Here is a 72089-nt window from a genome sequence, read left to right on the forward strand (position 1 = left end):
ACACACACACACACACACACACACACACACACACACACTTACTGTGTCTTACACTTGAGAGGGACTAAAGGACAGAAGGAAGTCATTTCCTGGGCAAGGCTCAACGTGTCTTGGAGTGTACTGTATCTTCAACATGGATATCTGTTTTTTTCTTAAAGGATTGATAGTGATTTTGTTGACACATCACTGCAAATCTGAAGGTAGGTTAGCATCTTGGAGTGTTCTGCAAATAGAATTTGTTTCTATGCCATATGCTTGTTTTTTGAAATGTGAAATTATGAATGAATGATTAAAAAAAAAAAGTATAGCTGCAACCTGACTAATGACTACCAATGTGATGAAAGTGTTTACCAACCATGATAATGATATGATAATTAATTGACTCCAAACCTGGACACGAGGGACACATTGAGTCTGGATGAAGCAATTAAAGCACTCTTCCCCATATGCTCAACATTCAGTCATTATTAAGAGAATATAAATGTTCCTTCCCTAATTAGCAGGGCACATCAGAGGAAAGTTCTCGCAATTAATCATTTCAGAGTCTGTATCACTCTTTTGGGGCTTTTATCTGTACACCAAAGACTTGTGTTATACTATATCTCCCTAGATCTCTCATCCACTCTGCCCTCCGTCGCTGCCCCCTCCCAAGATGGAGAGGCCTCACACAAAGAAACGCCGGGTGAGGTGGCCCCGGTGGTAGCCCCTCCTAGCCTGCGGGATGTGGAGCAGGCCGTGCAGGAAGCTACGGAGCAGGTGGAGGGTGGCGGGGCACAGGACGTCCTCAAGGAGCTGTTGGAGAGGGTGGTGGAGGCCGTTCTGGTGGAGGCGGCGGCCGCCGCAGCGGGCGGGGAGACGGTGGGTGGAGAGAGCGTGACGGAGGGGGAACCAGAGGTGTCGGTGCAGGCTGCTGAGGAAGCGGTGGCGGTTGGAGCCGTAGACCAACTGGAAGCGGAAGGAGGAGGACAGGAGCTGGCAGGGGAGGAGAAAGGAGAGGCCGAGGACACCGGAGCTGCTGCTCCTGAGCAGACGGTAGAGGAGGAGGAGGAGGAGGTGGCGGGACAAGATGAGGAAGCCCAGGGGGAAGACGTGGTAGTAGGGGGAGAGGTACCAGCGGTGGCAGAGGAGGAGGCCACGGGAGGGGTAGAGGCCGTAGAGGTTGACGTGCAGGCTGAGGCCGCTGAGGATAGCGAGGCGCTCGAGGAAGGGGCAGGAGAACAGCCAGCGGAACCTGCAGAGGTAGAACTGGGAGGACCAGCAGAGGGGGCGGAGGGCGTCATCGGTGAATCTCCCGTAGCTCCTGAAATCGTTCAGGAGGTCGTAGAGGAAACCGTAGAGCCTCTGGAAGAGGTAGGGACACAGGTCACGGTAGCGGAGGAAGCCGGCGGGGCGGGTGGGGAAGAGGAACCGGAGGTGGTCTTGGAAGAGGGAGTCGCACCAGAGGCAGAGGTACAGGAAGTAGCACATGTGGAGCCAGAAGAGACCGCGGCGGTCTCCGACCCGGGGCCCGCTGACGCGGAGCAGACCGAGGGTTTGACGGGGGAGGTGGAGGTGGAGGAGGAGGTGGAGGAACCCCAGGGGGGTGAAGCAGAAGCTCTGCCGCCCCCCGACGATTACGAGACCACTCAATCTGTCGTGGGAGAAGAACCGACAGAGGAGAAGGTCGCCGTGGACGTAACGGGCGGCGATGGCGCAGAGGGCACAGACGAGGAGATGGAGCAAATCTCTCCGGTGGTAGAGGGAGGAGCTGCTGGGGAGGCGGCAGCGGGAAGTGAAGAAGCTGTGGAGGCGGGCGAGGCAGCGGGCGGGGAGGCGGTGGGTGGAGAGAGCGTGACGGAGGGGGAACCAGAGGTGTCGGTGCAGGCTGCTGAGGAAGCGGTGGCGGTTGGAGCCGTAGACCAACTGGAAGCAAAAGCTGGAGACGAGGAACAGACAGCTGTGGTAGTGCCAGATCCCAGTCAGGCAGACGTCCAAGGTGAGCCACATATGTTGCCCCAAATACACAGAGTCGCATGATCATTCATTTAGAAATAGGTTGACTGGTGCTCCATGTCAGTTTAAAACACATCACTCACAAAGAGGTTATGATGAGGTGACGATCAAATATGATACTTCTTTTGAACTGTGAAACCAAACTCTGCACACTGTCTTGAGTGTCTTCAAATTAAACTATTCTCCAGTTTGATGATAAGCTGACCTAAATGCAGCTGACCCCACTTACAGTACGTAGTGTCTAAGGCATTGGAAATGCAGTGCAGTGGTATTAAAACAAACATCTGATTAACTGCTCCAGCTACTGCAGCTTTGCTCAAGCTTGCATTGTTTGCATCTTAACCTATTTCAAGACAGGAAAGCTTTTAACCTCCTTCATTTAAAGCAGTACATGGTCACAACTTAAGGCCACTGATACTTAAACTAATGTAAGGAAAATAAATATTAATATTAAGCATTGGCATTCTCCAGTTATGTCACTGTGTGGTTGTGTTTGAGTTGGGATATTGAAAGGATCAACAATGAAAAGATATAAAGAACACAATCTCTTGTTACACAACAACGTCACATGAACACTCGCTTTTTTCGGCCGCCAGCTGGCTCTGAACTTTTGAGCGCTCCGTAGAGGCATATGAAAGCAAAGGCAAAGTATTTATGTTTTATTTAACACCGATACTACTACTGTTACGATACTGTGAGCGACACCCACCCATGCTTCACTTCCACACATCCATGCATTATCTCACATTCCATAGGCTCCCCTCGACAAGCTCTAAACCTTGGCCTCTGGGCTTCATTTTCATGTGTGTGTCACATACTAAACCCATATTCTAGATGCGCTGGCAAACCCTGCCCCAGAGGCTGCTGACGGTGCCGACGACGGGGCCGCCACAGAGCAGGGCTCCGAGGGCCAGGACGGCCCCCTCAGCCCCCCCCTAGGCGGGGCGGAGCCCGGGAGCAACGCCATGGGTGGAGAGGACCTCGAGGAGGAGGAGACCAACCATGCCAATGAGATCATCACCTCCACCGCTGACCTCCTGCCCGACACCGTCGCGCCCGAACCCACGCTGGATAATCTCGTGGAGGAGCTCCCGGCCACGCCCCCTCAGTCAGAAGAAGGGGGAGAGCCGCGGACGAGCGTTGTGCTGGTGGAGGACACGGCCGATAGTCAGGGTAAAAATCACACCCGTGTGAAGTGAGGGGCGCTCTTATCATCGTACATCCATTCATTGTCAATGGGAATTTTGTGTAGGACAAAAATAGCCGATTTGCTCGCCTACATATGACGTAATTCTCCATTCATTGTCAATGGGAATGTAATGTTTGTGTAAGACAAAACTCTACACTATAGCTAGCGGCCTAGCTCCCCTCAAAAATGGAACTGCAGACTGTGAAATCTGCCTTTATTGATAGGTTGAAAGTAGTCTGACAGGAAATGGGGGGAAGACACGCGGCAAAGGCCGTCGGGATCGAAAGTCAAACCTGCAGCACGCCGTCGGGCTGCGGCTCAGCAGCCTATTAGGTGCCCAGACGGTTGAGCTAACCGTCCGGGTGATGTCACTTCTAAAAGACATTAAACGTTCATAGAACTTAGCTGCCACATATAGCGGAGTCACTTTCATTCATTGCAGATTCACTGCCACTTTATAGGTTTACGAGACATGAATGCAGTGCATTATTATTGTATAATAAAACGAAACCAGTCACAAGGTGTATTTATACTGGCCATATGACGTCTCGTGCCGTTACTTCTTGATTAACTGCTGTAAACAAACATTAAAAGCACATAGACTTACTTGGCTGTCACGTGACGTCACGTTTAGTGCCCCAAACAAACATTAAAAGTCCCTCTTGGCTGCCATATGACGTGGTTTCAAAAGCCAGGTCGCCCCTCAAATAAGTTTCGGATTGCAGCTTTTAAAACTGCATTAGAGCTAAAGACAAATCGAAGGCAGCACGATTTGTGTCGGCTCATGACGTGTATTATACAACAAATCTTCTTCCCTGTCCACGCAGGGTCAGGCGAGCTGGGTCTGGAGGCATGGAAGATCGGTGCCATCTCTGCTGCAGTGTTCCTGCTGCTGGAAACCATCTTCATCGTTGTCTACATCATCAAGTGTCGCAACAGAACCAACAGGTATAGGCTTCCTTCCAGCTGACTCACCAGCAGGAGCCGTGTTACGCTGCGATATAGCCTTGACTTGGCCTTGGTTTTCAAACTGCTAAATGATGGAGAGTTGGTCATCCCATCTTTAACTCTTGAGTGCAAAATAAAACCAAATGGACCCTTACGGGTCGATTCGGTTTCATTTTACTTTCTCAAGCGTTAAATTATTGTTAAAATTCTGCATTACTTAATTTACAAGAAGTCTACACAATTAGAGAGTGTAGAAGAATTGTTACTTTGATCAACATTTGCCTGTTATGTCTCCTATGGTACCACCTAGTTTTGGGTGTGAGAGGCTAAATGTCGTCAAATAATAATATTAATAAATAATAGCTTGAATTTATATAGCACCTTTCATGAACCCAAGGACGCTTCACAAAGCAACAAACAACCAAACAAACTAAAAACACAACAACAAACAACTATATGCCATAAGCCTGAGAGAATAGGTGTCTTTTCAAGGCAGTCTTAAAAGAGTCCAGTGTTGGAGCATGGAGGCGAATCTCTATTGGGAGAGCGTTCCACAGGGTGGGAGCTGCCACACTGAACGCTCTGTCCCCCAAGGTTGGCTTGTCTGCCTTGGGAACAGAGAGGAGGTCCAAGTTTGTGGACAAGCAGGTTCCGTGTCACAGGAGGTTTATGGAGGCCTGAGAGGTACTGTGCAGTGTGAAGCCAGGGCATTTCGGCATTTGTAGGTGAGGAGGAGGAGTTTGTAATTGATGCGGAACTTGACAGGACGCCAGTGCAGTTGTTTACGGGTGGGGGTGATGTGCTAACTAGAGGCGGAATCAAGGCATACACAGTGCTGCCTTGATCCCGCCTCTAGCTGCCACTGATTGGCCAGGCCGTTTGGTGGCCGGAGCATCAAGTCTGCCTGAGAGTTCCCAGATGGGAGCAGGAGGGGGGGAACCCAGTGTACTCTCTGCTGCCCCATCTGGCGGAGTCAGGTTAGTGATGTGCTGCTGCCGCCTGCCAAGGCTTGATGTGGTGAGAACTCTGGCAGCTGAGTTTTGGTACATACTGGAGCCTATCCAGGTACTTGTGAACCCAAACAGGACTCCATTGCCATTCCAATGGTGGTCCGTGGCTCAAATGGCCAATACATAATGGGCCTTGATATGAAAAAGGTTGAAAACCACTGACTTATAGAAACGATACTATATAACTGACGTTGATGAGTGATGGCATATTGGTACAGTATAGTGTATAAGCCCAGTGTCAAACTGTTCCTGAGCGAGAGACACTTAACTGCTTAACAGTACATCTGAGCAGCCATCAGCTGGGTATGGCTGCAAAAGCAATTCTCCCCCCACCCGAGGGACAGAAAACACTCCCTTTCCTTTTTAAAGTTTAGAGCTGCAGCTATAGTTATTCTGTGCCGACCCGGGAGACTTCACTTTCTTTATCTGGAGAACATGTGAGGACTTCTAACTGCCGTGGCCTCAAGCGGCTAGTGGTGGAATGCAGTGGAATATTATAATATAGGCAAGAGTGGTGGTGTGTAACATTTACCCTATAAAAGATATGCTATGCATGTGTGGTTATTATTCAGTGTTCATTCTGCAACACCCTCAGCAACAAACAGTTTATTTTGTGGACAGTTGCAATGTGTGTGTGTGTGTGTGTGTGTGTGTGTGTGTGTGTGTGTGTGTGTGTGTGTGTGTGTGTGTGTGTGCAGTGTCCCTGCTTCAGAACGGACATGTGAAGAAGGCTGTGTAGAACCAGAGGCAACGACAGCAGACTGCAGTGACGACACCCTTCCTGCAGGCAATGGGGATACTCAACAGTATGTTCACAACTTCTACTACTATTAAAACGACTTTCTGATGGAATAAAAACATTCTTTAACATTCCAACTGTGTTAATGTGGCTAAAAACGAAAACCAAAAAAAAAATAATAATAATAATAATTTGGTCTATTGTGGAGTTTCATTAGAGCCGACTTATTAGAGCCGACATATTTGTACAGTATAAGCCTAAATTCCATTCATAATATTAATGCCATTTAGGCTTAATATTAATCTGATATTAACACATATTATGTGTTAATATCAGATTGGTATTAATAGGTACCGATGTATATGTCAATTATCCATTTATTTGGATTTGTGTTATGATCTGTGATGTATGTGGATCCAGCCCCTTCTATTTCTCTATTACAGCCTCTTCTACCTTCCTTATCTTTATTCATTCTTATTGTTCCAGTGTTGCTCAAGGACAATTTTATAATGTTATATATGTTGTTATGACCTTTCAAGCCAGGAACACCTCTGTGTAGTTGTTGCTATAATATACAGTATATTATATAGCAACATTATTAAAAAACATCTTTTGAATAAAAAACACATTTTGAATAAAGAAAACGTATAGGTCAGGATTTAGAAGGTGTTTTAGAATCGGCCATAGGTCTAAATGGGGTAAGGCAGGAGGAGCTGGGGATCAAATCAAGTACATTTTGATTTCAAGACAGTCTCTCTTAACACTTCTGGTGCCACTGAATCCTTCAGAATAATGGCACTAGAGTGCCAGCCAGATGAGGGAGCTTTGATTCTGAAGCACTTTCACTTTTCCGTGAAAGGTAAAGGCAAAATCGTCCATTTCTACAGATGCCGATAGTTATTTCTCTTCAGAAGCTTAATATTGTAACCTCGACGCAGCATAAAGTCACAAATTAGCCCAGAACATCCACGCTTTGATCCGCTGCGCGGCTGCAGCGTAGATTCAAGTGAACGGTGCACGCGTACGAAACAATGTTATTTACACATTTCTCTAAAAAACAAAATACAAATCTAACAGCAATTATTTTGTTATGAAGAATTTAAACTGATACAGAGTCTCTAAACTCACTCTAAAATATAATGTATGCTATTGCAATTCCCCGGGCCCCTAAAGGTATGTTCAATCACATTAACACCTCTTTTCTCCTCTGAGTTAAATTAACACTCCCAATGTGGCTGTTTGCCCAGCGTCTGGAGAGCGCTGTGCTGTGACGGCCGACCTGGCTACTGCCTCTCTCCTTCCCAATAAACTAAGGATGTCAAAGTTGTCCAATGTCAGTAGACTAAATGTGGTGTGTTGACCTGAAAACGGTCAATGCATTCTCTCACTGGGGGGGTTCATGGTAGCCAACAGAACGTGTGCCTCTCAGCTGATCTCCCCCTGGCGCTGTGTGTGTGTTGTGTGTGTGTGTGTGTGTGTGTGTGTGTGTGTGTGTGTGTGTGTGTGTGTGAGTCACTAAGTGCTCAGGACCGGCCCTGTGGGTCACATGAGAATGTGGATCCCGTGAACCTAAAGCATTATAGGCTAATACCACCGCTATCCGAGTCAGACGAGCAAACTGGAATCTTGGATCTACCATAAGCCTGGGAGGCATGTGGGTGTGTGTGAGAGAAAGGAGGGGAGGAGAAGGAGAACGACAGTGAGAGATAGAGAGAGAGAGGATGGAATGTAACTATATTCACACAGGCGTGTTCATACGCAGATGTACATGTGTGAATGCACTGGAAGCAAACACATTTACACTACACATGCCTACTGCATGTGCAAGCAGAAATGTTCCTTTGTTTGGCAGAAACATGTCTCATGTGTACCAGAACAGGAAAGAAATAATAATTCAAGAGTGAATAATTTAACAAGCAAAGTCAGCTTGACATTTCTCCTAGGGAAGAAAAAAAGAAAGACTACAGCAGCAACCACAAACCACTTGTCAACCGAGCAATTGAACCGTCTAAAAACACAGACAGCAGACAATACATTCCCTGTCAAAACACAATCTTAATCGTCACATCTTAACCAAATGAACCCCAGCGTCCCTATTCTGTGGCCAGACCCGTAGCCAGCCCTCAGAAAATAGTGAGGTCATATCAGCACGGCCACAGACTGTGGCAAACATTCTGCGACAATAGCAGATGTACAAGCTTGTGTGTCACGTTCAGATCTACAAGCTCACGTGTCACGTTGCAACGTGTTGTGAGATTGTAAACTGGAGGGGACCTAGTAGAGTCCCATGGAAGTGGCTAAGTGCTATTCTTTGTACATAATGTAATATTAAGGCCACAATGTGCATCCTGAGTGCAATATATGGTGCCCCATTGTGTACTGCAGGGATGTATGAATAAAGAAATCTCAGCCACAAAGCACAAAACCTTTTTTTCTGTAGCGTGACATAGTTCAACATCCTAAATGGTTAGGTGATGACTAACCTCACGTCACCGGAGTTTCCACCTTGGAGGAAAGCCTGGTCTGCGTTCCAAAATGGAACGCAGACCAGACTACGCTGCATCAATGGTTTTAATGGGCAGGTCCTAGAACTATCCATCCATACATCCATCCATTCCGTCATTGGTCCGACAACAACAACCTACCTCAAACCCTAACCTAACCATAACCGCAAGCACGGACCAGCGCATGTTCGCCAACCTTAACGCATGTTCGCCAACCTTATTCAGGTCGCCAACCTTAACGCATGTTAATCCGGTCGTTTTCCGCATGTCGGAAAAGCGTACGGACCCCGTAGTGGGGTCATGGGGGCAACAGCTCCACCAGAGAGCTCCAGATTTCCCTCATTAACATCCTCCTGGGGGATCCTGAGGCGTTCCAAGGCCAGCGAGTCAATGTAATCCCTCCATCTCATCCTTGGTCTGCCCCGGGGTCTCCTCCCAGTGGACATGCCTCGAGGACCTCCCTAGGGAGACACTCGAGAGGCATCCTAACCAGATGCCCGAACCACCTAAGCTGGCTCGTTTCCAGGCGAAGAAGCAGCGACTCTACTCCGAGTCTCTCTCGCGTGACTGAACTTCTCACCCTAAAACTATGATACGGGGAATGATTTGGGTAATATTGTTTCCGGTTGGGTGGTTCTAGCCTGATGACTACAACATGACGTAGGTTCTTTCCGCTTCAGAAACCCGAAAATGGTCTGCCTCCCAGGCTAGGTGATGACAAAACCACACTACTATTTATACATGCAGTGCGCTTTAACCACAAATAAAATAAACACATCTTTCAACCAAAAATATTTGATCAAAAATTTACACAGGTTTTCAATTTCTTTCAAACATTTTCAAAATGTTTTGGAAATACCTCGTAAAAAATATATGTCTTAAGTGGTTAAGTGCATGGTCATATGCGCCTTTACATTGGCTTTCATTCTCCCTGCCATTAGTCAATCTCTGCACTTAAATAGTGGTACCGTTAGAGCATATGTCTTTCATGCGGAAGACTGTGGGTTCGAACCTTGCCTGGGGTCAACGGCAACGTCAGCGAGGGCATGGGGTCACAACGGGTTCCTAACGCCAAAATCAAATAGGTTCAGATCTGAGCCAAGTCTCCTGAGGAGGCGCGTCTGAAGCCTGTCCTGGGCGGGGTCTCCATCCGGACGTAAAAACAAATCCCACCTTTAAACAGCTCCGTCTTTCTATTTTCCACAACTGATCCATGAAAAAAAAACACCTGTCTTCTCTACCAGGATAGCAGCTCTGGACCCATCCGACATGGCCACGGCCCTGGCGACGCAGCAGGCGGATCAGGAGCAGCAGGCCACAGCCATGATAGAGCTCTCCCCATGCAGCTCCCCCCCGGGGGAGGCAGCCAACGCGGGGGAAGGAACAGGCTCCTCGCCGGACGTCAGGACTTCTGTTCTCTAGACGAGGCCGCGTGTCCGTCAGTTTATCTGCCAAACTGGCGCACCATGATCCCACACCAAGCCCTGTAACAAGCCACTCTCCATCATTACTTCCCTTTTCAACCTACCTATAATGTACACGCAGTGGTGTAAAGTAATGACTACATACATTTACTCAAGTACTGTACTTAAATACAAGTTTGAGGTACTTTTTACTTCTCCTCCACTACATCTCAAGAGGCAAATGTTGTACTTTTGCTCTAGTACATTTATTTGAAAACTTTAGTTACTACAGTTGGGTGCCACCGATATTGTCCCTTATCATTTGACCCATTTAGGCCTGACCTCAAAATTTAAAAAAATCCTTCTAAATCCTCCAGTTTTCTGAAATAAATATTTTCACGATTTTTCAAAAATAGCAGACCTACAAGCTCATAGCGCGCCACTCGGTGGCGCGCTATGAGCTTGTAGACCTGCTATTTTTCAATAGCTAAATTATAACATGTTTAAAACACCAAAAGGGGTTCCCGCCCAAAATGCGTTAACTGTCCTTTTGCGCAGATCACGCAAACCTCAGCAAAAAGAAAAGGACAATATCGATGGCCTCCAACTGTAGTTACGTTGTAGATTTTGATTATGACAAAACATACATTAACCACTTCAGACCTACATTTTGGCCATTTGAAAATAGCCGATCTACAAGCTCACAATGTGTCGCAATGTGAGCACGTAGATCAGCTATTTTCTAAATATTTGCATACATTTGAAAACTTGTGAAATGGGACATTCTGCACAATGAGTACTTTGTACTTTTGGTACTTTAAGTACATTTTGATACCAATACTTTAGTACTTTTACTCAAGTAAATTTAGAATTTCAGACGTTTACTTACGTAACGGAATACTTCTACATTGCAGTGTTGACACTTTTACTTACTAAAATATTACAAATTACAAATCCTAACCAGCCCTTATTGTATCATCTACTGTGCGTGTGTGTGTGCGTGCGAGCGTGTGTGTAGTAGACATGTGAGAATATGAAAGAGAAACCAATCAGAAAATGTGGTGTGTGTGTGTGCGTGCGTGCGTGCGTGCGTGCCAGCGTGTGTGTAGTAGGCATGTGAGAATATGAAAGAAAAACCAATCAGAAAATGTGGTGTGTGTGTGTGGGGGGGATAAGCATATTAGGACTTTGGTTAATACGTCTTTATACAGTCAAGGGTTAATACCTGTAACGACTTTAGGTTAGAGTTTAAACTTGTAGGAATGTTTTTTTTTTTATGAATTCTGACTGAAGTATTGCTGTTATTATGAAAACTATGAGATGTCCCTGACTCCCTATGCTTCAACAGCATTGTAATATAATTTATACACAGACCTCTTACGATGCCATGAATACCACACGAATAGCATATTACCTTATGTAAATCTGTAACACTTTAAATTCAATAATTTGGTTTGTCACTGTTGAAGTGAAAGTTTAACATTTGATTTGTGACTGATCGATGACACAGTGTAAACCTTTTGTTTTTGCGTCATCATTTGTAATTTGAACTGTACAGAATAAAAATGATGATGTTGACACTCTGGTCTCCATCTGTGTTCTCCTCTTCTCGTCTCAACATAATGTCTCTCCTACCGCAGGGGTTCTCAACCCGTGGGTCGTGACCCCTCGGGGGGTCGCCAAATTATTTTAGGGGGTCCCCAAATTATTTTCAGAAAAAAAAAGAAAAAAAAAAAGGTTTTTTTTTTAATTTTATTTTCACGATTTTTCAAAAATAGCAGACCTACAAGTTCATAGCGCGCCACTCGGTGGCGCGCTATGAGCTTGTAGATCTGCTATTTTTCAATAGCTAAATTATAACAATGCTTAAAACACCAAAAGGGGTTCCCGCCCAAAATGGTTTAAGGTTATTGTAGCAGTCAATTTATATTGGGGGTCGGGAGGGGGCGGGGCGGGGGTCCCGAGACATTGCCAAAGCATTTCCGGGGGTCCCCGGCCAAAAACGTTGAGAACCCCTGTCCTACCGCAGTGGTTCCCACTCCACAAACCAACCGCATTTTACCTCCCGAATCGTCCGCTGTATATCTCACAGTATCTACGGCGAGTCATAGCTTCCATAAAATGCTCCTGTCCTACGAAAGACTATTTGCAAGGGCAAGAAATATACGAGAGACAACAGTTAATCCATCACAACAAAGATGGGCGGTGGGGAGAGCTCGTGATTGTGAGCTATAGAGTATAGTCCCTATTCTGGGCTGAAAATAGCAGACCTACAAGCATACAATGCGTCTCAATGCGACATGTTGTGAGCTTGTAGATCGTCTATTTATGTCAAAGAGATTTTTTTTTAAAGGAGGGGACGTATAATAGCCCTGGGAGAGTCCTGTCAACGAAGTATATATAGGGTTTAAGTCATTAAAGAGCCGATTGGGATTTTCTGGTAAGACACTCAATGGGAGCAGACCAAGAATTCTGTCAAAGAATGAGTGGCTTAAGCATGTTTGCTGTTCCACAGGAGTCCGATTTCCGTAGCGTGCATGATTGAGCTCCTACAGTAGATGATGGGCCCCTGGTGGGCTAGCATCACGAGGGATGTGTATGAGTATTTGAACTTGCGTACGTTTTCCGGGTGTGCGCCTCTGAGTCTGTGCATGTATTATGGTAAGAATGAATGAATGTGTGTGTGTGTGTGTGTGTGTGTGTGTGTGTGTGTGTGGTCATGCGCTAAGAAGCTACAGTATTTAAGCCAGGAGAGGGCAGGCCAGCCCCTAGGGGGGCTGTTGTACGGCAGACAGAGAGGACCAACATGCACAGTCAGAGGTAGGGGGACAAGCAGTGTTAATGTTATCATGTATTCGTGTGTCAAAGGAAAATAGCTTCAGAACTGACTAAATAATGTACGTGACTGGAAGGAATGTATCAAATATGATTCTGCAAGATCATTGTTGTCAAAAAAGATACTATTGTTCGAGAAGGCGTGCAAAGCTCTTCGGCAGCCGGTTGATAAGGTTCTACTTTGAACTGTCTTTGGTATTAATGGTCGCGACCGTCTTTTTGCTGTTATACATGTGCCTTTGTCACGCTGCGGGGCTCAGAGATGACTTCATTCATTCTTCACTTCAGTGAACCTCAAAGGGAAGAAGCCCAAGGTTCAAGGAAAACAAACGCGCGCCGTCTTATTGAAAGTACTTCAGAAGTTGTAGAAGTTGAAAGCTAATGGCTTTGTGAATTATGAATACTGACAAGGATTGCCAGCAGGGATAGCAGAGTGTGAGAGGGAGAGGGAGAGAGAAAGGGATAGAGAGAGAGAGAGAGAGAGAGAGAGAGAGAGAGAGAGAGAGAGAGAGAGAGAGAGAGAGAGAGAGAGAGAAACATTTGAATGCCATAACGAGGGAACACAAATTGCTTTGTCTCCATGCATTACACACTAATTATAGTCTTTATAAAACAAATACAACTTTTTCATTATGAAATAATGACGAGCTCAGCCATCACCAGGTTAACTGTCCCACCGACTGACCGTCGTCTTAGAATATGAATTCCTTATACGCCGCCCTCTGCCCTGCCCTCTAACCTTTCCTCATATTTCGGCAGCATGTGGCGAGCGTGTCTGCTCACGGTGACCTTGTGCGTCACCCTAACGGCAGGGCAGTTTCCACGAGAGTGTGTCACCCCCGAGGGCCTGCGGAGTGGCCAGTGCTGCCCGTCGCCCACGGGGGCAGTGGGCGACGAGTGTGGCTCCGCCGCCGGGCGGGGCCAGTGTGTGGCCATCACGGCCGACACCCGCCGCCACGGACCCCAGTACCCTCACGACGGACGCGACGACAGGGAGAGGTGGCCCGTGCGGTTCTTCAACAGAACGTGCCAGTGCAACGGGAACTTCAGCGGATCCAACTGTGGGCGCTGTCGACACGGGTGGACCGGCCCCGACTGTGACCAGAGGATCTCCGTGGGTAAGATGGCTGGCATCTTTAAACACTTTCACCCTGGAATCCCGATTTTTGGGCAAGGTTTTCAAAAAAACGATGTTAAAAAAACCCAACCTGAAAATCTTCTCGAATTGCAATAACAGCACACCTACAAGCTCACAAGCTTGTAGATGTGCTATTTTCGCTATTTGTCGTACAACAAAGGGCTTAAGTGGTTTCATTGGTGGTTTGAATGTACCATCCGAAATTGTCAAATTACCCTTTGCTGTTTTCTCACGCAACAAATAATGAGAGAAAAAACACTGAATCACCACTAATTGCTAGTACCATTTATTTCTCCTCTCTCTCTCTCTCTCTCTGCCTCCCTCCTTCTCCCTCTGCTTCCCTCCTTCTCCCTCTGCTTCCCTCCTCCTCTCCCCCCTCCCCCCCATCCTTCCGCCCCTCTCTCTTTCTCTCTAATGATCTCTCTAGTAAGGAGGAACGTGATGCAGATGAGTGCAGCTGAGAAGCAGGCCTTTGTGAATGCCTTGGACGAGGCTAAGAGGACTGTCCACCCTGATCTGGTCATCTGCACAAGACGGTACACATATGGCATACACACCTGCACAGATTTATAATTAAGGGCAGTCAATATTATGCCAGTCCATAAGGTTGAGTATATAGTATGAATGAAACGGTATCCTCTTTCTCTCCTGATCTAATTACATTTTGCCTGGCTCCAGCCTCTGAATCGCTAGTCACAACCCTTAAAAAATATGTTCAGTTGATTCAGGTCTGGTGACTCTATGGCAGCCTCGGTTCAAAATCTGATACCGCGGCTACGGCATATCAGTGCCATTTCAACTCGATGGCGTCAAACAACAAACATGGCTGCCCCCACTGTGGTAACCTGCGACCCTACCGATCTGGCTATTAAATCGCAGAAACGACATATCTTATCATGTTTGTTTGCATGCTAGTAGCGCTCGTTGACCGTGTTTGTTTGGTTAGCAACCAGGTTAGCCACATTGACAACGACGTCATCTGCTTCGATACTATTGTGATTGGTTGGTGTGAACCAATCGCCGAAGACTGCCGCTTCGGCAACGCCCACCCCAGAAACTGGTGCTGTGGGAAGGGGCTTTCAGTCTGAATAATGAAGTGAAACGAAATGAAATTTGTGTCAGGCTGTATGAAATTGGTATACCAACCTGAAAATGTATTTTGCTGAAGCTACTGTAGTATACTTTCTATTTCGCTTCATGACGAATATAGTGACAATAGCAGATGTACACGATCACAACACGTCACGATCACAAAACTTTGACAATTGTTTAAAATGAATGAATTCATATTGGGACTCTGGATTGAAAGGGGTTAAAGACAGACAACACTCAAAAGGAAAATAACAAATGACCGTTTGTGGTTTAAATTGGAACAAACTATATTTATGCAGTACAAATCAGTCAGCTCAAATTAATGAAGATGGACTGGATTTCGACTGTGGCCTGAAAAACAGAAAGGATTGAGGAGAGGAAACGAGGACAGAACAGAAGTGTGATGCATACAGTATGTGGATGGGGGGCGGGCGGGTGGGGTGGGGGGGGGAAAAGAACAAACAATGCCAGATGGTAGAGGAAGTGTGTGGAGGAAAAGAAACAACAACAATCACGGTGCAAAAGGTTTTTGCACACCAGGGGAGAGACGAATAAATCATATAGGAAAGTATTTAGCATGTAGACTATTCATATAGTTCATGCGTTATTCATACAAGTTGATGCCATTATTCATGGTGAATATTGACCTCATTCTGACTGGGCTAAAATTGCGTTGTGTGGGCTTGTAAGTCACCCATTTCCACCAGCATTTCGCCCCATACAGTTGGAGGCCATCAATATTGTCCTTTTCTTTTTGAGGTTTGCGTGATCTGCGCAAAACCCCTTTTGGTGTTTTAAACATTATGTTATAATTTAGCTATTGAAAAATAGCAGATCTACAAGCTCATAGCGCGCCACCGAGTGGCGCGCTACGAGCTTGTAGGTCTGCTATTTTTGAAAAATCGTGAAAATATTTATTTCAGAAAACTGGAGGATTTAGAAGGATTTTTTAAAATTTTGAGGTCAGGTCTAAATGGGTCAAATGATAAGGGACCATATCGGTGGCACCCAACTGTAAGTCACCCATTTCCACCAGCTTTTCGCCCCATATTAGGGATGCAGGTGTACAGTATAACTTTACTGCTGCATGATGTCATCGTCCCCAGGTACCAGGAAATTCTGGGCCCCGATGGAAACACGCCGCAGTTTGAGAACATCACCATTTACAACTACTTCGTCTGGACCCACTACTACTCTGTGAGCAAGACCTACCTCGGGCCGGGCCAGGCCAGCTTCGGTGGAGTGGACTTCTCCCACGAGGGACCGGGCTTCGTCACGTGGCACCGCTTCCACCTGCTGCAGCTTGAACGAGACATGCAGGTACTGTGGGGTGGAAGGAAGAGAGAGGGAGGGACAGGGGAGGGGAGAGAGAGAGAGAGAGAGAGAGAGGGAGAGAGAGCGCGTGGATTAAAATCTCATGACTGAAATGTTTGTATGAGCAAGTTCCTAATGCGTGATTTGTGAAACAGTGTGAAACGACTCCCCCATACTAGCGATGTGTTCCCTAAACAAGTAACACGCTATATGTCAAATTATGACGTTTTAGTAATATTGTCCCTGCTGTTCTACATACTGCCAACCAGGTGAAGAAATCACAGATTAACAGTGCGCTTGAACAGCGGGCGAGCATCGGCCGACACAGCGCCTAATCGCCCACGGTATCGGCCGAAAAGATGAATTATTTTTTATCTTTTCGGGCGACGTTCCTCCACCCACTTTTCGACTATCGGCCGTTCGCCTGCTATCGGCGGTAGTTGCCGGGTCCCATAAAATTCGTCTGGCCTTCGCCCACTGTTAAAACGTGCTGTGAGGCATTAACCATTGCTTTTATATGAAATATCCCAGACCCTGCGTTCTATGGGAGATGCTTCTGAACATATTGCTAATTTGACCACTTCAAATGCTCTAATCTTAAAGTAATAACCAAAAATAGCCCATGCATGTTTGTACAAGCGACATTGAGAGCTTGTAGATCGGCTATTTTCTCTGCCATGCTCAACACGCTTCCATGGAAGACATGTTGGGTTCAATGCGATCAAAATGACAGAGAGATAGAGAAAAGTCTTCCCTAAATCCCTTCTCTTAAATAAAACAGCGTGGGGAGGAGGAATAATAGGGACGTTAGGGAGGCTTTTGGAGCAATAGTGTGATGGGAGATGGGGGAGAAAATCAAGGTCAAAGGCATGATGTGAAAACAGATAGGGTGATAAAGAAGACGAGATGAGATGAGTGACAGTGTAGATCACTTATAATACAGGATCATATATCACACAGTAAAGTATAGGATAATTTAGGGGAAATACATTAAAACAATTTACCGTACCTACAACATTTGCCTATAATGACATGACCAAAATGATGATGCCATGCATGTTGAAAGTTAAAGCAATAAACCACAAGATTAGATTTTTAGATTAGAATCCACGGTAAGCAAGGACCTCGCGTGGCTTATTGCTTTTCTAAAACGGTTACAAACATATAGCAATATTAACCTAATACAACTATTACATTCACAAAAGTAGCTACGCTTTGCGCCCACCAGAGCGAGCCACACACATGCTCTGCAAGTAGGCTATGTGACAGGATAATAGCGCTTGATGTCCCTACGGGGCTGCCTGGAGCCACACATTCACAGTCATATGAGTGCGGGCGGTGCTTACACGCCCGCACGGCCAGCGTGTGTTGGGAAATCAAGTGCTCCCCTTCCCCAGTTCATCTGGGAATGATATAAAGTGATTGAAGGTGTGGATTATCGGTGAGATTTACAACGGTCACGTGACGGTAACCAGCCAATCAGAATCAAGTATTGGGACTAACCGTTTTAGAAAGTTAGTTCGCTTCTAGGTTTCGCTTTAACATTACTGCTTTTACTATCATTATTACTCTTATATTTCCATCCACCGATCCATCCATCATAATATACACACAGACATACTGTAGCTTTTCCTCTCACCCTCCATCCATACAGGACATGTTGGGGGACCCGACCTTCGCGCTGCCCTACTGGAACTTTGCCATCGGGGGCAGCGAGTGCGACATCTGCACCGATGACCTGCTGGGAGCCAGGAGCAGCTTTGACATGAACTCCCTCAGCACCAACTCTGTCTTCTCCCAGTGGAGGGTCATCTGTGAGAGTGTGGAGGACTACGACACCCTGGGCACCATCTGCAACAGTGAGGACAACAGGCTTTATGCACACACACACACACACGTCATGTTTGGAAAGAACTTAGGCCCCTTCCCTACTTACTGATGGTACTGATGAAGACTCTGTTCTGTTCCATTCTGGTCAAACAGAGTCAGGGTGCTGCTATTGTGCATTTTGGCTCACTGGAAACACTCTGCTACACCAGTGGGTCTCAAAGTGTCCTTGAGTGTTTCCAAATGGCCCAATGTGGAACCAATGTACACTAAATGGAACAGAGCCTTAATTAGTATAATCGGTAACACCTATGAAGGAAGTAGGGAAGGGGCCTGAAAGTAGGAAGAATTATGCTGTGTGAAATAGATCCTATTGCTCTATGTGCACGCACACGCACACACAAAAACAAATACAACCAACTAAGCACAGAAACACACACAAGCATGTGCGGTTGTGTGTGTGTGTTCTGATAATGTTGTTCTAACTGCATCAGAAAGGCGGGCGAATAGCACATAAAGAGAGCACGCAGTACATAAAGTACTATAGTCAATGACTCACAGCTGTTGTGGGGCCCTTGATATTGCGTGAAATAACTGTGTTTAGAGATGATTCCGCTAGCTTAACAGCATCTTACATAAGGTATGCATCTGAACTTAGTGCCATTTCGAAAGTTCCAGTGCAGTGAAACCCATAGGGCTGACATTGAGAACTTTCTTTTCCCATTATGCAACACACATTGGAACACTAATGGGGTGGCGTGGCTCAGGGGTAGAGTGGCTGGATGGTAACCGCAAGGTTGCCAGTTTCGAACCCGGGCTCCCCCAGAGTTAGTGTCGAAGTGTCCTTGAGCAAGACTCTGAACCCCTAATTGCTCCTGATGTGCTGGTTGGTGCCTTGCATGGTTTCCGCCGCCATCGGTGAATAAATGTTTGCGTGAATGGGTGAATGTAAATACACAGTCTATGTAAAGCGCCTTGGATAAAGGCGCTATATAAATTTACCATTTTACATTGTCACAAGGTTGCACTAGTTAACGCTTCTGTACTGGAATAATGGAAAGAATTACAATTTAGCCGATTAGACTCTATAGAGTCTATAGGAAGGTTTGTAAATCACAGTACAGTAAACAACGTCATGAGATTTCCAGTTTGCACGATGAACATTGTTTCCTTACGTACTACTGTAGTACTAAATACTCAGGAATGTTAATACTCTTAAGCCATAGTGTGCCACCGATGATCCTTAGCGAACTGTTAGTATATTGTATAGGGGGAACCACCGGGTTAATTCCACGCTACTAGTTAGAGCATGTGAGTAGTGAACAACACGTCAGTGGTCTGGTCTATCTTTTTAATCCTCTTAGAGATTCATGTCATGACTGAGGTGGTGGTATTTCTTTCTGTTACAAACCAGATTTCCTTAAATGGGCGAGGGGGTTGCTTAATTTGGGCATATGCCTGTTAAAAGAAGGAATCTCTCAGTCTACTGGCGCCTTTGATCTAAGTGCATAATCTTCAAAGCAGACTGTCATACAACTTGGTTATGTTACCCACTGTAGTGTGTGTTTGTGCGCGTGCGTGTGTGTATGTGTGTGTGTGCACGCGTGCCGTGCATGCGTGTGTGCGTTCGTGCGCGCATGTCCATGTGTATGCATACTGTATTCGTGCGTGCGCACTCGTGTGTAAGAGTACAGCTACTAAATGAGCACAAGAATAAAAGAGTTGTGTTCGTGGCTTACATAATTACCACTCAGAAGTCAGAATTGTTTTTAAATAAATAATTTAGAAGGAAGCTCCTATTTAGGACATCTTCCAAACGATTGTTAGAATGTTTCAAGTTTCAAAAAGTTGAGAGAGAGAGAAAAAATAAAGCTATTAAAAAGTGCATGTTCTCCCCGTGTCCCCTAGGGGTACCCTCACAAAAAACATGCAGTAATCCTGGTCTCTAAACTACCTCCCCCTGGCCAGCCGGGGCGCCTGATGGAGGGGAAAGGAACTGGTCGGAATAACGTGTTCCTTCCACGCACTACGTCCGGCCGGCGAAATTGCCCCCTGTCAGGTGAAAAGAAGCAGCTTGGACTCCTCATGCATAGAAGGTAGCATGGTCAGTCCGCTGCACCCCCAGGTTGGCAGAGGAAGTGTAGCGCCCAGGATTACATTAGATAATTGACACTGGGTGAAAAAAATGGGTTGCAAAATCGTGGGATAAAGATTTTGATTTGTTTTTAAAGGGGAAAAGAAGCTATTAAAAAGTGCAGATAAGAGTAATTATTTTTTATTTCACAGCACCGGTACTGTAACCTGACTCCGCCAGATGGGGCAGCAGAGAGTACACTGTGTTCCCCCCTCCTACTCCCATCTGGGAACTCTCAGGCAGACTTGATGCCCGGCCACAAAACGGCCTGGCCAATCAGCAGCAGCTAGAGGCGGGATCAAGGCAGCACTGTGTATGCCTTGATACAGGAGGGGGGAACCCAGTGTACTCTCTGCTGCCCCATCTGGCGGAGTCAGGTTACCGGTACTGTACAACAGTAAGTAAAAGTATCAATACTGCAATATAGAAATACTGGAAGTACTCATTATGCAGAATGTCTAGTTTCAAGTTTTCAAATGTATAAAAAGAATCTTTTGAAAAGCGTCTATTTTCAAATGGCCGAAATATAGATGGGGCTTAAGTGGTTAATGAAAGTTTTTTAATAATAATCCAAAACTAGTAACTGAAGTTTTCAAATAATTTGTAGTAGACTAAAAGTACAACATTTGCCTCTGAGATGCAAATCCTTGAATATGTATTCTTTCAGAGCGAACATTTTAAACTCAAATCTTTGCTTCTGGGGGGAGTCCCTGGAACAAAAACTTTTTCTGAAAACTTTCATGATTTAGAAGACATTAAGTAGAATGTGGTCTCAGACCAAAATGGGTCAATGGCTGACCTTGGGCTGTATGTCTCAGGCACAGAGAGCAGCGTGATCAGGAGGAACCCAGCGGGCAACGTGGAGCGGCCCATGGTGCAGCGGCTGCCTGAGCCCCAGGACGTGGTGGACTGTCTGGAGCTCAATGCCTTCGACACCGCCCCGTACTACTCCACCTCCTCCGAGAGCTTCAGGAACACCATCGAAGGTGCAGGGGGCGGCTTTACGTCTGCGTGCAGTAAAACTAAACAAAAGATCCTTGAACTCGAGAGTGTACAAACATAGAGGGCTGTCGCGAATCGCGATTACAAATTTAAAGATGGAGTGCCGTGATTTTTGTACTTTTTCTGTTTTGTATGCCGTCTATGGAGTCAACATTACTCTAATAGACCCCCAGGTGTGGTTAGAATATTGAAACGTCTTCCCTGTGTATTTGTTTTTGTTTCTTCCTGAAAGCTGAAAGCCTTTTGAGTCAAAAGGCCCAATCGAAATGACAGTGATATAGTGACAATATCAACAACAGCTTCAGTTAAGGTGGATCACCACCCATGGCCACAAATCAGGCATACTTAATGAACTGGTGGTGTGGCCACATAATAACATCATTTAACACTTTCTGAACACTTTTGAAAAAAAATCTTTCTCCTAGTATAATCATAGTACCTGATGATCAAGTTTTAGGGGGATCACGTCACTCCATCTTTAAGTTGACCATTAATTGTCACAAATAATTGCGATTCACAATTTAGTTTTCCATTTAGGCTTCGTAATCCTAAATTGCACAGGGCATATATATGATATATAACTTAAATATACAAAGAAATCAGTGACACATTTAATTTCTTTTCTTTCCAAATAATTTACAAAATAGCGTAAATAGTTGATCAACAAGCTTGTCACAAAGTGATGTGCTGCAAGCTTGTAGATCTGCGATTAGGCGATTATGTAAAAATTGTAACAGGCCTACAAATATAAGGGTCCATTTGTTACATTTTGTACACTCTCGAATTACAAATGTAAAAACTCTTGACTATCCTTCTTGCCAAAGACACTCCGGCTGGGGTTCTGGTAAGGATAAATAAACATACAGTAGGCACACCTGTGTGACCTGGTTGCAAATTGAATGATACCCTCTCACCATACAGAATACACTTAAATAGATGGGCATGTATTCAAAATACATGTCTTCGAAATACGTATTTTCTGTATTTAAAAAAACAAAAAAAATATTTTAAAATACAAAAAAAAGGATTTAAAATACATGTATTTCAAATACATGCCCATCTCTGAATACACATGGTTAGAGAAAACCTTATATGACTAGCTTGGCTGTTACTCCCATGATCTTCTAGGATATAGCGCCCCCCAGGGGACGTATGACCCTGTGGTGCGTAGTCTCCACAACCTGGCCCACCTCTTCCTGAACGGGACGGGTGGACAGACCCACCTCTCCCCCAACGATCCCATCTTCGTGCTGCTGCACACCTTCACAGACGCAATCTTTGACGAGTGGCTCAGCCGACACAGACCAGGTACGCGCATACGCACGTACCGAGACATTACACCGTTTGTTTGTATACCTAATGTACACACACAAACACACAGGGACACACAAAACATGGATAAGAAAAAGACACACTTACACACCTGAGACTGCAGTGTAAACCATGTTTCTGCTTTGTTCGTCTTCTCCAGGCGAGGCAGAGTACCCTGAGGAGAATGCTCCTATCGGTCACAACAGCAGGTTCAACATGGTTCCCTTCTGGCCTCCAGTCAGCAATGCTGAGATGTTTGTCGCTGCCCCAGACAACCTGGGATACTCGTACGAGGTCGTGTGGCCTAGTGAGTCTGAGTCGCACACGCCCGCACACGCACACGCACACGCACACACACACACACACACACACACACACACACACACACACACACACACACACACACACACACACACACACACACACACACAGTTACTGTGATTAGCCTTGCACCACCAGTGACTGGAATGGCACAGGACATATCAGCCACAGCTTTAGGTACAGTGACACTTGTGGGCACAGAAAATAGCACCTCCTCCACACTTGACATGCTTCCTATGGCAGCCGCAGAGCAGTATTTTGAGAGAGTTGTTAAGACAATCCTGCGAGTGTGTGTGCGTGCGTGCGTGCGTGCGTGCGTGCGTGCGTGTGTGCGTGCGTGCGTAATCCATGCAACATGGACACAGACAACTCCCAAACTTGCTGTGACTTTTGTAACATAGTTATTCGAAGGCAAGCCAGAGTGTGTTATCAGAAGCAGAATTATTCTTATTGTTGGCTAGGTAGGTTTATGTTTGTACACTTTTACACTGAATAATGACAGTAAGAAACTATACAAAATACCATAGAAGGATATGAAACAATAATGTGAATCATTGCATTACCTTCCACTGCACAGAAGGAAGGTAGTCTAAACATGAGAGGCTCTATCTTGCCTATGATGCCTAAACCTACTAGCCATATTTTACTATTTTGAAAAACATTTTAAAATAGTTCAACTAGCCGATTTTGAAGATACTACAAATTGGCTAAAACGTTTAGGGATAAGATAGGGCCCGAGCTGTTCGGATTAATATCGTACCTCCATGATAATATCCTAATATCCTACCTCCATGATAAACACTTTTCCACTATTCCCATCATCCAGAGGGATGTCTTGACAACGTAACTAAACACATCCTCATGTACAGCCATTGGCCTGCTGTGCTGTTTGCATTCCTGTCTAATAAAGCAATCAATCAATCAATCAATCCTTCACAGCCCGTGCTTTCACCGTGTCTGAGATCATCACCATAGGAATCGTGGCCGCGGTGCTGGTTGTGGCAATAATCGGCGCCGTCATCGCCTGTGCCGTGCGCGCTCACTCCTACCGCTCCGCCGAGGCCCTGGAACCGCTGCTGGGGGAGACCTTCCGACGCTACGACGAGGACGAGCGGCGGCTGGACAAATCACAATCTGTGGTCTAGTTGGACGCCTTTCCATCCCACTGGAAAGGCCTTAAACCTCTTAATGCATTTGGTGTTTTGTTTTTATTATTCTTCTAATAAAGTTTTACTGGTTTTGAACCAAATGCCTGGGTGGCCGTGGGAGTGAGATCTTTATAAAGCAGTGGTTCCCAAAGTGGGGTCCGGGGACCCCCAGGGGTACTTCTGGGAGTCCCCAGCTAAATGGTAGTTAGGAACCAAATGTACCATTATGGGTCTGTAACTCTGAGAGTGTACAAATGGAACCAAACGGACCCTAATGGGTCCTAATTGTACACTCTCAGAGTTAAATTAACTTTGATAAATTGGGGTCAATGCCATTAAATGGGGGTCTGTAGACTAATATTCATGTCAAACTGGGGGTCCTTGAAATTAAACGGGTTGAGAACCACTGTTATTAAGGACTGACTGGTAGAGTGGAGCACATATATTAGCCAGGCTCTGCTCACAATGGATGGATGGCTTGGCTTTGTGAGGCTATCAAACAACTGACATTTCAAATGTGAAATGTCAGTGATGTGGCACAGACTTTCCTAATGTTACGATGGTTTGCCATTTAAAAAAAGGAATTACATGTCAACTGTAAGCATAATGAGGTACCGTTTAGTATTTTAATTTCAGCATAGGCTAGCAATCAACATTAACACCTCAACAACGAAATAAACTGCTCAGTAATGTGTAATAAACATTGCGTATTATATTAATGGGAGATTATTAACAGGCAAATGCACTGTTGTTATTACATGCAATGAAATTAAGAAGCAAAATTCAGGTTTTTTGAACTGTTCACAGAGTGAGTAGACAGAAATGGTGCCATCCTATAATGAGCGATAGTGAGGACCAATTATTTGCAGATGGGTGAAGTGGTCCTTTAACATTTAACAGCGATATATACGGTATATAGCCATGTCTACCAAGGTTACTGCATTTATTATTAGTATTATTATTAGTATTCGTTCTGAAAATGTAGCTGACAAGTAACAACTAAATGTTATTGTCAAAAAAAAATCACTTTTAATAGAGAAAAACATATAGGCATTAGGCAACCGCAACCCTGGTCCGTTGTTTTGTTCTTCCATGCTACTGATGAGTCTGACTTGGTTACTGCATACATGTGGGTGACACACAGACTACACCATGGTTCTCAAAGTGGCGTCTGGGGACCCCCAGGGGTCCTTGAGGGAGTTCCAGGGGGTCCCCAACTAAATGATAGTTTGGAACGAAATGGGCCCTTGTGGGTCTGTAACTCTGAGAGTGTACACTCTTAGAGTTAGATTAACATTGATTTTACGATATAAATTGGGGTCTCAGAGATAGAAAATGCCATTAAATGGGGGGTCCGTAGCCTAATGCATGTCAAACTGGGGGTCCTTGAAATTAAAATGGTTGAGAATCACTGCTAGAGCCGTAAAAACTTCTCTTATGGGGGTCCTTGGCATATCATTTAAAATCGGGGTCCACAGGCTAATGAGTGTCAATTTGGGGGTCCTTGAGATGAAAAAGTTTGAGAACCACTGCAATAGGCAACCCTGGTCCTTTGTTTTGTTCTCCAATGCTATTGATGAGTCTGACTTGGTTTCTGCATACACGTGGGTGAGACACACACTACACACATTGGTAAGAAGACAAGCCAACTTCTTACTGTAATAGAGGACTGAGTGCCCCCATGTGGATGTAACGTGTTACTGCTAAGAGAAATGCCTTCTTCCAAGACTTGAGTTATATTAAATCTAGGCCAAAATATAATTATGCGTCATGGGGCATCCCTGACGTGCCAATTTAACAGTCCCTCTCCGACACCAACAAGACTGTGATGAGCTAAGTAGTTTCAGTGAGGTTATGGGCTACTGTAAGTTTACAGCTAACTTTACCGTTAGAGAGATTTGACAGTAAAGAGCTGTTTCAGCAAAAGCCTACTAACACCCATAGTCCCACACACACATTTTGTACTTAAGTAAGTACTTAAGTATACTGCAGCATTGAAAAACTACTTGAGTAGAAGTACAAAAGTATTGGTATCAGAATGTACTTCTGCAGAATGTCTCATTTAAAGTTTTCAAATGTATAAAAACACATCTACAAGCTCACAATGTATACAGGGCTAATGTATGTTTTCCAATAGCACAAACTTTGGCATGCTACTAGTCCTACATACTTACACCTAGAAACCCCATTCAAACCTATTTAGGTTCATGTTTACGGTGTACGGTGGACATGTTTGCCTGAAAAGAAATCTTTGAAATGTTTCATAGTTTTAGAAATATAGTGCTTTCAAATTTGAGAAATGTATAATGGGGCTCAATGGCAGCTCTATGGCACGTCAACAAATTACTTTCACCTAGAAACTCTATTCACACATTTTATAATTCAGCTTACTGTGGAGACACATGCTGGAACTTTTTACTTTGAAATGATTTGTAGTTTCTGAGTTATTTAACCTAAACGCCCAATGCATTCTCAATGGCAATAGCACAAACTTTGGCATGCTACTAGTCCTACATACTTACACCTATAGAAACCCCATTCAAACCTATTTAGGTTCATCTTACAGTGGACATGTTTGCCTGAAATGGAATCTTTGAAATGTTTCAAAGTTTTAGAAATATAGTGCTTTCAAATTTGATAAATGTATAATGGGGCTCAATGGCACGAAAAAATCACTTTCACCTAGAAACTCCATTCACACATTTTATAATTCAGCTTACTGTGAAGACAAATGCTGGAACTTTTTACTTTGAAATGATTTGTAGTTTCTGAGTTATTTAACTTAAACGCCCAATGCATTCTCAATGGCAATAGCACAAACTTTGGCATGCTACTAGTCCTACAATGTAGGACTTTCCCTGGACCTTCTAGCTGCTAGAAGGTCCAGGGAAAGGCCTACATACTCTCCAAGAGTTGGGAAAGAACATATCAAGAGAGTGGAGTGGTAGGCCCTTGGATTGACCAGTGGATGCAATGTACCCCACTTTGAGGTGTCACGTTTTAGGCCTAGATTTAGGGTAGGATTGAACCAGTCGCACTGTAGCCATACAAAGGCCTATAAGGGTTCCCAGATTGTAAAATGTTGTTCCTCCATCTTGGGAGAGTATGTAGGCCTTTCACTGGACCTCCTAGCCACTAAGATGACCACAGGCCCACCACTTAAAGACCACATGTTAGGGTGCCCAAATCTGAAGTTAGGTGGTCAAATTACCTGAAACTGAAGCAATTCAGTAAAGGTCAACGCTTCCTCATGGGGTCATTTTAGGGCCTAGAACCTCCAGTAAAGGGTAAAATACTCTTCTTGGTTGTGGGAACAACATATCCAACGATGAGGACCCAGTGCCCAAATATGTCCCCCTTGCAACTGTTTCAACTTTGGGTCAGCCTACATGTAAAAGTGCCCAAAGTTGAAGTTCAACTTCAGCTACCCAGTACCCAAGGTTGAAGCCCTTCAACTTTGGGCAGATCTACAAGCTCGTAGTGCGGCACCGAGTGCCACGCTACGAGCTTGTAGATCTGCTATTTTTCAGTGGGGTACATTTAATCACTGGTCCTGGGTCAATCCAAGGGCCTACCACTCCACTCTCTTGATATGTTGTTCCCCAACTCTTGGAGAGTATTTAGGCCTTTTACTGGAGGTCCCAGCCCCTAAAATGACCCAGGAGGAAGTGTTGACCTTTACTGAATTGCTTCAGTTTGAGTTCATTTGAGCACCTAAATTCAGATTTGGGCACCGTAGCATGTGGTTTTTAAGTGGTGGGCCTCAGGTCATCCTAGGGGCTAGAACAGGGGTGCCCACACTTTTATGACGTGAGATCTACTTTCAAAATGACCAGCTCAACAAGATCTACCCACTGAAAAAATAAGTGTACCATTGCTGAAAATAGTTTAAATATATAATGTACCTGGGGGGGCTTTGGAATAGGGAGAAAATATGACAGGCAGTTTGCTGTCATATGTACTCCCCGTATTTAACTTAAACGCCCAATGCGTTCACTTTTTTTTATATGATGTTTTATTGGGTTTTTTCCATTTTTGAGTGGTGTAAACCACTCCTACGACTGGCTTTGTTAGTATACGAGTCTGTCTGTCTGTGCTCAAAAAATGAGCATGGTTGCTACGGTCAACCAGTTCACCCGGGTGTGATTTCATTACCTCAGACATTACGTCAGACCACAGCTGATCAGGCTATATAAGACCTTACACCACTCAGTTCAAACAGGCTTTTAGTGTGTGCGCAACACAAAATTTTGAGTGTTTGTGTTAACACAAACATTTTGAGTGTTTGTTGTTACATAAATTTAAGATAAGGGAAGACTCAAAGACCAATTGTTGCATATAAAATGCAGAAGGGACAATTAATGATTTACTAATGATAAAAATCACACCCGTGTGAACTGAGTGGTGTAAGGTCTGTCTGACGTAATGAAATCATGTCTGACGTAATGAAATCACACCCGGGTGTGATTTCATTACCTGGCTTTGTTTGTGCAGAAAAAATGAGCATGGTTGCTATGTTCACCCTGTTCACCCGGGTGTGATTTCATTACGTCATTACAACAGGGTGAACATAGCAACCATGCTCATTTTTTCTGCACAAAAAAGCCAGTTGTAGGAGTGGTTTACACCACTCAAAAATACTTTTGAAAAGTAATCAGAGTACAAATAAATACTCAGCACCACAAATCTAGGCAGAGAGCCTCTAACAATTGGCAAAAATGGTTATTAAACCATTTAGATGATAAAGTTAATAATTAGCTTTAACAGGAATACTTTTAAGAGAAAGATCAATATCCAAATGTTACCTTAAGCAGGAAATACTCTTTAGAAAAATACCTTTAAATACCCAATAGAAAAGATGAGACTACCAGGAAGAATGATTGTCCAGTCAGAGCTTATGGTTTTGTCGAAGTTAATAATTAGCTTTAACAGGAATACTTTTAAGAGAAAGATCAATATCCAAATGTTACCTTAAGCAGGAAATACTCTTTAGAAAAATACCTTTAAATACCCAATAGAAAAGATGAGACTACCAGGAAGAATGATTGTCCAGTCAGAGCTTATGGTTTTGTCGATTCATTTTCAGTTCGGAGAGAGCACAGAACAGATCCCACATACAGCCAAATTACAAAATGTCTCTCTGCCGTGCCACAAAATGGACACGGTATATATAACATTTTAATCAGATGAATACGCTACACAGAGCAACGTGTCAAACAACCAAAGGATGATTCACTGTCACTTCCTATCTAAACCAGGAAACATAATGTATGGGATATGTAGTTAATCAAGTAAATGTAGTTCATAATTCAAAGTTAAAGCCCACCAGCTAACGTAACTAGGAGACAACTTGTCTGCTCTGGCAAAGCACCAAGGCCGAAAAACAGGGTGTTTTCCACAGACACGCAGACAATCGGGAAACAACAATTCTTTATCTTACTCGCTGACTGGGGGAGAATTAATACTTATCTAAACACTGGGCTAGGGGAGAAGTGAAAACCGAAATCAGTGGGACAGTGTGACCTGAGGCACATGGCAAATACATGGGCATGGGGCATAATTATGCAGGGCATGAGATTTAAGTCATTGGAAACATGTAAACTTCCATCCACAAAATAACAGATCTACAACAATTCAAATTTATCCATCATTTGTGTTAACACAAACATTGCGAAAACACAAACATTGAAGACGACGGTGGGGACGCGAATTCTGATTGGCCAGAATGTGATGATGTATGATGATGTACGATGATAAGAGCGCCCCTCACTTCACACAGGTGTGATTTTAGTCGTCATGCCAATTAATTACTCCCCACATCTGTGTTGTATCCTGCCGACTCACCTGCCAGTGAGGAGCCCCCACCGGAAGGACGTACTGTTGTATCCTATACTGACTCACCTGCCAGTGAGGAGCCCCCACTGGGAGGACGTACTGTTGTATCCTATACTGACTCACCTGCCAGTGAGGAGCCCCCACCGGGAGGACGTACTGTTGTATCCTATACTGACTCACCTGCCAGTGAGGGGCCCCCACTGGGAGGACGTACTGTTGTATCCTATACTGACTCACCTGCCAGTGAGGAGCCCCCACCGGGAGGACGTACTGTTGTATCCTATGAATTTCCACAGGTCATTGTATGTCAGGACGTAAGTGGTCCCCAAAGGCCTGTGGAGGTTTGTTCATTGCCAAATATGCACAGCTCTCCGTTGTAGAGAAAGGCTCCATGACACCTGCAGTGCAGCTGTGCAGAAGGCGTGTTCAGCCAAGCGTTAGTCTCCGTGTCAAACACTCTCATTTCCTTATCGGAGCCCCCAAATACAAACATCTTTGTCCCGATGATGGTGGCCGAGTGATGTTTTAGATAATGCGATTGCTTTCCTTTGGTGTCAACTAAAGACCAGACCATCGTGGTGGTGTCCAACGTGCAGATGTCATTATAGCTAATAGTTGATTCCCCATCAAATCCATATAACTCTCCTCCATAGACATACATGACCTTCCCCAAGGCGCATGCCGAGTGGTGTGCCCTCGCTTTAGGGACGGCACCAGAAACCCTTCCGGGATTGAACCACCTGTGGGAGACCGCGTCAAATGCATAAAGCCTGTTCCCCCTGCACAGCTTTGTGGCCGCTCCGATAGGTGGGCACCTCGGGGGGACATTGGTGTCTTTTCCAATTTGTCACCGGGGGCAACGTCGTCCACGTCAAAGACACCATGTTCAAGATGTTTACGTCAAGCCGACGGAGCTCGTCATCGTCGCGGAAAAACCCAAAGACGTACAGCTTGTCCTTCACCGCGGCGGTAGCGCATTGCCAGGATGGGTGTGGTGCTCCGTTCACACATACGGTCCAGTGGAACATTTCTCATAGGGTGTACAAATGGAACCAAATGGACCCATTAGGGTCCATTTTGTTCAATTTGTACACTATCAGAGTTACAGACCCATAAGGGTCCATTTGGTTCCAAACTATAATTTAGCTGGGGACCCCCTAGAACTCCCTCAAGGACCCCTGGGGGTCCCCGGACCCCACTTTGGGAACCACTGTTTTAGAGAAGCGTCATTGGTTACTCTGACATCACACAATGACATCACAATGTCGTCACCACAACGACTCATGAATTAAAATGAATCGTCAAAAAATAATAACTCATTTAGCAACTTTTAACAACAACAAGTCCAGTTATCCGCAGAGACCGGCGAACGCTGCGGAACAGAAGAGACCGTCTGCCGTGTAAAGCGAGAGATTACATTAACCATATAAGGGAGATCGCCAGTAATCAGCTTCACTGACAGGAAAACACAACCCCTCAACTTTGGATCATCTACCAAACCTGTGACCTTTGTGACCACTGAACCGAATCCATCTCTCGATCTACGGCGTCGAGAAATGTTCCGCTGGACCGTACGTGTGAACGGAGCGCCACAGGCGTCCTGGCAATGCGCCACCGCCGCTGTGAAGGACAAGCTGTACGTCTTTGGGTTTTCCCGCGACGACGACGAGCTCCGTCGGCTTGACGTGAACATCTTCAACACGGTGTCTTTGACGTGGGCGACGTTGCCCCCCGTGACGGGGGAAAGACACCAATGTCCCCCCGAGGTGCCCACCTATCGGCACGGCCACAAAGCTGTGCCGATAGAACACGTAATCTACGTGTGGGGAGGAAACAGGGGGAACAGGCTTTATGCATTTGACGCGGTCTCCCACAGGTGGTTCAATCCCGGAAGGGTTTCTGGTGCCGTCCCTAAAGCGAGGGCACACCACTCGGCATGCGCCTTGGGGAAGGTCATGTATGTCTATGGCGGAGAGTTCTTTGGATTTCATGGGGAATCAACTATTAGCTATAATGACATCTGCACGTTGGACACCACCACGATGGTCTGGTCTTTAGTTGACACCAAAGGAAAGCAATCGCATTATCTAAAATATCACTCGGCCACCATCATCGGGACAAAGATGTTTGTATTTGGGGGCATGAATAAGGAAATGAGAGTGTTTGACAAGGAAATGAGAGTGTTTGACACGGAGACCAACGCTTGGCTGAACACGCCTTCTGCACAGCTGCACTGCAGCTGGCATGGAGCCTTTCTCTACAACGGAGAGCTGTGCATATTTGGCAATGAAAACCTCCACAGGCCTTTGGGGACCACTTACATCCTGACATACAATGACCTGTGGAAATTCAACACGGAGACCTTCTCCTGGAAGGAGGTTAAGCCCAAAGGGAAAGGCCCGTTTCGGATGTGTCAGATGGGCTGTGGCATGGTGGGAGATCGCTTGGTCGTATTTGGTGGACATCACAAGGGTATGGGTCCACACGATGATGTGTACATCTTGGACTTAAGTCCTAGTTTGAAGACGTTGTGCAAGCTAGCAGTTATTCATCACCGACTGGAGCGATCGGAACTCCCACATGACATCAGGTGGGAACTGGCCGCCATGACTACCAACACCAACAGCGACAAAAACTATGAGAAGAAACAAAGAAAGCCGGTGATAAGAAAGCCGGTGATAAGAAAGCCGGTAATAATAATAATAAAGTGGTGTAAACCACTCCTACGACTGGCTTTGTTAGTTTACGTGTCTGTCTGTCTGTCTGTTCGTACCAAAAAATGAGCATGGTTGCTACGGTCACCCAGTTCACCCGGGTGTGATTTCATTACGTCAGACATGACCTCAGATCAGAGCTGATCAGGCTATATAAGACCTTACACCACTCAGTTCACACGGGTGTGATTTTTTTAAATACAAGACATACAAGGAACATGGTACACAAAAACAAAACAAAACAAAAAAACAACACCATCAATGACAAAACAAAACTGACAATAACACATACCCACCCACCCACCCACCCCGCTAGCCCTGAGGGGAGAATAGACTGTATAATAGAATGTACAATAATGAACAGTACTTATAAAGAATAATTAGGGAGAAAAAAAAAAAAAAAAAAAAAAAACACCTTGTAGGCAAGAGATGACCATATAAAAGAAGCTAGGGAAGAGAGAGAAATTAATCAATTGTAGTTAAAGAGTTAATATATAAAAGAAAAGGGTCCCAGGTTCTAGAGATATTAGAACCTGGGATTTAATTATTCAGTTATTCAATGAGCCTCTATTTGAGAATTTAATTTTTTCTAGGTGAATAAAGGATAATAGGTATTTTAGCCAGGATGTCGTGGCAGGGGGGTTAGGATTTTTCCAGTGAAGCAGAATACGGCGCCTCGCTATGAGGGAGGCGAAGGCAACTGAATCTGCCTGACACCTACTGAATCTGCCCACCACAGGAGACACACCAAAAATAGCAACTAGGGGACACGGAGGCACAGGAAAGCCAAAGACTGCGGAGAGAGTATCAAAGAAGTGGTTCCAAAAATTAACAAGTTTTGGGCAGGAATAAAACGTGTGCGTATGGTCTGCAGGTGAGTGAAGACACCTGGCACAGGAGTCGTTGGTGTTTGGGAACATTTTGCTCAACCTGGCCTTTGTATAGTGTGTCCTATGGACTACTTTGAACTGGACTAGGCACATACGTGCACATAAACAAGACAAGTTTATTCGAGAAAGTGCTTCCTTCCACAAATCCTCGGTTAGCTCCGTCCCAAGTTCCCTCTCCCATGTATACCTCACCCCAGAGAGTGTGGTTAATTTAGAAGAGATAAGAGCATTGTAGATGGAGGAGATGTTATTCAGGGAGTCTGAGGGTGACATTATAGATTCCAATAAAGTTTTTTCAGGTAACCTGGGGAAGGATAAAAAATGAGTGTTTGCAAAGTTGCGTAATTGAAAGACTAAGATTTTGTAGATTATATGTGGAGGCAATGTCTCCCAAAGATCTGAACAGTCCATCAGTAGAGCTATATAAGTTGCTGAAGGACACTAGGCCCTTCTCCTTTCATTTAGTGTAGGTCCTGTCAGAAGCGGAAGGTAGAAACAGATGATTATTACAAATAGGGGTGAGGACTGATGGTGATTTCAACTCAAAGTGTTGTCTAAACTGGTTCCAAATTTTAAGAGAAGATAAGACTACAGGGTTATTAGTATGCTGAGAGTAACGTGTTGGTAGAGGAGCGAACAGTAAGGCAGGAAGAGATGATAAAGTGCAAGAGTTTGCCTCCATACTGCACCAAATAATGTCGGGGGAGTGGCATCACTTTTTGACCATTTGGAGGTTTGCAGCCCAGTAGTAAAATAGCATATTGGGTGATGCAAAGCCACCGTCTTGTTTGGGTCTCTGAAGAGTCGATATTGGGATCTTAGGTGACTTACCAGCCCAGACGAAGGATGATAAAATAGTATCTAGGGACTTAAAAAAAGATTTGGGCAAAAAAAGAGGGAGGGTCTGAAAAAGAAAAAGAAACGTGGTAGAATGTTCATTTTGACTGTTTCAATGCGACCCACCAATGAGAGGGGCAACTTAGTCCATCTCTGAACATCAGTATTGATTGATTGATTGAAGAATTTATTAACAGTTTGCAGAATTACAGTACATTTCAAGCACAAACTCAATACAAAGGCTGTTAACTGTGAGTGGACGACCCAATTAAGCATTACACTTGTTTCCAATAGGGTCCACCATGTTCAAATCATCAAAACATTTAGAGACGTACAAATAGACACTTCTATAGACAGAACAGGAATTCATCATAAAGGAGGTAAAAAGGGAAAAGAAATATATACAGTGAGGGGAAAAAAGGGGGGGGGGCGGGGGGGGGGATTCAGATTTTACGGGGGCCAGTTTCGAATTGCAGCCATCCGTAGGTGCCCTTTGAGAGCGGTTTTGAAGGAGTCAAGCGATTCGCATGTCTTAATGACAGTTGGTAGGGCGTTCCACATTTTGGTGGCATAGGAGCGAAAAGAATTTAGTCCCTTGTTTGTGCCGAATCTGGGTTGTACATGGTTCGTTGCACTCCCTCTGGTGTTGTGGGTGTGGACTTCGTTAACATTAAGGAAGTATCTAGACAGGTACATGGGTATCTTGGTGGTGTATCGAATCTTGTGGACCAGACCCATTGCAAGATGCTGTACTCTGTCGTCGACCCTAAGCCATTCCAGCCTGTCGAAGTGGGCAGGGGTGAGGTGGGTTCGGGGGGCTAGATCAAGTAGGAGCCTGACCAGTTTGTTTTGGGAAGTCTGGAGCCTGGTTTTAAGGGCCTTTGAGGTGCTGTGGTACCAGGAGGTGCATGTATAGTCAAAGAAACCCTGTACAAGGGCTCCTGTTAAGGTCTTCAAGGTGTTTTTGTTGACCAGTGAGGAGATCCTGTAGAGGAATCTTGTTCTATGGTTGACTTTTTTGATTACGTTGGTGGCCATTTTATCACCGGAAAGATTAGCCTCCAGGATGGAACCTAGGTAGGTAATTTCATCTTTACGTGTGATAACATTGTCACCCACTCTAACCAAGAAGCCATTTGCCTTGCTGAGATTACTAATAGAGCCAAAGAGAATGGATTCAGTTTTTCCCAGGTGTAAAGATAGTTTGTTATCAGCGAGCCAGGTGCAGATTCTACCGAGTTCAGAGCTGAGGGCATTTTCAACCTGCAGTTTGTCCCTGTCCGAGACCAGCAGTGCTGAGTCATCTGCGAACAGGAACAAGTTGCAGTCACAAGCTGAAGTCATGTCGTTTACATATATTAGGAACAGTAGAGGCCCTAGTATGCTTCCTTGTGGAACGCCACAGCTCACTGGGAGGGGGGGGGACAGTGTTCCGTTCACTTCCACCATCTGTTCTCTCCCCTCCAGGTAGGATTGCATCCAGCTCACTGATGTGCTATCGAAACCAATTGCTTTTAGCTTGTTAACCAGTATGGAGTGGTTCACGGTGTCAAAAGCCTTTTGGAGGTCCAGCATGACCATGCCGCAGTATTTGCCAGCGTCCACCTCTTGTTTGATGTGGTCGCTCAAATAGAGAAGGCATGTGTCAGTGGAGTGGGATGTTCTGAAGCCAGATTGGAACTCGTACAATAATTTATTAGTGGCAAGATACTTTTCAACCTGTTCATAGACTATTTTTTCCATCACTTTCGAGATGGAACTAAGAATAGAAATAGGGCGGTAGTTGCCGGGGTCTAATTTACTCCCTTTCTTGTGCAAGGGGGTTACTTTGGCCAGTTTGAAATCTTGGGGGACCTGTCCCTGTTTGACGGAGAGGTTTACTATGTGGGTGATGATTGGAGCTATAGAGATGGCTGAGTCTCTGAGAAATTTGGAGGGAATGTTGTCATGGCCTGTGGCCTTGTGGGGTTGGAGGGCACTCAGTTTCTTAATTACCTCATCAGTTGTTACCATAACTAGTTTAAAATCGTCTTTACAAACACCTAGGTTTCTGTAGAAGGTTGTAATGTGCTCTACACCAAAGAGCCCAGAGTGGGAGGGCAGTTTGTTAACCAGAGTTGTTGCTATGTTTGTAAAGAAGACATTCAAGTAGTAGTAGCCACATCAAGGTTGTCAGTGATGAGAGTGTTGTCCGATTTGATGTTTATGTTCGAAAATCTGGTTTTTAGTTTCTGACCATAGCTTAGTTGATTGTTTAGTAGCTTCCAGAGCTCATGAGGATTGTTTTTGTTTTCCTGAGCTTTATCATTAATTAAGTTACTTTTAGCTGATTTGGTCATGGCAGTTACACTGTTTCGTAGCTTGATTCGTTGTGTATTTAGGTTGTTCAAACGAGCTTGGCGAACACTGTCGAAGCGCTTGGCTAGCTTTGACTTGCATTTTAGAAATTCAGAGCATTTTTTGTCTCTGGCTTTCATTGCAGCCAGTATGTCCGAATTCATCCATGGTTCCGAGCGGGTTTTGCCCCTGGTGGTTCTCAAAGGAGCCATGTTGTTCAGTACTGATGTAAATTTGGTTTTGAAGCCAAGCCAAGCTTCTTCGACAAGTGTGCTTTTAAGCTCATCGGACCAATCCAGACTCTCCAATACTTGGTTAAAAACCTCACTAGAGTAGGTTTTGAGGTCCCTTGATATGACTGTTTTGTGGCAGCCGGTCTTAAGTTTTTGTATTTTGCGGGTACAGAATATCATAAAATGATCACTAAGCCCACATACAATAACCCCTTTCTTGGAGATTCTGGATTTGTCCGAGGACAGAATGAGATCAATGACAGTTTGAGTAGAATCACACACTCTAGTGGGTTGGGTAATTAGCTGACTGACACTATGTAGATCACAGAACTTACTGAATGACTTAAACACAGGTGCTTCCTTACGTTGCATGTCTGTATTGTAGTCGCCAATCAGGATTTTTCTCTACACATTCCTCCTCAGCTAAGCACCCCTCAAGTATATCATAGAACCCATGTTGGTCAGGCGGTCTGTAGACGGTGCCCACTAATACTGATTTAGCCTTAGTATTAATTAGTATTAGTATTAATTTTTTCTAGAAGATTCCCGTAGTTGTCCTTGTGGATAGTGCCAATAGAGTGGGAAATAACGTATAAATAAGTATCTGAAAATCTGGGAGAGTTGAAACGGTAGTGCACCAGGGGGGATGGATTTGGCCAGACTATTAACAGGGAAACATACACTTTTTGGAATGTTCAGTTTGTAACCGGAGAATTCTCCGAAGGTTTTTAACAGATTTACAATACTGTGAGCGCAGTTAACTGGGTCCTGAATGAATAGGAGTAGGTCATCGGCATACAAGGCCACTTTGTGTTCAATACCTCCTCTGGCAATACCTGAGAACAGCGTGGTACCTTTCAAGGCAATTGACAAAGGCTCTATGGCTAGTGCAAACAATAAGGGTGACAAAGGGCACCCTTGACGTATACCGCGAGTGAGTACGAAAGGAGGAGATGTTTCGTGGCGGATCCAAGAAATAAATTTCTGACCAAAGCCAAATCTTTGTAGGACTGAAAATAGGTACTGCCATTCGACACGGTCAAACGCCTTTTCGGCATCGAGTGATATAATTATCTCTGGTACTTTGGCGGCTGAGGGAGACAGGACAACATTCAGGAGCTTGCGAACACTAGATGACAGCTGCCGGCCTGAGACAAATCCTGTTTGGTCCTGAGAGATAATACCAGGGAGACATGAGTCGAGTCGACTTGACAGCACCTTTGCTAATAACTTCACGTCATTATTCAACAAACTGATAGGTCTGTAGCTACCGCAGAGATTTGGGTCCTTATCCTTCTTCAGAATGAGAGAGATCAAAGCCTGGTTTAAAGTTGGTGGTAAGGCACCCAGTTCTAATGAATGGTTAAAGACATCTAAAAGTAAAGGGGCAAGTTGTGAAATAAACTTTTTATAGAAAGCAGCAGGGAAGCCATCTGGGCCTGGAGCCTTGTTGCTCTGCATCTGAAGAATGCAAGAAGTGATTTCAGGTAGGGACAATGGCATATCTAGCCGCTGGGCTAAGGCTGCGGATATAGTTGGTATGTTCAGATTGTTAAAAAAAGAGTTCATAGCCTCAGAATCAGGAGGGGGTTGTGATTTGTAGAGATCAGAGTAATAAGAGGAGAATTCAGAATTAATTTTAGCAGGGTCAGTAGTCAGCGTATTGGATGAGTCGCAGATTTGTGAAATTAAATGCGAGGCTTGTTGATGTTTAAGCTGGGAGGATAAAAGACGACTCGACCTGTCCCCGTGTTCATAGTAAGTAGCTCTGGACTGCTGTATCTGATGTTCTGCTTTGCTTGTTGTTAATAGATCAAATTCGGTTTGTAACTGTAAACGTTTAACTTTAAGGTCTGGGCTCGGTGAGACAACCAGCTGTCTATCCACATCTAGAATAGCATCGAGAAGCTGTTGCTGTCTTTCTCTGCTGCTTTTGGCCAAGTGTGCATTCAAAGAGATAATACGTCCACGGATGAACGCTTTAAATGTTTCCCAAAGAAGGGAAGGCGATATCTGGTCACATCTGTTAGTTTCCAAAAAAAAGTTAATGTTTTCAGAGACATAATCACAGAAATCTGTATTGGCCAGGAGTCCTGGGTTTAATTTCCAACCCCCCTGCTGCCTGTGGGAACGAGAAGGGAGGTTAAGGTCAAGTATATGTGGGGCATGATCGGAGATTACAATGGCAGTGTATTCAGAGGATTTAAGGGCTGGTATAAGTGCCTTGTCAATGAAAAAAAAATCTATACGCGAGAATGCCTTATGTACGGGGGAGAAATAGGAAAAGTCCCTAGCAGTGGGGTGCTGAAAGCGCCATGGATCAATACAGCCTAAATGAGACATGAGGTCAGTGAGGGTTCTAGCCATTGCAGTTGGAGTTAAAGATTTAGGATTTGAACGATCAATATGGGGGTTGATCACACAATTGTGATCGCCACCAAGTATTAAATGATGAGTATCTAAATTAGGTCAACGAGAGACCAGAGTTGACACAAAGTTGGGATTGTCGAAGTTTGGCGGGTAAACGTTAACTAATACAACAGGTGTTTGATGGAGGGTCCCTGAGACAATTACATAGCGGCCTCCAGGGTCAGAGATTAATTGATCTGAAGTGAATTTAAGGCGTTTGTGTATTAATATGGCAGCGCCTCTGGACCTACTATTAAAGTTAGAATGGAATATTTGACCAACCCAGGGTTTGCGGAGCCTAACGTGATCCTCAGTGCGAAGGTGTGTCTCCTGCAGAAAGGCGATGTCAGTGGTGAGACTTTTAAGATGAGAAAGTACTTTTGCACGCTTAAGTGTCCAGGTAACGATCCTAACTGGAAAACCCAAAATCACCATGATAGACGTTTATAGGGTTTAGAAAAAAAAGATGCGTTTTAAATAGAGTAAGGCCTGTCATAGCAATAGGAGAATAACAGCTTAGTAATGAACCTACATAGTAGAAAATATAGTACACAGAGTAAGAATATAGAGAAAAGAAAGGAGTCAATCTCCTCCCCCCAGGGCCTCCCCACCCCCCACAGAAAACCCCATAAAAAACAGACAAACTTGACTGACTTGACATGACACATAACAAAAAACAAGACAAAACAGTAATAAAAAAAACCCTATCCATACCGCCCCCTCCACCCCCCGTGTACCTATGCTCCTTGTCCTTTAACAAAAAACAAAACAAAAAAAACAACAACAATAGTGTATAAACATATAGGCACACATATGCATACGTATATACATATAGGTATATCCACATACACAAGAACAGAAGAGGACCTACAGGGGATTCCTTCAGAGCATCAATATTACTTTATTTTATTTTATTTATTTATTTACTCTTTTTTTCCCCTCTTTTCCCCGCTTTCCCCCTTTCCTCCCACTTTCCCCTTTTTCTTATAATTATTAAATTATAGTTATTATTTTCCTTTCCACCTTAAAATGAAGTTGAACCACTGGCGCCCTCTTGGGGTAGAAAAAGAACAGCAATAATAAAGTAGACCAAAATTAGACCTCTTTATAGCATCCTTTCAGATTGAGAGGGGGGAAAACAAACAAAACAAGAAAAAATGTGTTCTATCCACCAGGTATTTAATATTAGTAAATGAGTTCACTTTATTAAGTTTAAACATGGCCGTGGCCTCCCTCATTAAACAGACAGAGAGGTTGGCTGGCTGGGGGCACCTGTAAACATTCCCCAGTTAATAGGTGTATCTAAATCGATCTCTGTTGCACCTAGCGACTCAAGGCTACTTTATTTAAGTGGGAAAAACGGAAGAAAGAATAGGCCTATATATAAAACAAACAGAAAGACATGTATAATAAAACAGAAGAGCCACGCAATGTAGCCTCTATCTATACCCACACGTGTATACATATAACACATCCTGGGTTAGTGAGTTTGGGTTGTAGACGGTTGTGTTCATGCTTATCGCGGATGCGTGGCTATCTGTCTGTCCGTCAATCAACCGCGATCAACCGTCCGCCTGTTCGTGTGTGCATCATGTGTGTTTGACTGCATGTGTTTACGCGTGTGAGTGAAAGAAAAAGAGAGCAGAACACAAAACGGTCTCTGATTATAATTCATGTGCCAAACCTTTACGAGGTTGACACATTATCAAAGTCTTGTAAGCTGGGAATAAAATGACGTGTAACCAAATCGAGCAGGCCTAGCCGCTGCATATAATACATACAGACAACAACAGACAATACAATTAAAAAAGAGGCAAAAAAAACAAATAAATACATATATATGCAACCTTCCTGGTTTGACCACTGTAGTAGTTGTGCATGTGCATGTCGTTGGTTCGTTTGTGCACGAATGTTCATGACAGTCGGCGAACGTGTGTGTGTGTGTGTGCGTGCGTGCCTGCGTGCGCCCAATGCACATGCGTGCGCCCAATGCATTCTCAATGGCAATAGCACAAACTTTGGCATGCTACTAGTCCTACATACTTACACCTAGAAACCCCATTCAACCCTATTTAGGTTCATCTTACGGTGGACATGTTTGCCTGAAAAGAAATCTTTGAAATGTTTCATAGTTTTAGAAATATAGTGCTTTCAAATTTGAGAAATGTATAATGGGGCTCAATAGAGCACCGAAGTCCTGACGTCACTTTCAGTAGAGGGCACCAACACACAGGTTTATAGGTTTTTTATTTGTATTGAAATCTCCATAGGGCGATTTTATGTCGCTTCATATAAGAACTGTGTTTGAAAAATAAACCGATCACCCCGGCCTTTTCACTCATATGGATATGAAGCATCGACTGAAGGTGGAAATGTACAAATATACCCAAAGAGTAACAAAATAAGCGTTAGAAACGAGCCAAACAACCCAGAGACTACATTTCCGGGTAGGCTGCTTCTGCCCGCAGCCCGTCACACAACAGAAACTGAACGTTAATTACGTTTATTTTTATTTTTATTTTATTGATATATAATGTATCGTGGTTAGTACGAGTCGAGTCACCACCAGCTGAGCTTACGTCAACGAGGAATCTCAGGAAAGCAATATGTTGACAGCTGGGCGTGACGTATATGCTCAGCGACATTGCATTCATATGTAGTTTCAAGGCTTTTGCGGTCACATTAATTCCATTTTCTCTAGAAACTGGCTGTATCAAATATGAATGTACATCATTAACGACGCACAGCCACTCCCCTGACAGAAACGCCGGGGTGGTCGGTTTATTTTTCAAACACAGTTCTTATATGAAGCGACATAAAATCGCCCTATGGAGATTTCAATACAAATAAAAAACCTATAAACCTGTGTGTTGGTGCCCTCTACTGAAAGTGACGTCAGACTTCGGTGCTCTATGGCAGCTCTATGGCACGTCAAAAAATTACTTTCACCTAGAAACTCTATTCACACATTTTATAATTCAGCTTACTGTGGAGACACATGCTGGAACTTTTTACTTTGAAATTATTTGTAGTTTCTGAGTTATTTAACTTAAACGCCCAATGCATTCTCAATGGCAATAGCACAAACTTTGGCATGCTACTAGTCCTACAATGTAGGACTTTCCCTGGACCTTCTAGCCGCTAGAAGGTCCAGGGAAAGGCCTACATACTCTCCAAGAGTTGGGAAAGAACATATCAAGAGAGTGGAGTGGTAGGCCCTTGGATTGTCCAGTGGATGCAATGTACCCCACTTTGAGGTGTCACGTCTTAGGCCTAGATTTAGGGTAGGATTGAACCAGTCGCACTGTAGCCATACAAAGGCCTAGGGTTCCCAGATTGTAAAATGTTGTTCCTCCATCTTGGGAGAGTATGTAGGCCTTTCACTGGACCTCCTAGCCACTAAGATGACCACAGGCCCACCACTTAAAACCACATGTTAGGGTGCCCAAATCTGAAGTTAGGTGGTCAAATGAACTGAAACTGAAGCAATTCAGTAAAGGTCAACGCTTCCTCATGGGGTCATTTTAGGGCCTAGGACCTCCAGTAAAGGGTAAAATACTCTTCTTGGTTGTGGGAACAACATATCCAACGATGAGGACCCCATGCCCAAAGATGTCCCCCTTGCAACTGTTTCAACTTTGGGTCAGCCTACATGTAAAAGTGCCCAAAGTTGAAGGGCAGAGCTTCAACTTCAGCTACCCAGTACCCAAGGTTGAAGCCCTTCAACTTTGGGCAGATCTACAAGCTCGTAGTGCGGCACCGAGTGCCACGCTACGAGCTTGTAGATCTGCTATTTTTCAGTGGGGTATATTTAATCACTGGTCCTGGGTCAATCCAAGGGCCTACCAATCCACTCTCTTGATATGTTGTTCCCCAACTCTTGGATAGTATTTAGGCCTTTTACTGGAGGTCCCAGCCCCTAAAATGACCCCAGGAGGAAGTGTTGACCTTTACTGAATTGCTTCAGTTTGAGTTCATTTGAGCACCTAAATTCAGATTTGGGCACCGTAGCATGTGGTTTTTAAGTGGTGGGCCTCGGGTCATCCTAGGGGCTAGAACAGGGGTGCCCACACATTTATGACGTGAGATCTACTTTCAAAATGACCAGCTCAACAAGATCTACCCACTGAAAATATAAGTGTACCATTGCTGAAAATAGTTTAAATATATAATGTACCTGGGGGGGCTTTGGAATAGGGAGAAAATATGACAGGCAGTTTGCTGTCATATTTCCTCCCCGTATTTAACTTAAACGCCCAATGCATTCTCAATGGCAATAGCACAAACTTTGGCATGCTACTAGTCCTACATACTTACACCTAGAAACCCCATTCAAACCTATTTAGGTTCATCTTACGGTGGACATGTTTGCCTGAAAAGAAATCTTTGAAATGTTTCATAGTTTTAGAAATATAGTGCTTTCAAATTTGAGAAATGTATAATGGGGCTCAATGGCAGCTCTATGGCACGTCAAAAATGTATTTCACCTAGAAACTCTATTCACACATTTTATAATTCAGCTTACTGTGGAGACACATGCTGGAACTTTTTACTTTGAAATGATTTGTAGTTTCTGAGTTATTTAACTTAAACGCCCAATGCATTCTCAATGGCAATAGCACAAACTTTGGCATGCTACTAGTCCTACATACTTACACCTATAGAAACCCCATTCAAACCTATTTAGGTTCATCTTACGGTGGACATGTTTGCCTGGAATGGAATCTTTGAAATGTTTCATAGTTTTAGAAATATAGTGCACGTGTTGACCTTTACTGAATTGCTTCGGTTTGAGTTCATTTGAGCTCCTAAATTCAGATTTGGGCACCGTAGCATGTGGTTTTTAAGTGGTGGGCTTCGGGTCATCCTAGGGGCTAGAACAGGGGTGCCCACACATTTATCATTGTTTTGTATTAATAATCAAAATCTACATAAGAATCTAAGTAACTTGTAGTAACTAAAGGTTTGACATAGATCTAGTGGCGTAAAGGTACAATATTTGGTTCTGAGATCATAGTGGAGTAGAAGTAAAAGTATTGGAAATTGTAAATACCTCAAAATCGTAGCCTAAAATTAAGTAACGTAATTAAGTAAATGTACTTAGTAACTTTCCACCAAAGAAGAAAAATCTGGCTGTATCTCACAGTCTGTATCCACTGAGACAGTCACGTTATGAAGATGCTTAGTCTCTTACTGGTTTTTAAACAGCTGGTGGATGGAAATGAAGCTCCACCCACGCTGCAACTTGCAGCGTCGGCCAGAAAACCGGAAACGCTTTGCTCCAACGTCAGGCTGCAGCGTGGGTGGAGCTTCATTTCCATCCACCCGCTGTCTAAAAACCAGGAAGACACTCCTGCCGCTCGTGACAACTCTCTTTGTGACTCGATTGTGTGGATGCACTGTCCATGTGTTTATCTGTCCCAGCCTAGACACGCTGTCTTCAGCCCTGTGTACTCACACACTACACTCAGAAGCTACAATACATGATAGTTGATACTAGGTCAGCTCATTTGGGTTTTGTGTAAGGTCACGATATTAATTAGAAATTAAAGTCAGTAGTAACGAATACGAATTGGAATTCAAAATAAAATAAGTTCAAGGAAGTGGCAATAATAAACCCAGAAGGGTGACGAGAAGAAGTAGAAGGTCGGGAGTGGCTTATTGTCGGTATCAGCTGGTAAGATGCAGGAGTCTGTCCTAACATCAATGCGCTAGAGTAGACCCCTGGGTGATGGATTGCTGAGGTGGAGCACCACACCTGCCATCAGCTCCGCAAAATCATTCACTACATACTTGACACATACTCGGTTCACTTATGCAAAGTACCAAACCCACACCCTCTGTGTCATGTGTGTGTGCATGCGTGGCGTGCGTGCGTCTGATCACTGTCAAATGTCTTATGCACACTGCCAGAATGCCTTAGGAACAACATATTATGTTTTCTATTTTACTTTAACTTAATTCCCTAAAGCAGGAAGTCAATGGCGGTTCTATCCGGATGAAAGCTCTCCTATGGTATGGAGTCATACGTCAGAGGGATGACTGACGTCACAGACTACATGAAGTCTGACATCCGCCTGGAAGCCATGTCATTATATTATGGTGGTGCTTCTTAAGTTGGAACTCACGGCCAGTATGACGTCTCCAATATGGATGTGTCCGTCCTGATCAACAGCACTGCCTTTCACCATGCTCTTCACCATCACACCAGCACTATAGTCTGAGGAAGAGAACATGCAAGCTGTTACAGTTGGCAACTTGGCATAAACCAAAATAAACATAAAAGCATTATTGACAAGCAACTAAATGTGCCGTTTTCTCTCTCAGGCCGACACAGAAATAGCCTGGCTTGGCCAAACTCATACCGTGGATTCACTGACTAATGCATGCTTTTATCACTAGCAGGATAGACTACTGTAATGCTCTCCTATCTGGTGTGCCGAAAAAAATAAGTTGTCCGGTTAGTGGTTACTACTAGTCCAAACGCAGCATCACGCGTACCAAGTGACCAAAACCAGATGGAGAGCACACATCACACCCATTTTAAAGTCACTCCTCTGATTGCCTGTTAGTTTTAAAATTGATTGTCCCGTTATTGGTTTTAGCATTACTCCATTGTTTCTGACACTTTTAAAACGTTTTTTTTACCCCTTTTCACTAATGTATTAAAAATGTTTCTATTTGATCTGTGAAGCACTGTGAGCACATTGGGTTGCACTTGCTGTAAAAATGTGCTATAATATTGATAAATAATAAGGACCAGTGCTCTAACCTCGGAGCTGCGGAGCATAATTTGAGCATTTTGTCACTTAGCATTCCCACATGTGTGCACAGTTATAGGTTAAATGCATGAACCCTAGCTACCCTATTCTGGTGCAAACATTCAGTGAAAACTATTTTCAGCAAAGCGATAGTGTAGATTAGAAGGGACAGAACCAGTTCTATTCCCCTGGGCCTGGGGGATCCTGTCAACTAAGTACTGTGTCCAATATCAAGGTTTAAGTGTTATGTGTCTTGCTCAGGGACACTTCAACTTCAAGACTGGGCAAAACAGTGACATATTGATTCTCAGAAACCAAGCCTCTCTTAGAAATAAATATACATATTAGGCCCCAGTGAGATTTGAACTCACGACCCCTGGTTTACAAGACCAGTGCTCTACCCCTGAGCTATGAAGCCAGATTTGATCATCATGAGCTGTAGAATATAGGTGTAAAACGGTAAAACCACACTCCTGCCCCAATCTGTAGACACCACCTGTGACTTCACCGAGATAGTGTCCAAAAAATAGGTGACATTTACTTTACACCGGTCTAAAATGCTCTCAAATGAGTCCCTCTTCGCCTCTAATTAGCTTGGACTGATTTACCATGTTATAGCATGGTTTGTTATGGTATTCTCTTATCTCATCTTCATCTCACCCTCCTCCTCTTGCAGTGTTCAGATGGAGGAGGTGGAGCTGTGATATGTGAACTGATCAACTGAACAGACACTATACTCTGAGAAAGAGAACACGCACGCCGTTTCTGTTGGCATAAACCAAAATAAACACAAAAAAGCATTGACAAGCAACTAAATGCGCCGTTTTCTCTCCCATGCCGACACAGAAAGGATAAAGGTTATTATTTGGTGACCTGGTCAATCATTTATCACTAGCATAGACTATTATAATCTTACCTGGTGTACCATGTGCCGAAAAAATAAGTTGTCTGGTTAGTGGTTCCAACTAGTCCAGAACGCAGCAACATGCGTACTGACCATTGTGACCAACACCAGATGGAGATCACACATCACACCCATTTTAAAGTCACTCCAATGGCCGAGGTTATTTGATTGGTTCTTAAATCGCTAAATGGAAATGCATTCTCTCATCATCTCATGTGTGTGTGTGTGTGTGTGTGTGTGTGTGTGTGTGTGTGTGTGTGTGTGTGTGTGTGTGTGTGTGTGTGTGTGTGTGTGTTATTATTTGGTGACCTGGTCAATCAGAACAGCTGTTAAACTGTTCTTGCATGAATTAACAGCTGTGTGACGTTGGAATGCTTTCCCCAGAGTTTAGTGCCTCTGTATTTGATGGAGAATTGACCATGTGTATACTGTATAATATGACCATGCCACATATTTCCCTGGTGACACCAAAGCGATCTATACCAGTATGTATACATACTACATACCAGTCCCTGGAATCCACTCAAGGACAACTGGGGGTCCCACTTTTGACCCCACTTTGAAAACCAGAAATCATTACTGTACTTCAGAATGAATGTGACTGTCATAAGAGTGCATGTGCAGCACCCTCAGATCTTGCCATGATGTAGCATTTACTTGAATGAGAGCAGTGGTGGTCATGGACGAATAGTTCTTATAACTGTCAGGGTTTTCTTTTTTTGTTGTTTTTCCAGTAGGCCCCAATTCAGATAATCAGAAAAATAACCTACAGTATATGTGATTGACTATTACATTTAAAACTTCACAAACTGATTTGATATGTTTGTTTTCACGTAGACCAGTGGTTCCCAAACTTTTTCATGTCAAGACCCCCAAATTGACACTATAGCCCACGGACCCCCATTTGAAAAGATAATGCCAGGGACCCCCATAAGGGAAGATTTTAAGGCTCTAGCAGTGATTTGCAACCTGTTTAATTTCAAGGACCCCCAGTTTAACATGCAATAGTCTACAGACCCCCATTTAATGGCCTTTCTACTCTATCTCTGGGACGGTGGGACCCCCAATTCATATTGTAAAATCAATGTTAATTGATCTTTGGGAGTGTACAAATGGAACCAAATGGACCCCCATTTGTACACTCTCGGAGTTACAGACCCATAAGGGTCCATTTGGTTCCAAACGATCATTTAGCTGAGAGGACCCTCTGGAATTCCCTCAAGGACCCCTGGGGGTCCCCGGACCCCACTTTGGGAATCACTGATGTAGAGTTGTAGACTAGCTTATAGTTAGCTACCTAGCTTAAATGATGTAGCTATACCTAGCTAATGTTAGCCTACCTAGAACATTCACCTGAATAGGTTTATTTACATTTACAGGAATTATTACTTAATTTAATTATTACCTAATCACACTCATCCACTTTGGTGAGTTATTTAACCGTGAGCCCATAAAACACAAATACACAAACATTAATGACTATAAAGGTACTTTACATCACAAATAAACATCACTAAATCTCCTTTTATGGAGATTTAGCGTTGAGCCTTACCTCCCGGGTTCACATCAGGTTCACATTCACAACAAGATGTTGATGACGGAGCTCGCGCATGCGCATGAAAGAGCTGGCTGACGTACTGGCTAAAAAACATTGTAAACTTTCTAGTTTATAAACTAAAGTTTCTAGTAATATAAACCCAGGCGAAATATGACCCCATTATTAAAAAAACAAATCACCTCTTAACATATTTATAATATACAAAATACTCTCACGTCCCACAACCGTCAGATTAGAATGTAAACTATAAAAGAGATAAATAATACCGATAAAGATTGTATTAACGCCTAACAACCACTAGAGGGTCTCATCCACCTAAAAATACAATTCAAGATATAAGTCCAGTTGGTCTTTAACAGTCAATATAGCATCTAGCCGTGTTTTTAAAACTGTTTGTTGTTGTTGAAGTACGTTATATGTTTATTGACGAACAAAGTTTCAGCAAGGTGGGTCGACGTTCAATCGATTGTACGTTGCCCATGCACGCGAGCTGCCGGTGCGACGCAGCGACCTGATTGGTGGAGCGACCGACGCTCCACCAATCAGAGCTCGCCTCTAGCACAGTCTACAGATCACAGTTAAACAGCTGAGTGGGAAATTTGAAGTTATTAAACTTATTTTCTGCAGATCACACACAGATATCAGTGCAGACAGTCGCATCTCATAGCATTATACAGATGCTAGGTTCAGTTTATCTGATATAGGCCTAGTTTTTGAGGCGTTCATTGTCTAGTCTCTGCATTCTAAGTTATTTTATGTAGGCTTATGTTTTATAATTGTAAGCCTATGTTATTTTATGTATGTTACCTTGCTTATTAAGTCACTGTGGATAAACAAGTCTGCTAAATACCTACACTGTAATTGTAAATTGTTACATTGTACATTTTTGTCATAATCTGATTCAGAAGCCTACTCACCATGAGCAAGTCCAGGAGGATGATCATGAAATTGAACAGCATGAAGATGCAGCAGGTATAGGCTGGCTGTGACCGTTATTACATAGACCTAATCATTGCAATTATTTGAGATAGTCGCAATTATTTTTGCATAATCATCAGAACCCTGTATTATTAGGCTATGTTGAAAAATGTTCATACAATTAAAAAAAATTGTATGAACAGGACCAAGCAGGAAGGCAATAAGTATAACCGCTCTTCAACCAGCAGAATGACAACGCTCCAACTGATATCTCAAGGCAATTTATTTAGCCCAAGACAAAGTGAAAAACTGAAAAACAAAACAAACAATATCTTTTTTAACACAATGAATTAAACATGAAATATGAATGTCCTTGTTGTCAGTCAATCATGCTGTCCTTTTAAATGTCCATGAATCATGAAATGTCCATACCCAATGAACTGTTCACAATCACAATACATAAACACAATGAAATGTCCATATCTTTCACATGTTCACAAACAAAATCGAATTACAAAATCTAATTACAAAACACTGTTTACAGACAAAGAAAATAACAACAGGTAACATATACCATGTGCACCTTCTGCCAATTATTTTAGGAGAGTTAGTTAATTTTATATATATAATATATATTTCTTATTTTCGTTATTGACGTGGAAAGAGCTCCTTTCACCTCTGAATCTCTGTTTGCTCTGAATGAGCCTAGCTACAAGCATAGAAACAAATGCGGTATTCCAGTATTCCTGCATAATATGTAATATCTTATGCTTTTATTAATCATACTCTACAATAAACATTGTTGGAAGAGATTTATATCTCACTATAGCCATTTCAGTCAACATAATATTATAAACATTTAAACAAGGAGAATCCCATGCTAGAAGGCTTTCTTACCTTTATTTGTAGTTGTTATGTTATGTCTTCATAATGTAAATAGTATCCCAAGCAGCACACCTTACTACTTACAACCTTAATACTATTTCGATGGAAATAAGCGAATTAGCACAAAAACCCAACCCCCATTGAGGGCTTATATTAGGGAAAATAGCCAATAATGTACTTTTGCACAAAATAACACCTGGACCTCTTTGGTGGGGACGTAACTACAAATGAAGGTAAGAAAGCCTTCTAGCATGGAATTCTCGTTTAGATTTCAACCCAACTTTATTGGCACATCACATGTTTGCACTGCAGGTGTCAAAAAGGTGGTACAAGCTCTGTCGTAATTTTCAAGAACGATGGGAAGAGAGATAAGGAACAGAAAAACAGGTCACTATACATAATGTGTGATTAAAATAGCAGTGGGGTGGATAAGGCAGTAAACATAGTGTTAGGAGAATATTAATTCTCCTCTTGCTAATATACAATTAATTCTCTATAAATTTTCATTTTAACATGTTGCTCTCATAATGTAAATGCTGACTGCAAATAGCTCTCCAGTGGGCCCCTCGTATCATAATTAATACCATTTGACAGACAGACACACACTCCCCTGCCTTCTCACTCCCCTGCCTTCTCCAAGGTCGGGGCTCTGTTAAACTTGGATACTTCTAACAATGGGACTCTGTACTGTACACGTCCGGTGAACGATGAGCAACCAGTTTGAACCAGTTGTTATCTTGTAAATTAGGACTTGTCATGATTAAGACCCACCTACTTGTGGATTCTGTGTCATTCATATAAGCACTGAAAGTGCATTTATTCTTTATGTCTACCCAGCGTCTCGTGTCGAGAGGTTGTGTGGCATCATTTTGTACAATCTTACCATGGAATAAATATACCATCTCAGACCAGACCATTTCTCCAAGAGCTTTTAATTGTCATCGTGTGCATAATTAATCTTGGTCTAACAATTGGCGCGGCGAGCAGAGGTCATCCAGGTCACCGCCCTCCAGGCCCTTCGGGTGTTTTGCCGTCGGCTGATTAACCATCTCGGAGGCTTTCTGCCAACCGGCCCCGGACCGCACATAGAAAACAGCGAGGGGGAGCCGCGTTTCCAAACACCCGGAGGGGCCAGGAGCACAGCGGACTGGATCTCAAAAGAACAAACAAGACATGCACACGGTGAGGTTTTTCTAAAAACTATAAATCTTGTTCCTGTGAATCGGGGGGGAATATTTAAGGTTGTAAAGATAAATTGAGTATTAACTCATATGTCGGGACCGTGTTTACATATGTCGGTCTGAACGGAGGTCCGTTTCAGAGGTTAGTCTAATGGTCTGTAAGCATTCGAGATAGTGGTGAAACAGAGATTATTCTAAGGTCCGCAAGCATTCGAGGTAGAGGTGCAGCGAAGGTCAGTTTTCTGATGGTTAGTTAATGGTCTGCAAGCATTCGAGATAGTGGTGCCAGCAGAGGTTAATCTAAGGTCCGCAAGTGTTCGAGGTAGAGGCACGGCGGAGGTCAGTCTTAATATTTAAGGTGTTCTTGACACTTTAAGTGACTGAGGGTATTTATGCTTGTTTAACCCACGGTATAACCAGCCTAGCTAAAGAAATTTAACTAGAAAAGGTCACTGAGATCGTTATCAGTGAGGAATAAAGATGGGCAACCATCGGTCATCATCAAGATTAGGTGATGAGGGACATGAAATAAAACACGGTCCTGTAGTTTTTTTTAGCTGTCTGTCTGAATGGTATTTTATGGGTTTTTGACTCACTGGCACTGCTATTGTCATGCAATGGTCGGATAGGGCGTAAAACAATGAGGGACGCGCTGTATGTGCGTGTTAAAAAGAGCCAAGGGCAATTTATGGGTTTTTCTGAGAAAGGTACACTGAGTGTGAACCAAGTGATTGAACTTGGTGAAAAGCTAACCCAGACAAAGTTAAGTCTCTCTAAGTAAAGAGAGCATAGACAAAGTCAAACAAAATAAAAAGTCCTAAATGTGCAAAGTTGATGCAGAAAGAGGCAGTAACAAGAGAGATACTGGATGAATGTGTAATGTGATCTCCATAAAGAAGTGTTTGCAATGTGGATGAAGGAAGAATGAGTGGATGACGGAGCAGAGCTCAGACAGAGAGAATGATGTGAAAGTGATGTCTAAAATAGAATCAGTGATGGATGAGAATTCGCAACCTCCCTCTTTACATTTTTATGGGAGCCCCTACTCGCATGTGTTTTGTCTGTATCACCTCTGCAGGCACTGCTGCGGATCGACCCAGATCTTGGTTCCCCCCCCATACCAGCCATTCTACGCCCTGCCTGCCCTGTCCAGCAAAGCAACCAGCATTCCAGCACGAGCAGAGCCCGCAGCCCTCCCCGCTTCACAGCAGCAGCTGTTAACCCCTTCACAACCTATGACGGAAATGGACGTGCATCGTTGGGTTAATGCTTCAGCACCCCAAACGATGCCTCTGCACAAAGTGGACAGCAGCAGCCCTGTCAACACACATGCCTGTGACCTCTGCAACCCCACGGCCTCCTACGCCATATCTCCATATCGACGACCCTGCCCACTCTGGAAGAAACACAGTCTGCACAGATGTGGGCTGCCCTCAGCCTATGGACTTGATTCAACTCAATGACGCAGGCGACACCCAACGCTCGTCCTGCACTGACATTTCAGACCCAGTGCTGTCTAAACAGTGACAGTACAAAAGGGCACACCAACATATTCGACTAACAGCCTATAGAGGACTGGCACGGTGCCCCGATCACAGGGCGCCTCACAAACGTATCATCTGCCAGGTGCTGGGCCCGCCTCAAATGAACTGTATCCTGACCCATGGGCCCAGCAAGAAGAGGAGGATGAAACCAACGTACCACCGGCCGACATGCAGACAGCTGACGACAACGAGAGTGGTGAAAAGGGAGGTGAAAAGAACCAACAGCTGAATGGAGAGCGGCTTGCCCGTTACTGAGGGGGAACAGAGGTCAGGGCCGCACGGGGAGGGGTCAGGCGACTCCAAGGGAGACCACGGAGACCAGGGATGATGGAGATGACGGGCGCTGGGCCGGATTGTCTGGTGAGGGGAGGCGGACGAGAGAGCTGGGGCCGATGCTGCACTGTGCGTTCAGACGTCGAGTCAGTCACAGGTTAAGGTTATGCACTCCATACACCCACTCAAACACTACATAAACACGCTCCAAAAGGCACACATACACCCCCACACAACCTGAGAAATAAAACATGTCCCATGCCGTCACGCAAACAAACATCCTCTGAGCCATTTTCATTGCACTATACCACACTTAAATTGCAATCAAGCAGATCATAATCATGCCTTAAAAACACCACACGCAAACAAACACCCTCTGAAACATGAATCACGACCCCACGCCTCATTTCATTCATACACCCCCTGTGCCATGACAATGCACGACACCACCACTTAAGTCTCACACAGAGAAGATTGTTTTTTATTATTATTACTATGTGTTTTAGAATGTCCCTTGTCCACATATGCCTCACAGTGTTCGTTTATAAACTGCCCATGTATTTTTGACCTGGTGTTCAACTGCAGTTGAGGGAAACAGTACTCAAATGTTTAAAGTAAAAGTATCGATACTGCAAAATAGAGAAAAAGGTACATGTTGTTGGAAAGATGGCGAGAAAGGCCATTTTGTTATGTATTTAATGATACGTATTTACCAATATGAATATGAAAAGCCCAATACCATAATGTCGGAAGGGGCAGCGTCTTAAAGCTGCTTTTGGAAACTAAGGGGTTAAAACAGAAAACTCCAAATACCATTTTGGCGTGTAGAGCCATAAACTATTAAGATAACCTTTGAGTTATCAACTAATCAATCATCTGGACTCTGGAGGAGTCCCGTTGAGGAGAATTTGTAAGAAGGTAATAGAGTACAAGTACTCAAGCCAGGACTGTAAAACCTCATTAAACAAGTGAATATTAACTTTATCTTTAATGTTAATATGTTAAACTGTAAATCTATATTAATATCTTTTAAGGATGAATACTTTAGAGGAAAACTACAATACATTGGTTGCTGTCCCTGTCTGCAGCCCACTGGGGCACACCCCCCACACTCCTATACAGCAACGATGCCCCCAAGTAGAAAACACACACAAGCAGCATTCTAACTGTTGTCTGTATTTCTGTTCAGTCTGAGTAAAAGTATCAGAGTATACCAGAATACCTTAGAATGAGTTTGACACAGACGATGAAGGCCAGGAGAAAACAATACTTTATCTACCCGCCAGCTGGGGGGAAGAATTAATACTATCTGTTTTACGCTGGGGCAGAAATGAGATGTAAACTCATGGCACACAGGGCAAAGTTATTGGGAACATGTAACCAAATCCCACAAAATAACAGATCTACAATAATTCAAAATTATCCATCACATGTACTCATTTTGAGTTTCAGATGGTTTATACATGAGGTTCCAATGTCCTAAATGTATTGTAATGGTTAAAATATACTACGCTTTGTGATAAATATGAAGCTGGAAGTAACTGAGTTTCAGTATAATGTTAGGTAGTGAAAACTGTGGTTTAAATGTTGACAGAAATGTAGGTGATCAAAGTGTGATTACTACCCTCTCTGGGGCAAATAAATTAATAAATAATGACCATTGTGTCTTTAAGGTAATTAGTAAAATTACATAACATATGTTGCAACTAAAGGGAGGAAGGCCTACAACTGATTCAAGACACATTTTAACTCCCCATTGTGGTAGGGTCCTTGCTGTTCCCTATCGATGTGTCAAATTAAATTCATATCTATTCCAGCTGGATGATTCTAAATTAGCTTACACACTGCTACATTTGTGTTAAGCTCAGACTCTATTATTATTATTATTATTGTTAAATATATATATATATATATATATATATATATATATATCTTTTAGATTAATTCTCTTGTCTCTCTTGGCTGTTATCTCATAGGAGTATAACCCCCCCCACGCATTCCTGTGGGCTGCAGGAAAACTGGACTGACTGAGGGGACCGTGCAGGCGTGCACAGCCGTGACTGACTGGCAGGTTATACCAGGATCTTGACATTTTATTTTGTTTTAATTCTCCAACACTTACACGTATGGCGCAGGCAACATGTGCTTTCCTTGCTTGTTTTATCACACCATTTGACAGGCGTATGCATGCCGACAGTGGCAGACTTTGATGGGCACGTGATCATGACCGCTCCTTGAAAACTCCCATGTCCTCTCTGCTGACATGGCGTCCACCAACAGACGCAGTTTTTATTTACGGCTTTGGTGTTTTTCTACTTTCCTTTTTGTCCGCTTTGTTGACAAAATGAGAAGATCGCAGCTGTGTCTGCTTGTGAGACAGCTGTACTGATTTCAAATTACTTTCTCTACCAACTCTTGACTTACAGATTCTGTATGCTCACTTCCTGCTTGAGCAGAAGAAACCTACTACATCCAGTATTTATAGGTAGGTATTGATTAGGTAAGTTATGCGCAGGCGCCCACATTATTCCATAGGCATCCCTCTGGAGCCGACCAGGAGGAAACACCAGAGCTGAGGCCAAACCCTTGGCCTCGGAGCTCATGAGATATTTGTTCTGCTATAACTAAAAGTCTTTTCAGGATGAATATTGCCCTGCCCACCCAGGGGCCACAGCTGTCTGCATCTCCAACCTGATGAGCTCATATTCAAGGATATCACCAAGATTAAAAATCTCTTCCGCGCCCTATTGACCAGCCCATCGGCAGTATGAGCCCCAGAAAGAGAGACATGGAGTCATGCCACACACTACAAAGGATTCGACCCAGGCCTTCCGGTGATTGACGGCTTCATCGATGAGGAGATTCGTTTCTACTACAACCAACCTGGCCCAGACCCCTGCCCATCCATCCATCTTCAACCGCTCATCCGTAGTCGGGTCGCGGGAGCAACAGCTCCACCAGCTCACCAGTCAAGGAGCTACGATCTGGCTACTGGCTCCCCGACACGGAGGGCCAGAGTAGTGGACACCCCTTAGTGGCCAGGAGGCTGATTCGACGACGAGGTAAAGTTTGCGCTGGAGCAACACGACCAGCTGAGGCTTTTTGTCATTGTCTCCAGTTGAGACAGTGGAGCCTTGTTGTCATACACACATAACTGCCTACCTCTGAATGTCTACCGTCTCTACCTCTCATTGGCACAACCTTGCACATGCATACATACACATGCACACCCCCCAACTACCTCTCACTGAACTACCTCTCACTGGCACGTGCGCACACGCACACACGCATGTGCAAGCCTCTACTGCACACGGAAGCACTTGTGCGCTCATTGGATTTCCACACGCACGCCGACCCGGACGGACCGAACCTAACAATATGTCACTGGGATGAATGGTGTACCTTCTAATGTCTTAATTGATGTTTGCATGCATGTCACATGTCCACCTGTAGCCTCTGCCTGGATTTGGTATCTTGTTTATCTGGGTTATGTCAAAGGTGATGAGGGAGCGGGCCACATGGCCACGAATGGTGTTTGAGGGTTTTTGATTCAAAGTGATTTCACACATAGGGCAAATTAATGGGCGTCTTCTCACTAACCGCATGCCATTTTGTTCTGTTTTTTTCCACAGGCCAGACAATGCTGCTCCCGTGTTGTGGGTTCACTGTCTGACTTTAATCCAACTTAATGCTATACTCCTTTCCTTGGTGTTAGACAGGAGACAGGAAGGTCATTGTCTTCACAATGCCAAATCTCCCTGTTTGATATCTGCAAACGGTGTTTGTTTCCCAGGTGGAGATTTACAATGGACTACTGTACGTAATCAGAATTCTACCTCCCACTAGGTTCCCGGTCTGAACGAGAAATTGTGTTGGCAGCGGGCTAAAGGGAGGCCTGTTGTTGCTGGTGATAAATATGCTGCTAGGGTGATGATTTCATTCGATATAGGAAAACTTGCACTTTGTACGAGGTTGCACCTTTACGTTGGGTACTCTGGTTGTCTTTTGTGTTCCATTTATCCATTTGGTTATTGTTCAAGTATTTTGATTGTGATGTGTTTTGTTTTGCTTGAAAACGTGTGGGTGTCCTCTCTTGGTAAAATCAGCCTGAAATGTCCAGCTGTGATTGATGTGCTCTTTTGCAACCATTGGGGGGAATTCCACTGGTGTGTGTCCTACGGCAATCTCCGTTGTAATTGTATATTCACATTTGATTGTTTAGTTTAAGTTGTTTAAATAAACAAAAGGGAGGATTGTTAGGAGAATATTAATTCTCCTCTTGCTAATATACAATTAATTCTCTATAAATTTTCATTTTAACATGTTGCTCTCATAATGTAAATGCTGACTGCAAATAGCTCTCCAGTGGGCCCCTCGTATCATAATTAATACCATTTGACAGACAGACACACACTCCCCTGCCTTCTCACTCCCCTGCCTTCTCCAAGGTCGGGGCTCTGTTAAACTTGGATACTTCTAACAATGGGACTCTGTACTGTACACGTCCGGGGTGAACGATGAGCAACCAGTTTGAACCAGTTGTTATCTTGTAAATTAGGACTTGTCATGATTAAGACCCACCTACTTGTGGATTCTGTGTCATTCATATAAGCACTGAAAGTGCATTTATTCTTTATGTCTACCCAGCGTCTCGTGTCGAGAGGTTGTGTGGCATCATTTTGTACAATCTTACCATGGAATAAATATACCATCTCAGACCAGACCATTTCTCCAAGAGCTTTTAATTGTCATCGTGTGCATAATTAATCTTGGTCTAACAATAGCAGCAGATATAATGATAGATATGTAATAAGGTGGCTGGTTTAAGGAGAAATCAGTCAAAAGTGGCAGTGAGTCGTGACAGAGTTCAGTATCCAGTCATAACCCAGAAATAATCCTGTGTGGTGGCCTGTCTCACTAGGACAGTCTGGTGACACCGTGACAGGCACCTCAGTGCTTGTTCTGATGGTAGCCAGCTGAAATTTCATTTCAAAACACCATGCTAAATGCATGTTTACACTTCCAGAATTAAACAAATGTACTGTGGATTTTAACTTTATAATTAGTCCACGTGTTGTTATAATGCTTGCTTTCTAGAGAGCATTCATTTTTTTATAATAGCCGACTGTTGTCTGGTTCTCCAAAGCACTGCATTTTTCTGTACTATTGCCCTATAAGCGTGTGTGTGTGTGTGTGTGTGTGTGTGTGTGTGTGTGTGTGTGTGTGTGTGTGTGTGTGTGTGCGTGCGCGCGGACGCGTGCGTGCGTGCGTGTAGTGGGGTTGCCATGGCAATCAATTGGCTGAGGCAGAGGCTCATTAGGCCCACTGGCAGAGCCTGACCAGAGCCTCTTGTGGTGGTTCTGGAGAACCGTGGGTCCGACTGACTCGATACACACGCACGCACGCATGCACGCACGCACGCACGCACGCACGCACGCACGCACGCACGCACGCAAACATGCGTGGCGCATTTATAGTTAGAGTGTAGCCTACTTTGAAGGACAGCTGACTGCCCATAATCTCTCTCAGTTTGAGCAGGAGTCACCATGGGTGTCGATGGAAATAGATAGATCATACAATGGGCATGCAGGACTGCCCAGGAAATACAATAAGCTCTGTTTCATTTATGTGGAGTTACTTTGAGGTGGTGGGATGCTTATAAATCACTCCCACTATACCCAACGGGTGCTGCAGATCATAACATTGTTGTACATCTACTGCCCTTATATAAATTTGGTTTAAAGGGAAAGCAAGCGAGCTGGATAAAGCATATAAGACTGGACAGAAGTGCTCGGCCTGCAGGAATGTTATGACTACACTGACTGGGTCAGACTTTTTCACGTAACATATTCCCGGTGCCTTTTGTAGAGCAATTTACATTTTTGTAAGCCAGTTTACCCTAACAACAAACCACCGCCTCAAGTAAACCAAATCTGTTAAGTTCAAAATAGCCTATATACCAACAAGCTCACACAATACACGTTTTAAAAGCAAAATACAAGTATAAACCTGAACAAGAGAACAATGCTGCAAACCACCAGGTCTATGAAAGGTATACAGTAGCAGGCCATTGGAATCCAAAGAACAGCAGTCAGTCACGGCACTTTGGGTGGCTTCAATTCAAACACTAACACGAACACCCTTACTAATATTGTATTCAAATTTGTTTAGATATTTTGATATTAATGAAGTTCGGGAACTTGAAAACCTCCATCTTTAACATAGACCCGAAAAGGCTTTCCTTTTGGTAAAAGTAAATGATTGTCATAGACCTGACATCTCCGATTGTTTAAGTAAAAGTACGGAGTCCTGTATTCCACTACATTTTTTATAATTTACAGGCACATAATGGATCTAAGGTGTGGAAGAATGCTGTGGTTGTCCCTATTCCAAATTCCAGTTTCCTCCAGATTTGATCGATCGATTTGATCTCACATTACCAAAAACCTTTGAAAAACTGGTCATGAAATAGAATGCAATTTGTGTGCACTGCAGGTCTCATAATGTTAGCCTGGCTAATAAGCCAGACTCAAATCACACTGTTGTGTGGTATTTGAATAAGCCAGACTCAAATCGTCGTGTGGTATTTGAATAAGCCAGACTCAAGCTATCATAATGTAGGCTAGTATAGTAATAGTACTATAGAGAATGCCACAGCCACTTTGTTTTTGTCTGCTTTTTCACAGTTCAACCCTGTATTTTAACCAGGCTTTAGAACAAATTGACTTCAGTAACAATCTTGTGGACTGGATACTGGACATTTCAGCTAATAGTCTGACCTTTGCTCCTCCACTAGTTCCCCACAAGGATGTGTGCTTTCACCCTTATTATCCTCTACACAAATATGTGTTAGAGCAGGTGTGAAAATGATGACAATTTCAGACAAAAAGTACGCATATATGACTCTCTCTGTTATTGTTAATTGGCTCCTCCAAGACAATGACACCAGCCTGGTAGGTACTATATTAAATGAAACATATCTAAAACAAAGACATTAATTATCAGCTACTATACTTCCTCCTGGGCAGTGGATTATAGTCCCACGATGTAGAACAAAGTGGTATAAAAATAGCTTTGTTCCAGCTGCCATCATTCAGATGAACAAGATGCTGCAAAATTGCACAGATGCAACGTTTGTTTATTAATCCCTGTTTGGGAAATAAAGGAAAGGATTGATACTGGTTTGTATAATTATGGTATTTTGATGCCAGGCATTAGAAATTAAAATGCAGTGATATATTTATGGAAGTCGGGACTAGTATTAGTTCTTTCCTTTTCAATTATCTCGAGATAGCAGGACACTAGGGGAGAAATGCATACCCTCTGAACTTATGTTGCAGACATTTGTTCTTTTTTGTCAAACTTCTTTTGTCTTTGGTTGATTAGGCTACTCTCCAAAAGTGATCATGGTCGACACTATCTGGTCATGTACCAAGTACTTGCGTCAATACTGACGATAGTCACATGCTATGCAAAGGTTCTGCCGCTCCGTTGACTTCTAGTATAAAATAAATGTTTTAAAAAGTTAAATATTTTCAGAAGGTGGTCCGTGGCCAAACACATTTCAATTTGGGAGTGTTCCACAGACACTTTCCCACTGGCACCTTTTGGAGGTGGATAATTCCATGATTCCATCCATGCATAGTGGTATTGATTTGATACCACATGTTTGCAGCATATGACCAATCACAAACATTAACAAATCTAGCATCAGAGTGGCATATTTCACACACCAACATCCAGGCTAAAAACAACACAGTTGCTGAGTTGCAGATGCTGGATGCAGGTACAGTAGCTGGCAAAAACCACAGAATGTGTGAATGCATAACTTAATAGGCTTATATATCACTGTGAATAAGAAACACTAATACAATGGATGCTGAGTCAACAAAAATACCTTGTAGATTAGAGAAAATATAATATCATAGGCTTTTTTCTCAGTTTTCATAACACTGTTGAATCATTCGAGCACAAGTGGATCTGACTACAGTTACATTTATGTGGATTCTTATGGCGTGTATGACAATACACGCCAGCTACTGGTGTACACAGTAGCTTGCATCTTTGTAATCTGTTAAGTATGATTGTTAATTCCCTGTGTCAATTATGTCCACCACCAGTCAATCAAAGGTTGAAATGTGTCATGTTTTCGCTGCCCCAAATTCGCTGTGTGAGGCCTATGCAAGAAGACAATAGGTAACTAGCCAGTGGGCACTTTATACTGTAGTACCTAGGCTTGTCACTAAATGGACTAATTCAGTTTATACTGTAGTAGCCTAGGCTTGTCACTAAATGGACTAATTCAAAACTAATTTGAGGGGTTAGAGTTTTGCAAGCTGATCTATAACCCGAACAGACAGGTGGCCAAGTGGCTAGTCCTGGTTCATAGACTTGCGGGATGCCGATCTCATAGCCTGGATGGAGGACTGCTGTGATTATCAATTGACCTATAGCTAAGCCCCTCCCCAAACTGCTATGGTCCAATCACTGCTAAGCAACACATGGGTTAGACCTCTCCACCAATAGTTTCCCTATATGATAAAACCTATTGTTTAAAAAAATAAATGTCACGCACATATTTTTCCAGTGCATATGGCAGGCCTTGTTGACAGATTTGGAAGAGATTTTGAAGGTCTGGTTCCAAAAATGAACCAGTATTTAATGTGTAAAATCCATGATATTTACATTGGAATGAATGAACCTGGCTGGAAAGTGTCCAAGTGGGACTGTCTAAGTGGGACTTTGCTAAAGGTGAATTCACAAAATGTGATATAGTTGTCATTGACCAATTTGAAAAATATTTGGGAATTGAGGCCCTTGGCCATTTGAAATGCAAAAGAAATAAGACGCGAATCAGCCAAGTACTATGCAAGATCAGCCGTGGAAAGACACACAGACATTTAGATGTCCAAGTACTATGCAAGATCAGCCGTGGACAGACACACAGACATTTAGATGTCCAAGTACTATGCAAGATCAGCCGTGGACAGACACACAGACATTTAGATGTCCAAGTACTATGCAAGATCAGCCGTGGACAGACACACAGACATTTAGATGTCCAAGTACTATGCAAGATCAGCCGTGGACAGACACACAGACATTTAGATGTCCAAGTACTATGCAAGATCAGCCGTGGACAGACACAGACATTTAGATGTCCAAGTACTATGCAAGATCAGCCGTGGACAGACACAGACATTTAGATGTCCAAGTACTATGCAAGATCAGCCGTGGACAGACACACAGACATTTAGATGTTTTGAAATATTTCAGTTTTCAGTATTGGGCTTTCTTTCTTTCTTAATTCCCCCTCTACACTACAGGAACTTGGTGGGAATCTGCAACAGTCAAATGCCTCCTGTAGGACTGCTGCCTCTTGGCAGCAGTACAGAACTGATAGTTGCTAAAGAACCGATAGTTGGGATGCCAGGTCTTTGGGAAGTTATACCTGGAGGACTGAGCTCCTTATCGCTCTCTCACAGGAGGGTGCTAACTATAGCATCTATCTCCATAGCAACAGGATTTGGTGCTAGGCTTGCATCTCAACTTGCTCACTAAAAAGAAATATGTTGGACTGCCTAGCTGTGGGAGATATATAGAGACTTTAAGCAGGAGACGAGCTTTGGTTAATAATGACTTGTGAAACACGTGAGGCGGCCTATATGTAAACCTGTATTGTTTCACGACATACTTGGTACATAATACGACATAATATGTACTTGACAGACACCTACAAATATGGTAATTACAATTATGTCTCAAACATTGACACAATAACAATTTAATAAAATAATATAGAATCCTGCTGCTTGTGATATATCAATTTAGGCACAAAACAAAAAAAGACATAAAAACAACAACTTCCAAAGCACTTTACAAAGCTCATTACATTCACCCAATTATCATTCACATGCTGACAGTGGAGGTGGAAACCATGCAATGCACCAATCTGCTCATGATGGGACTTTCTCAAGGACACTACAACATGAAGCCAAGAGGACCCAGGGATCAAATCGGGAACCATCCGATTCCAAGACGGCCAACTGACCTCGAAGTGTTGTCACACACATGCACGCAGGCACGCACGTACATGCGTGCGCGCAAACACACACACGCACGCACGCACGCACGCACGCACACACACACACACACACACACACACACACACACACACACACACACACACACACACACACACACACACACACACACACACACACACACACACACACACACACACACATGCTTTGTTGTGTCTTTGCAGTTATCATGCCAGTTTATAGGCAGGGCTGCGTTTCATCTGGAGGCTGATGAAGCAGTATGTGATGGCTGTATTTCAGAAAGGCTTGCAAAGTGAACAGATGGCGTTTATTAATGTGGAAAGCACCAAACAGAACCTCCAGAAACTGCCTCCTTTTTCACAAAATGAAAGTTATAAAAAAGAGTCAAATATAAAATAAAATCTTTGCTCCACTTTGGTGGCCCGAGCAGAGGGTCAAAATGTTTCTGACACACATGTAGAGTGCTCTTCTCAGCCAAGCTGTTCCTCCTCGCCCTCAACATCCCTCATCATCTAAAAGAAACATGGGGCGTCTACTACGAGGTCTATAGGCTCTGCCGCTCTGACCTATATCTCATTTGTAGAGAAGCTAACACCTGCAACCTTTCTGGGACGCAAACAGGTTGATCAGCATCTCATAATTGATGTATGGTGATGTCTGGACAAAGTCCCACTCTTAGTAGACAGCATAGCCAGTGCATGCATGCAGCCTTGAAGAAATGATTTATATTAATCCTCTAGAAGTGTACTAAAACACCATGGGGGTTGTGATGGCCATTTGTGTTTCAGAGAAACCACCCTGAAGAGTCAACATGCTCAATAGTGACATGAAAGACTTTAACCTGAAAATTCCACACTACTGTACTACATCACCATCTGCTCAGAAGCTTTCACCTTCTCTCTGTGGTCGATTGGGAAATGTTAATTCACTTGCAATGTCCAGCTGCCTTTGTCTGGGGTAAACTGGTCTATAATGCAGCCTTTGACTGCTCATTAGTGCTCGATCATTATTTACATTTACAATTACAATGTAATTTATTTGTATATGTCATTTATTACTTTAAAAGTCCTAGATTGGAGTACTTACTGTGCAGCTACTGACATATTATCAGAGGTCTGTTAAGGGGTGGTGTTGCTACATGTGTCTACATGTGTATCTGCATCTGGATGTGGCTGGGTGTCTGTGGTCAGCTCATCCTTCACTTCAGTTATGGAGCAGGTCAAATTCACCAAGGCCTCCCTATAGTTTTGAGACTCTGTGGTTCGGTTTTGAAGAATGCTGTATAGAATATCAACATGCATGAGTGGAGGAAATCATAGCCTGTCCCGCAATGTGGTCAGGCTGTGGCAGCGTGTTGGATTGACAAGCTGTCACATTGTTTTCAAAACACTGTTTCAAAGTTGCTTGATGTTCAAACCGGGTGTGTACGGTGTGGCTCTTCAAGTTCCACCTGGTTTGTGACGATGCTGGCAATTTGCCACACACTTCCTCCAGGACTGCAGGTCTCTTGGGGGACTTCGAAGACAAACGTTGCAAAAGATCTGATGTTGGCAAAGAATACTCTGAGCGGTGTGAGATGAGCAGGCCAAGTGTACGTGCAAGTCTGTACTATTTTCCAATTTATATGGCTGGAGCGCTTCTCCCTCAGGATTGTTTTCAGTGCCACTGACTGCACTGCTGTCCACTAACGGGGAGAAACCGAGAAATCCCTCCACAGCAGAAGCTTCAAATGTACATGACAAGGCTTAAGAAACAGTAGAATAAATATTTGAACATTTCTGTTTTATGGTGTTCCACGGTCCCCCAGCATGGCGTTCCTAAATCGGCCAGAACAAAATAAAGAAAAGTTATAGGCTATTGTTTTTTTGTTTTTGTTTTTTAATGTTTGGTCTTTTATGCCTTTATGTAGAGGACAGTAGACTGACAGGAGGGAGAGAGAGAGACGAGGAGTGACACGCAGCACCAGCCTATGGTTTCTTTTTTCACATTCATCCTTTTTAGTGACGACACACTGGCTCTGTTGATTGGTCAAGTCAAAAGATTGTGGATTCATTTCAAAGTAAAGCAGGAGATCCAGCTGCGCGGTGCATGATGGATATGACACGGCGAGTTGACGGACACACCGCATAAGAAATGTGGACCTCTATGGGGACCAACCACGGGTCACTGACAAAGTCTGAGAGAGGCTGAGGCTGGCAGGGCACTGCATCAGGCACCCAGAACTTGAGGCAAGTTTATTGACTCTATGGGAGCCAACCCAGGGCAAAGCCAGGAGGGGAAAGAAGCGTACCACCTATGTAGATGTGACGCGGCGCGACAGCTTGGCTGACAACACTGCAGAACTCAAGAACCTGGTGTTGGATAGGAAATTGTGGAGGGCAGCGATCCAGGAATCCCGAGTTGGTGTTGGCTAGACCTCACTCTCACTGTAACAGTAACAATACACGTACTGCGAGTGGGGGGTGATGCTTGGTTTTTAATTAGCCATTTCTAAAATGGCGGCCAAGCATTTGTTTGTTAACATATGAGACAAGAAATAGGCAATGCATGCAGTAGCTATCATATTTGAACACCACTGCCTAGTTTGTCCAGAGTTTTGCAAGCTAGTCGTGTTGGTCTGGACAAATACCATTTGCATCAAGGTGAGTTGGAGCATGGAGGGATTACATCAACTCACTGGCCTTGGAACGCCTAGGGATCCCTAGGGGGCAGTTACTAATGTTGCTCTGGAGGGAGAAGTCTGGAGCTCTCTGGTGGAGGTGTTTGCCCCCGCGACCCGACTATACAGATAAGTGGTTGTAGATGGATGGATGGATGGATGAGTTTGAGCAACTTTGTGCAAATTAATTGAGCCAACTGATAGCTTGGCTGCAGATTTGTGAGTGCTCGAGTAAAGCAGCAGGCCTAAGTGGTAACTGTGTTTATAATTGAGCCAACATTTGTCTCATATTTGTAGGATTGAGGAACCCATTTTTTCCTGATGTTTCTGATGATGGCAATCATGACACGTTCCTTGGGTCTCCAAGTCATGTCTCCTCAAAACACAAACATTGGAAACAGAAAAGTTTTTTCTTTACATGCCATCAATGAAAAAGTCATGCTAATACCTTCCATTAATACTGTAGCTCACTTTCACCTCCCTAGTCTATAGGTAAACTATAGCATTTCAATGTAGGCTACACTGGTCTGTATACTGTAGGCTACATCCGTTGAAATTGTTTGAAAGTAACTTAAATTAATTTAGCCCAAATTATCTATAAATCTTAAAACAGTAAATAACCCCATTTAGATTATTTGGTGCTGGTGCTGCTCAGTTCCACCAAAAAGTTTAATAATGTGTGGGGTTTTTTTAAGCAATATTTATCTTTATTGTAAAAGATAGGTAGGGCTTATTCATGCCTATATACCAGCCATACTGTAGTTGTGAGAAAGAGAATACAGAGAGACAGAGAGTGTGAAAAGGTGCCATAATAATTGGCTATAGTACCAAGGCTAACCTATTCAAAGAGACTGGCTCAGTGTCATCACTTAGAATCTTAGTGAGCTGAGCACACTCTTAAGTCTTTTACCAGCTGTGAAAGGTCAGGATTCAGAACTCTACCAAATGCATGTTTAATACGATCACAAGTCATTCTAATGACTACTGCCAGAAGGGAAATAACATAAACCGCAGTTAAATTAACACTTATGTTACTCATGATGAAAGCATATAAAAACCTAAATGAAAAGAAACAGCAAAATGTCTCGACATTCTTTGTAAGTTGTCAATGTTACACGTTCTACAGTAACAAAACTGTTAGATTATGTTGCACATTCTACAACACCACAACTGTTCCATTCATGTTTCACATTGTACAGTTGTTGCATTCATGTTAACAAAACTCACATACTACAAAAGAATTATAACTGAGTCAAAGAAAACATGAAATAAATCCAAGCTGATCTTGCAGTTCTATAAGCATGTGATATACAACAGATGCTTTAAATAACTGTAATTAGCAGCTGTATGTAACAGATCAAAAACCAATGCTATTGTTCTTCTTATTGTTTTGGATTACAACAAGTGATCTAATTTACATATAGATGTAATTCTGTAATACACGAATCACGAATACAGAAGCAGTGACACAATTTGTATTACAGTCATGAAGGTGGGACATTAATGCAAAACATTTTCACAGGTACATTTCCTAAACCTTCAGTGTCATAAAAAAATATTGGCATATTTTCTGGGTATCATGTGCCTGTGCCACACTTACTTTTGGGCATCAGGAGGAGTGGAATGGCCAAAATATACTTCAAGAGACAGTAATGAATCCAAATCACAGTCTCGAGATAAATCTCTCCATTACACTAATCGGAGTCAGTTAAGTCATTCATAGTGAGTGTGTTTGAATGTATAGTTTTAAGTTGTGATATTCGAGATACCCTTGAAGTAAAGACCTCTTTAATGTACCAAACTGCCATCTCACAGCCGCTTCCCCTCCGCCTACATGACAGCATATTTAGGCCTGGTTAAATACAGCTTGGGCTATTTTTGGTTCAAGACACAAGCATACTAACTAAGTATAAATGAGTCACGTCACTGTATCTCCTGGTATATCTCTTATGACGGTTATGAAGATACTAGCATGATGATGGTGTTATCTACCTTATCTAATTTACTGGTGGTGAGTAAGTAAAAACTCTTGTAAAAAACATATTTTCATTTGTAATATTCAAAATATCCTATTTGTTTTGATAAAAGAATAATTGGGATGACAGCTTATCCCAAGTGAGATATTATGTCAACATAGAGTTAGGTAATACGGTATACTGTGTACAATCAATATGTCCCTATTTATTCCAATAAAGAGGTAGCTTCGACTTATTGCTTATGCTACCTGATGCCTTTCCACCTGTATGTAAAGCAACTACAGAATGTGGCTATATGTCCGTCTGTGAAATTCTAACTTGGTGGACATCATCAAAATGGGTCTCACGAGAGTACGGTAAGAACTACAGTTCCCTTGGTTCTCTTGAGGATGTCTACGGCCTCAGAGTGATTCACGCCCTCCAGACAGTGTCCATTCGCGGCAATGATCTGATCTCCACGCTGCAGCCTGCCGTCCTCTATGGCTGCGCCCTATGAAGCACACGAAGGGGATCAACATGACGTTAAGATCAGAGATTCTATTACTCTATCTCAATGGTTCTCAAACATTACAATGTCAAGGTCTCCCTCCCCTAAACTTCTGACTGAAAGGTAACATCTTTGGACATATTCTACCCAACAGCGACGATATGTTGACATTAAAGGGACATTTCACCGCTGGAAGAAACTGCAGTCACTCAATGTTAACGGTAGATAACAGTAGCACAATTTGAAATTTGCACCCTATGGCCCGAAAAATAATGTAGTCTGTGTGTTTGACTAAGCTTTGACTGGATTACTGAATTCCTACAATGGCCACAATGCTTTGCTGCACTGCTCCTGCTTGTGGAGAGGGCTGTTTTACTGAGACTGTAGTTACTGTAGTCCAGGAAGGAAGTGAGACCTGCAGTGTCTATGTCACCACTGTCACTTTGAAATACTAAAACATCTAAAAACACATATCACACACACACCAGAACCCCAGGAAAGTGTTTCTTGTACCCTAAACATTAATTAAAATAACATCTGGTTGCAAATGGGGTGAAATGTCCCTTTAACATTAAGAGCCCTATTAAGCAAGACGAAAAACCCATGCGGTAATACAGATTTCGCCCTCGCTCTGCGCCTTTTCGTATTATGGAAGCTGTGGTGAGCGCTCACTCATATGGAATACCACGTTCCTGCATAATTTAGCATTGGGGGAGTGTCCATATGTTAATTATTTTCGCTTTGCGCTAATTTGCTATTAAGCCCCTTGACCTAAAAACACTCAGCGCATACCGATTCCGCCTGGGTCTGACCACGTCTTAAAAGCAAAAAGCACTGTTTCATTTTACACTTGAGCGGCTCTGGAGTGCTGCTGGAGTGTTGCCATGTCTGTTTATTATAAGCGGCTTCTTTTTCTGCAAAGATGCTTGTAAATATTGGTAGTTGTGGTTGCTTTTCTTGTTTCTAAAGTGCTTATTTGGGCTTTTCTCCTAATGTTGTTTAAACCAGTGATCCTCACACAGCGACATTCCCATGTCAAGGACCCCCAGATTAATGCATTTGCCCAACTAAGCCAGTGACCCCCATGACAGATTTGTGTTTTTAAATGTTTCAATAACATTTTTCAAAAATATTCCACAATTGTCACTTTTTTCAAAGATTACTTTTGAAAATAGCAGATCTACCAGCTCACAATGCATCACATTCATTCATTAAAACAATGAACTCTGACTGCAGGGGGATATATATTTATAATGATCATTCTAACAATGTGCAAGAAAATATGTAAAAAGAAGGAAGAACTTTATATTTGTGGACAATCAAAATATGCTGGAAATTTTAATGTGGTGTCATTAAAAGGAATCTTGATATGGCAGACTCACTATCTAGAAAATAAAAACATGGCACTTCATTTAAAATAGGTTGTAGACCCCTGTTATGGTAGCGGTGTGGCAGCGGTGGCCGAACGGATAGCGGCGCGGTCTAGATACCGGAAGGTTCCCAGTTCGAACCAGCCGCCCGACACGTTAAAATTACCACCGCTGAAATGCCCTTGAACAAGGCATCAACCACTACGATGAAATGTGTTCTATGAGCAGGGCCTGGCTGGAAACAAGTTCTTGAGCTTAGCCCAGATACCCTGGGTAAATATAGATTTCATTTCATTTCATTTATATGCGATTCTTTTGGGAGTATGTTTATAGACCTATTTACTTGTTTCTATGACACATGGCAACAGCGAGTTTTCTGGATTTCTCGTTGAGATTATAAAGGGTCATATATCGCTCATTTCTCAACCTTTTTTAGAAATTAAAACATCTCCATACTCATTGGGAGGTTTGCTTTCATACGCTGTATCACACCCGACTCAATTCTTCTTCAATAATATGCTACGAGCGAAGACCATAACATTGGGGCCGCAGCAATACGCATGGCGCACGTATGGCATTTCAACTCATTCCTTCGTCGTGACTCGAATGAAATAAAATAAAATAAACGTTATTTTACTGGTGTTTTTCAATAGAAACAAATAAAGAGCGTGTGTGCAACAGTCAGTGCATATACGTGCATGCACTATAGGCTATATTTCCTCCTTGTCGGGATGGTGAGCTGAGCTCTTCACAGCCCGTTTGTCTTTCATATTATTCTTATAATATTTGATATTATAAACACTCATGGTTCTCTCATTTCTCAACCGTTTTTTAAAATGTAAAAATCCCCATATTCCTTAGGAATCTTGCTTTCATTCGCTGTATGGTACATGGTTCTATTTTTATCGAATTAAACAATATCAAACGAACTTGTATGTTCGGGGGTTAGACGATTCTGGGAACATTACGCATGGATTGCCAATTTGCCAGCCAATGCTGCGTATCTACTCGCAGTTCCATTCCGATCTGAAAGGTATAGGTAGGTGCCATTTCAAAGTCTTAGTTATTCATTTATGAATCAAATGAACTAGAATAAAGATTTTTACAGCTGTTTTTCATGCTTAGAACAGAAACAAATTAAGTGACGATGTGCGTATATCTCCCTCCCTTAGCATATGGCTGCGCCGCTGTAATGACTTTCCAATGAAAACTGCAAGTTACTTAACAAAATAGAGACATAGGCCTACAAGCTATGCACATCATGGCTGTGACAGCTTGTGGATCTGTTCTTTGGAGGCATAAAGGTGACAGCATGCAGTGCAATATGAATAATTAACCCAAATGTGACAAAGTCATGTCATGTCTATGGTGCCAGTCTGCAGAAATGTAATACCACTTGCCGAAAAGGGCGCATCATCAGCTGGTGTCGTAAAGAGAATAGTACGGACATGTTCATTGGGTAAGCCTCAAAACTCCCTTAAACACTCCCATGACTAATTCAAGGCCGTTTTGCTCACACCACGGTGTGTCGAAAGCGCTTCTTACCTGGCCCATAATTGTAATATGACATTGCACCCGCCCCCACGTCTTAAAAACTGTAAAATTATATGTAATTAGATTCCACTTGCTTAATAGGGCCCTAAGTCTCTCCATGATCTTTCTCTCAAGATGCACACGCGGCAGATTAGACACACCTACGGACCGACATGGGGTCGGACATGGGGTCGGACATGGGGTCGGACATGGGGTCGGACATGGGGTCGGACATGGGGTCGGACATGGGGTCGGACATGCGCTGCTCCCGTGCTTGCGGTTAGGTTAGGGTTTGAGGTAGGTTGTCGGTCTAATGACAGTCGGACCAATAGTATGTCTAAACTAAAGCCTGGTACCCCTTTCTCTCACCTTGTTGAAGATAGATTTGATGTAGATGGGCAGGTCTCCATGAGGGCTGCCAAACCCTCCCACGATACTGAAGCCCAGCCCGGAGGAGCCCCTCTCCAGTGTGATGGTCTTGTACATACGAGCACTATGCGACCAGCATACAGAGAAGAGTTCAGAACTGAAATGCATGTATCATGACACCATGTGGCAGTTTTACTCAAATAAATGTACAATCAAAATGAGTTTCAACAGGACATGAAACAAGAGGCCCTACGGCCTACAGCCCTACGGCTGTGCCGTTTGTAAATTAGCTAAGAGAGACCCTATGAGTGTGCTGTCTGTGTGTGGAACAAGCTTCTAAAATTGTCTTTCTTGCCTTAATCTCCTCTTTTTCTCTTTCTTTCTTGGAAAAATAACACGATGGGAACAAAACACTATGCACAAAAACAAATTTCACCCACTTTCT

The 72089-nt window shown here is 43.5% G+C and overlaps 3 protein-coding genes across 4 annotated transcripts in view; 2 read left to right on the top strand and 1 right to left on the bottom strand.

Moving 5' to 3' along the window:
- The first annotated feature begins 12566 nt into the window (after window positions 1–12566).
- LOC306921403 (5,6-dihydroxyindole-2-carboxylic acid oxidase-like) lies at window positions 12567–24012 on the top strand. 2 transcript variants are annotated; one of them, XM_079498524.1, is made up of 9 exons: window positions 12567–12605; window positions 13380–13738; window positions 14186–14294; window positions 15957–16170; window positions 17819–18023; window positions 20944–21111; window positions 22256–22435; window positions 22599–22745; window positions 23699–24012. In XM_079498524.1, the coding sequence occupies exons 1-9, from the start codon at window positions 12592–12594 to the stop codon at window positions 23902–23904; spliced, it is 1602 nt and encodes a 533-aa protein (XP_079354650.1). In that variant the 5' UTR covers window positions 12567–12591; the 3' UTR covers window positions 23905–24012. The 2 variants fall into 2 exon arrangements, with proteins under 2 accessions (XP_079354650.1, XP_079354651.1); XM_079498525.1 differs by lacking the exon at window positions 12567–12605 and adding an exon at window positions 12655–12682.
- A 7286-nt stretch (window positions 24013–31298) lies between these two features.
- Window positions 31299–52636, top strand: LOC306921332 (kelch domain-containing protein 3-like; the record flags this gene model as incomplete). Its single annotated transcript, XM_079498441.1, has 2 exons — window positions 31299–32432; window positions 52448–52636. The coding sequence occupies 2 exons, from the start codon at window positions 31299–31301 to the stop codon at window positions 52634–52636; spliced, it is 1323 nt and encodes a 440-aa protein (XP_079354567.1).
- Window positions 52637–68228: 15592 nt separating this feature from the next.
- The window catches only part of LOC306921333 (multiple PDZ domain protein-like), a gene marked incomplete at its 3' end in the record, with an annotated part of 68034 nt that continues 64173 nt past the window's right edge, over window positions 68229–72089 (bottom strand). Inside the window, exons 41-42 of the mRNA XM_079498442.1 lie at window positions 71645–71768; window positions 68229–68375 (exon numbers count right to left, since the gene is read on the bottom strand). Of these exons, the coding sequence (XP_079354568.1) occupies window positions 68229–68375; window positions 71645–71768 (271 nt within the window). The remainder of the gene's footprint in view (window positions 68376–71644; window positions 71769–72089) is intronic.

Source organism: Electrona antarctica, assembly GCF_951216825.1.
Source record: "Electrona antarctica genome assembly, chromosome: 4".
Lineage (NCBI taxonomy): Eukaryota > Metazoa > Chordata > Actinopteri > Myctophiformes > Myctophidae > Electrona > Electrona antarctica.

Excerpts from the sequence above, each read along its gene's own strand:
- LOC306921403 (XM_079498524.1), top strand. Across the intron at positions 16,171-17,818 it reads AGCTTGAACGAGACATGCAG|GACATGTTGGGGGACCCGAC; the intron begins GTACTGTGGGGT and ends CCATCCATACAG. Across the intron at positions 21,112-22,255 it reads CTTCAGGAACACCATCGAAG|GATATAGCGCCCCCCAGGGG; the intron begins GTGCAGGGGGCG and ends ATGATCTTCTAG.